The 71,179-nt window shown below is 37.1% G+C and overlaps 4 protein-coding genes and 1 long non-coding RNA gene across 10 annotated transcripts in view; 3 read left to right on the top strand and 2 right to left on the bottom strand.

Moving 5' to 3' along the window:
* Window positions 1–11,946: 11,946 nt before the first annotated feature.
* LOC112285017 (uncharacterized) lies at window positions 11,947–17,569 on the top strand. Of its 6 annotated transcripts, XM_024525468.3 has the most exons (10): window positions 12,433–12,571; window positions 12,909–13,068; window positions 13,354–13,433; window positions 13,830–13,912; window positions 14,413–14,535; window positions 14,995–15,108; window positions 15,403–15,629; window positions 15,759–16,230; window positions 16,428–16,546; window positions 16,819–17,569. In XM_024525468.3, exons 3-10 carry the CDS (start codon window positions 13,394–13,396, stop codon window positions 16,922–16,924), a joined length of 1,284 nt encoding a protein of 427 aa, XP_024381236.1. In that variant the 5' UTR covers window positions 12,433–12,571; window positions 12,909–13,068; window positions 13,354–13,393; the 3' UTR covers window positions 16,925–17,569. The 6 variants fall into 6 exon arrangements, with proteins under 6 accessions (XP_024381234.1, XP_024381237.1, XP_090108084.1 ...); XM_024525469.3 differs by lacking the exon at window positions 12,909–13,068 and having other exon boundaries at window positions 12,341–12,468; XM_090251958.1 differs by lacking the exon at window positions 13,830–13,912 and having other exon boundaries at window positions 12,396–12,571; window positions 14,397–14,535.
* Window positions 17,570–23,921: 6,352 nt separating this feature from the next.
* On the bottom strand, window positions 23,922–26,462 carry LOC149988556 (uncharacterized). The gene is made up of 2 exons (XR_016504183.1): window positions 26,041–26,462; window positions 23,922–24,631 (listed from the first exon to the last, which is right to left on the bottom strand). It is a non-coding gene; the product is annotated as an uncharacterized LOC149988556 (long non-coding RNA).
* A 221-nt stretch (window positions 26,463–26,683) lies between these two features.
* On the top strand, window positions 26,684–32,255 carry LOC112285181 (alpha,alpha-trehalose-phosphate synthase [UDP-forming] 5). The gene is made up of 5 exons (XM_024525810.3): window positions 26,684–29,715; window positions 29,918–30,242; window positions 30,401–30,721; window positions 31,286–31,370; window positions 31,572–32,255. The coding sequence occupies exons 1-3, from the start codon at window positions 27,686–27,688 to the stop codon at window positions 30,719–30,721; spliced, it is 2,676 nt and encodes an 891-aa protein (XP_024381578.1). The 5' UTR covers window positions 26,684–27,685; the 3' UTR covers window positions 31,286–31,370; window positions 31,572–32,255.
* A 7,388-nt stretch (window positions 32,256–39,643) lies between these two features.
* LOC112284664 (stromal 70 kDa heat shock-related protein, chloroplastic) lies at window positions 39,644–43,080 on the top strand. The gene is made up of 5 exons (XM_024524680.3): window positions 39,644–40,543; window positions 40,706–41,038; window positions 41,202–41,344; window positions 41,548–41,836; window positions 42,067–43,080. Exons 1-5 carry the CDS (start codon window positions 39,959–39,961, stop codon window positions 42,859–42,861), a joined length of 2,145 nt encoding a protein of 714 aa, XP_024380448.1. The 5' UTR covers window positions 39,644–39,958; the 3' UTR covers window positions 42,862–43,080.
* A 25,067-nt stretch (window positions 43,081–68,147) lies between these two features.
* The window catches only part of LOC141044404 (stromal 70 kDa heat shock-related protein, chloroplastic-like), a 3,428-nt gene continuing 396 nt past the window's right edge, over window positions 68,148–71,179 (bottom strand). The window contains exons 1-5 of the mRNA XM_024524879.3: window positions 70,685–71,179; window positions 70,190–70,522; window positions 69,884–70,026; window positions 69,392–69,680; window positions 68,148–69,161 (exon numbers count right to left, since the gene is read on the bottom strand). The exon at window positions 70,685–71,179 is cut by the window's right edge and continues 396 nt beyond it. Coding sequence (XP_024380647.1) covers window positions 68,367–69,161; window positions 69,392–69,680; window positions 69,884–70,026; window positions 70,190–70,522; window positions 70,685–71,179 — 2,055 coding nt within the window. The 3' untranslated portion in view covers window positions 68,148–68,366. The remainder of the gene's footprint in view (window positions 69,162–69,391; window positions 69,681–69,883; window positions 70,027–70,189; window positions 70,523–70,684) is intronic.

Raw genomic sequence — 71,179 nt, 5'->3', positions numbered from 1 at the left:
AGATGGATTAATTGAAAGCAAAGTTAGCAAAAGATTTTGAAATGAGTGATTTGGGAGAGCTCCACTATTGTTTAGGAGTGGAGTTTGTGAGAGATGAAGTCAAGAAGATCATAACATTCAACCAAAAGAAGTACATTGAAGAAGTGTTAAAACAGTTCATCATGGTGGAGTGCAAGTCCATTGGAACACCTTTGGAGCCAAATTTGAAGTTGATGAAGCTCACGGATGAGGAATTTACTGAAGTTAAAGAAGAAATGAAAGATATTCTATACAAGACAGCAATAGGCTCACTTATGTATGCAATGGTTGATACAAGGGTGGATCATGCATATACAGTGAGTGTTGTGAGTCAACACATGTCAAAGGGTGGACCAATTCATTGGGCAACCATTAAGAGGATCTTGAGGTACTTAAAAGGTACTTTGAACTTCAAATTGTGCCTTGGAGGTAATAGTATTACATTACATGGATATTATGATGCGGATTGGATTGGAGATGCAAATGATAGAAGATCAGCAATGGGATATATATTTTTTGTTGGAGTGGGAGGAATTTCATGGAATTATAAGAGACAACCAACAATTGCAAGGTCTACAATGGAGGCGAAATACATGGCAGCAAGTCACAGTACAATGGATGCAATATGGCTAAGATAAGTTTTAGAAGACATTGGACTTGTGCAATTGGAAGTAAGTCTAGTGAAGTGTGACAATCAAGGATGCCTTGCTTTTGCCAAGAATCCAAAACATCATTCAAGGACAAAGTACATTGACATTCAACATCACTTCATATGGGAGAAGATTGAGATGGGAGTAATTGACATGAAGTATTGTGCAACTGAAGACATGCTTGCTGATTTACTCACAAAAGCATTGGTAAAGGATAGACATTATAAATTGACAAAGGAATTAGGTTTATAAGCCATTGATCAATAGCAAAGTGGCAGTGTTAAAGTAAATAGAGGATAACTTAGAAAGTAAAATATATTATCTTGGATAAGTTGTTAATGGTCAAAGGGTAGCAAAAGGATGAAGGAAAGTTACAAAGGTGGCGACCAGGGTTATAAGTGGCAGCTAAAATTATAGGTGGCAGTTAGGATTTAAAGTGGCGGCTAGGTTAAGAGGAATCTAAGATTTAATTGGATAAAAGTAGGATGAATGTTAGCTAAAATGGATGTAACCTCTACCTATAAGTAAAGGGTGTTGAAAGTGAGAGGCATCTCATTCCACAATTCTCTTGTGTCTAACCTTACTGATTTCTACTTACTTGTGTCTTGCTTATTGTGTTTCTTCAATAGTAGTCCCATATGGATTGTGGCACCTTAAAGGTAATTAAAAGCATAGGACTAAGGCCACATGGTCTCTCTTAGAAAACCATACACACTACATGTGAGCCATGGTGAGGCTCAAATCTTTGATCTATAAACAAGTTATCCTTGAAGTAAAATATTTTGACTTATTTTTTTATTTATTTACTTATTATTTTTAAACCTTCATAACTTACTTATAGTAATTTATATTTATATGTTTTTTATATCATTAGAAAGATAAATAATTAATTTCTAAAAATATTTTTATTTTTTTACTTTTACTTTTTAATAGATAAAAATCTAGCAAATAAAGTGGCTAATTTTGCTGTGTATGATTGCTTGATTGTACTTATTCCACTTATTTTGTATTGTGTTGTGTTGTATTGTGTTGTTTTGTTTTTTTTTGTTTTTTTTTTTTAATTCTTGCTACTTCTATTTCAAACCACCAATTATAAAGAATTATTAATTGAGACTATTTTTTAATTTGGATTGAAAGATAAAATTCATCTTCGCATGATGTGTCTACAATATTTGATGTAAAGGCAAGATATATAATTCTACATATAAAGGATGTATTGCCTAGTGGTATATTGTTGTTAGAGGGTAAGAATGGAAAAGAGTATTACAAGCATTCAAAAAATTATATTCCTTGTCATCTTCTTATTAATAACTCTATGCATCTTGAATTGGTAGTTGAGCTAATTGAGCTTCTATGTTTTGTATGTGTTGAGAAGATAAAAGTTGATAATATATTTTTATGTGATCAATGTTAATGTAGATAGCATATGACATGTTTGATATGACTTCTTTTTATTCTCCTATCAAAAAATTAGATTTATCCTTGTTGTAAGAAGTCTTTTAGCTATAACTCATTTATTGAGAAGGATTGAATATTTCTTCAATTGTATGTGTAACACATTTTGATCATCTAACTACTACAATACTAGTTTGAAAGAATAGAGTTTGGCATTCATATTATAGTCGGGTTCATCTTTAAATAATTTATGTTTTATAATTGTAGTTGATTAGAAGGGCTTCTAATTAATAAGGAAGAGGCACTTGAGAGTGTATTGGATATACATTTATATTTGGTTTAAATTACATATTTTATGATTGGTTTTTAGTATTCAATGTGTTGGATATAAAGACCTTTGTTTACATGATAGTTGTCATGTGATATAGTATTAGGTGCCAAATTCCATTGGATGTATATAGTTTAGTTTAATTAGTGGTTTATTATTCGTTGATATTTTTTTTGCTATTTGATTTTTTCATATCAATTAAGGTTTGAATACTTAAGTGGAAAAAAATCCTTGACTTAACATTCTTGTCAAATCAAGTCTTATAAGTGATTTTGAGAGCAATAGAAATTATTACAAAGATTTGCTTGGCTATAGTATTTTAGTCATTTTGGTAAAGCTTTAGGATTTGTCTTATTTTTATTCTTGCATTCTTGGATTCGTCTTTTACAGTGTGAAAGATAGCTTGATTTAGTTTGGTATAGATTTTTAAATTTTTTTTGAAAGTGTATTAGATGTATATTTATATTTAGTTTAAATTACATACTTTAGAATTGGTTTATAGAACTCAATGTATTGTATATAATGATCTTTGTTTATATAATAATTTAGTATGTCCTGTGAATCTCTTATTTATAATATTGAAAATAATTATTTTAAATATCAAAATACTTCTAAATTTGAATTGAAGGATAATCTATTTTATTTTCAAGGACACATATATGTTCAAAAGGTAAAGCTCAATTAGATGTTTTTCAAGTTCATCAAAACTTTCTAACAATAAGATATTTTTGATATAATAAGACTTTGGAACTAGTATTTAGAGATTTTTGGTGGCTTCAAATGAGAATAGAAGTTAAAGACTTTTCACAATCATGTAATATTTTTTTAAATTCAAAAACTCATCGTCATCATTTTATAGACTTTTTCAACCATTATCTATTCCATAACAATCATAGTCTTCTATTTCTATGGATTTTATTATAGATCTATTAATTTCAAGTTTATATGTTTTAATATCTATGATAATAGATTGTTTCAATGAAATATTACATTTTGTATCATATACAAAATCTATCAAAAGAAAAGAAAAAATCAAACTTTTCTTTGAAAACATCCATTGCTATCATAAATTGCCAAAGAATATTATATCATTCAGAAGATCATAATTTATATTAAGTTTTAAAAGAACCATATTTAAGATATTGAAAATAGATAAAAAGCTATATTTGGCTTTTTATCTTCAAATTAATGCACAAATAGAACAAATAAATTAAATTTTCAAATAGTTTTTGAGGTGTATCATCAATTACCATCAAGATGATTAGATATTTTTTTTATCATTGATAAAGTTCATTTATAATAATACAATATATTTTTATACTCTATAAAAATATTATTTATTAATTATGATTTTTATCCATAATTTGATATTTTTGACTTTTTAAAAGTTAATAATCTTACAATAAAAGATTTGGCAATTTTTTTTTAGAAAGAAATATAATATTATAGACATACATAACTATTAAGTTAGAAGTGTTAGGTAGAAGGTAAATATAGGTAGATTTGATAATATTTTATGAAGACGTGGATTTGACTTTATATATATTTGTAATTGCTTAATAGGTTGAAAATTTGGCCAATAAGATTTTCATGTGTTGCACATGTTGACAACTTGTAGTACAAGTTGACCATATGGCATATATGTTGGTAACTTGTCTTGCAAGTTAGACACATATTAGAGATTCTATAGAATGTCACCTTGTAGTTCCTAATTAGATAATATATATAGAATCAAGAGTAAAGTATTTTTCACTTTTGTCAACACTTTTATACTCCTAAATCTTGTTTCAAGAATCTCTAATCTTCTTATCTTTTGTAATAGCCATTCTTATTAAAATATTATACTAATTGTGAGTGATTATTTATTCTTTTCAAGTGACATCAGAATATAATAAGATTTTATTTGTGATTCATATCTTTGACATATTAAAGTAATTCCATAATAGATTAAAATCTCAATAATCAATAATTTAATTATAGACTTTGATTTAAAATTTATATATCTTTTAATTACTTAGTCCATAATAAATATAAATAATTTAAAGAAGATTAAACTTATCAAATAGATGATAAATTCTAACATCCTCTAAACTCTAATTTATAAAAATTGAATATCTTGAAAGTCAAAATATCCACATAGATTAAGAGCTTTTATTCCATTGTATCAATTTGATTTTTTTTAGATTGAGTATATTAATATTAACTAGTAAATTGAAATGTGTAAAAAATTTGAAGTAAGATCAACAAATTAATCAAAAATTATTGAATTTGCTTTAAAATTTGATTATAATTATTTAGGATTTGATTTAGATTTAATAAGATTTACTTTAGTTGCTTAGGATTTATTTAGAATTTGATTAAAATATCTTTAAAATTATTTGGGGATTTTTTAAGATTTTTTTCAGAATTAAATTAAGATATAGTTAGTAATATTTTAGAATTTTTAAGATTTATCTAAGATTTCTTTAAGATTTCTTTAAGATTTTTAATCATTTCTTCAATGTCTATTTTGAATTTTTTAACAAATTTTTAAAGATTTCTTATTGATTTCATTAAGATGTGATTAGAATTATTAAGATTTAATTAAAAATTTATTTAATATTTTATTAAGGTTGTTAGATTGTTATTAAGTTGAAAAATGCAAGTTTACAAGCTATTGCTACATGTCTCGTGTTTTCTTAAGAAAGATAACACTTAACATGACATTATTGTTGCCTAATATATAAAAAAAAACTTTAGGTTGTAACAATTATTATGATATAGAAGAATTTGATCTCATCTTGAAGTTGGATTTATAAGTCAAAAATAATTCTTTTAGAAAATCATTAGCACACTCTAAACAATTCCAAACAATTCTATATAAACCTTAAAAAACCTCTGACTAAATCTCACCTAAATTTAATCAAAATCTTTAAATCATAAAAACTCCTAATAAAATCCTAATTTAATACCAAGTGAATCTTAAATTATCTTTATCAAATCTTATTCAATCTTTAAATAAATCCTATAGAAAATTTTAAATTTTAATTATTTTATTTTAATTTTTAATATTTAACTCAATTTTTTTACTTATCAATCTAATAGCTATTGACAAGTACACAAAATTTGAAGTGAATAAAACAAACCAATTGAAAAAAAATAAATCATAATCTATTCAAGTTTTGGCCATTTTCCTTCTTCAACCTTGATGTCGACTTTCCTATGTCAATAGCAATTTTTTTCACCTTATACATGCTATCAAAATTTACAAAAATATTAAAAACTAAATTAATTATTAATAAAAAAAACATTATTTCAATCTAATAAGTACATTGCTTAAAATTATAGAAATCCTAACTAATCTTTAAATACAAATTATTGAGTTCCTAATTTACATGAATTTCAATTACTTTTGATCTAATCTTTGACTTAAGTTCAATCTCACAATAACTATTGAACACATGTTTGTTTACAAATATAAAAAAATTAAGTTGTGTATCTACTACTAAATTCATATTATTTATCAAAATCTAAGCTTTTATAATTCTATAAAATACACAATAATTCAAAAAAACTATGACTAAACAAAGCTCTCACAAAGTTATATTTTATTTAAAATCCTTAAAACCAATGCTTTAAAAAATTATATCAAAGTTATTCTTCAAGACTATTATTTGATCAACAAAATATTCTATATTTTCTATAAGTATGTGGTTTTGTGCCTCAAGGTTTGGTTTTGACCTAAATTCATAATTAATTCTTTTTATATATCAATCTAAGGTTTTTTAGATATTTTTTGCTAAAAGATACTATTTACTTTTATTTTAACATGTCTATAATGTTATTTTTGCTAACCTACTTTGCTTTGTTTTATTAATGGTCCTACAAATTAAGTAAAAAATATTATATAAAAAGACAATATTATCACTAAATTATTTATTTTATTACTTATTAATTTTTATCTATATTTTTAAAATAAAATTTTAATAAAATTTTGGTTAAACTTTTTATGATATTATCCTTCTATTTTTCTTTTATACAATAGTTTTATTAAAAAACACTATTCAAATATGTATGATTTAAATTAAATTATAAAATTAAAAGAAAAGATATGATTGAACAAATTGAGAATCTTATATTACACAAATGGTGTAAAATAAAGCTAACTTTAATAGAATAACAATAATAACAAAAAAATGGTACTTACAACACATTTAATTACTTATAGCAATTAGTTGACTTTCTTTAAGTGGCTTATTGTTATCTTATCCACATAAAATTTGAAAAAGGTACCTAGTATTTTTGACATGCCTTAAATTTCTTTACATTACAATTTGGATCTCCATTCAACCTATTTTTAATATTTAATTCTTAGGTAGATTTGATTAATTTGAATTCAAATTATTCCAAACTAAATTGGATTGAATTCTAATAAAATCCTAATCAAATCTAAATCAAATCATTATTAACTATTAATAACTCTAATAAAATAATATACATCCTATAAAATATTCAAATCTTCAATAATCAATGAATTAAATTTTGATCATAATTCAAAAAATTTAAACTTTTTAATCTTTTAGTTGAAAGAGAATACAACTTTATTAAAGAAAAAAAATTCATAATCTTCTTAGGTGAAGGTTGGCCTTATTCTCCAATCCTAATGCTTAGCTCCAAGTGCCAATATCTTAGTTTTGTACCAATAAATTGCTATTAAATTTTACAAAATATTTTGTCAACTAAATCTACTACTATTCTACTAAATTTTATTTTAATCGAAACAAAAAATTATTGCAAATCTTAAAAAACCTTACTAGCTATTAAAATATAATTTTAAAAAATATTCCTTGAAGTTTAATATTATATATTTTAATTATTAAATTAAGCTCAAATTTACAACACACATTTAAAAAAATTATTTTCACAAATCTACACATTTAAACTTATATATTTGATATAAAGCTTTCATAATTTTTTAAATATATATATATTACAAAAACAAAAGTCATCTAAAACAATATTACCTTTGCAAAGTTTTTATAAAATCATTGTAAATTCAAATTGCCTAAATTTAATGCTCAAAAAAACTCTCACAAGTTTGATCCCAAATCCTATTCTTCATTCAGTGAAAGAATCTTGCAATTTCTATTTGTGCATAATTTTGTGCCTTAGGATCTAATTTCGACCTATTTTCACAACTCATACTCTTCATATATTAGTATTTCGATTTTTTAGGGAATTTTTTCAGAATCTACTATTTATTTTTATTTAATGATGACCATGATACTTAAATTGCTAATATATCGTTTATTTTTATTTTTTTTGTAATGTCCCTATAAAATAAATAGAAGCAATTTTATCAAAAAGACAATGATTGCATTTATTAGTTTTACTATTTCTTTAACTATTATCTATATCTTTAAGGTAATTTTATATTATTTTTGAAAATAAGTTCTTCTATAATATATTATTTTTTTCTCTCTTTCATCCATTAACCTTGTTACAACATGACAATATGTTGAATAATCTACAAAACATTGTTATATAATCTCTTAATTAGATAGCATATATAGAGGCAAGAGTGAAATCTTTTCACACTTGTCAATACATATGTTATTCTTAGCATTATTTCAAGAGCCTCTAATCATCTTGTATTTAGCAATAGTTATTTTAATTTCTATCTTATAACTATCCTTGATTTATTTTTATTTTTTCTTTCAATATTACAAGAGTATATTGCTTGTATAGAGTTTTATATAATTCGTGTCTTTAACAATGGATCAAGTATCCTAACTTACCTTAATCTAATTGGTCTAAATCTTCATATTATGAAAATCTTATTTGTTCAGATATATTGCTAAGTTAATTGGGCCATTTATTAACAAGTATCCTTGTATTATAATTATGTATTCTAAAAAAGATGTATTAGTCAAATGGCACAAAAAAGAAGATGTGAAGATATTATTCTTTGGTTAATAATAAGATTAAATTAGAATACTATATAATCTTAGTTGTTATTTTTAATTGAAATTTAAATATATAATTATTTTTGAAGCAATAATTTAAGTAGTAGAAATAATTCTTATTGTTAGAGGTTTTTTCAATTTGGCCACTAAAATTCACCAATTTTCAAATAATCATGGCTCGGATATAAAGAAGTTAGATATTTTTTAAATACTATATTAATAATTTTAGTAAAATATATAATATTCTATAAAAAAAATAAAGAGCACTTACAAAAAATTAAATTGGTCAAAGTAATAAAAATTGTAGTTGAAATTTATTTGATATAAGTTTTCTTTACAATTAATTGCCATAACTAAAACATGATTGTATTAAGAAGTCTGATTGTATAAGAAGAAAAAAAATATATACATATATATATATATATATATATATATATAGTAACATATAAAAATATTCTATAGCTTTGTATTTATATTAGTTTACTTAAAAATTCTTAAAAGTGATTTAAAATCTATAACTTTCTCACAGAACCCTTTCCTTTAATTATAAATAAAAATTAAAACAAGATTTAGATTCATAAATATTATTAATTAATAAATTAACTCATTAAAGTAATTTTTTATTCTAAATGATTTAACAATATAACATTTCCAAAGTCATTAATTTATTAGCATATTAAAATGACATATACTTCAAAACAATTTTTATACAAAAAGATAAGAAAGATTTAAAATATTTTATTTCTTATGACTTTAGTAGCATAAATTTTATAGAATTAAATTATATATATAGAATAAGAAAAAAATAATTTGAAAATTATAAGTCAATTTATTAAATTTGGCTTTATTTAAAAGTGCGTCAATCTTCATTGGTGAAAAACCATAAACCTTGAGAGAGTAAAATATTTCTCTTAATTTAAATGGTGGCTTTAATTAATACTTTTTTATAATTATTGGTGTAATTTTAAAATAAAATAAATAAATATATATATATAAGAATGATAATAATAAAATACAGACATATACATTCAAAAATCAAATATGGTCTGTTTGCTACATTATTAGTTTTTAGGAAATAAAAAATAAAAGTTTAAAAAGTGTATAAAAACTTATTTTATAATTGTCTTTTTTTATTTAATATTTAATACAACTATCAAATTGATATATAATTAGTGATTTTAATCCTACCAAATTCTTGATTTTTAAAAAATTACTAAGAATTTTTTTTATTTTCATATTCTATAAATTTAGGAATAAAAATAAATATTTTTATCTCATAATAATTATTTTAAATTAAATTAAATTATTATTATTATTATTATTATTATTAATATTGATAAAATTTTAAAATTTTAATTTTTAATTTTTTAAAGCAAAATAAGCTTGTTCATACAACTTATACTCAATATGATTTGTAACATTATATCTAGTAACATATTCTTTTAAAAATCTTCTGATATGAATTAAACGTAGCATATCAAAATAGAAATACTTATGGTTCTTTTTAAAGTTTTTACCTACAAAGAATACAAAGTAGAAATACCGTTGATTTTAAATTTAAATTTGGATTAGAATTTATAATATACTAAAAAAATTTGCTATTGAAGTTCACAAATACAAGAATCTATTAATAATATATATTTTAAATAAGTTTTTAGTATTGAAGACCTTCTAAGAAATAAGCTCAGTAAAAGAAATATTTTATACAAATTTGATAATTGATTATAATTCTTATTTTCATAAGGTCTACAAGTCATAAAAAAATACAAGATTATACAATATATTTTTATAATTAAAATTCATTTTTCAATAGAATACGGTTTATTTAATTTTTTAATTATTTATCATTTTAATGATTTTAGATTTAAAATTTAATTGGTGAAATATATAAATCCTAAAACAAAACATACAATAATTTGTTAAAAAAACTGAATTTAAAACCAAAACCTCAAAATAAATGAATATATCTAAAATGATTCTTTATTTGAAACTATTTAAAGATGACTTAATCTTATATTTTAATATACTCATTAAATAACTAACAAATATCAAATGTAATTTTGATTACTGCATTTTAAGTATTATTATTTTTTTTATACTAATTGATATTTTTAAAGATGGTTAAATATAAATATAGAAATATAAAAAGATATATTTAGAATTTATTTTTAAAAACATTGTTTTTTTTGTAGAATTCATTATTAGAAGAAAAATTGATGTTCCAAACATGAATTTTTAGGTCTTTATAGAATCTTTCATATTATTTATAGATTTTTGAAAAATCTTAAATTTTTGTCTAAGTATTAAATATAATGTTTTAATTTTTTTTTAGAAAGATAAAATTATTTTAATTTGATATTTTAAATAAAAAATCATGTTTAAAGTCTTTTTCATTACAGTCTTTAATACATAACAAGAGAAAAAATAATAAAAAGTAAAAGTTACTTATGTGTCTGATGAGTTTAAGAAAATTTTGTAATCTAAAATTTAAGATATGAAATCTGCATTTTGTTTTACTCATTTTTATATTTTTAGATTTAAAAAATTAAATAAAATTCTCATTGAATTGGTTTATTATAAATAAGTAGAGAGAGAAAAAAGTAGATTTAAATAATAATGTAATTAAGATATTAATTAAGTATTAGAAATTATTATCATTATATATCTGAAACCTTAAGTTTATATATTTGTTGATCAAAATTTTTGGAAAAATATTTGAAAATCATAATTGATGTCTAGTTTTTAGATTTAGATTTTTGTGTTTTTAAAAGAATATATTTTTAGTCTTAGCATAGTAATATTTTTTTATTATATGTAAACAAAAATTAATATGATTTCATTAATAATACTTTATTTTACAAAATACATTAGAATTTATTTATTTATTTATTTCAATGTTTAAAGATTTAAATATTATTTTATTATATTGATGTTTCACAATGGTGATATTATCTACTTAATATGTTTCTACCTGCAGCTATTTGATTTAATTTGTTTAAGTAAGATATGTCTATAATTTTTTTTTAAATATTAAAAAATGATCAAACTTATTTTTAAAATAATAATTAATAATATATTTACCAAAAAATTGACATCAATTTCTCACTATATAAAAATTAGTTTTTGGATAATAATGAGAGCATTTTTAACTAGTTTGTTCGATAGTTTCAACTTAATCTATTTTTTTATTTTTAGCATTACTACAATAGATCCTAGTAAGATGTAGAACACGAGCTATCAAAAAACTTGTCACATTTTTAAAAATAATTGTAGTATTATGCTTAAGATGATTATCCTTTCTATTTATAACTTTAGTTTTCCTATTCCTTCTAGGCACAAATTTGTCTGTTTCCATGGTTAAATGGGAGCCTACAAAAAGTGGAGGGCAATATGAGAACAAGCCACAGGCACAAACAATAACCAACACAAAATGCACTCACCAAAATTATATATAAAAAAAGATAATACAAAAATGAACAAGGAAAAAAAGGTGAGATGTAGGGGAGGCACTCGCCGCATTTGGGTATGGCCAATCTCCTTGCCTCGCCTCTCCGTAACTTTAACTTCCCACCACGGCACCCCAACCCAGCGATGCTTGTGCAGTGTTTCGTTTTTTTATAATTACATGTTTGGGGGAGGGAGGGGGATATTATTTGGTTCTTGTGTTTTTTGTTGGTGGGTTTTTGTTTTTCCGCTATTAACGATATTGTTTTGGGTTTTCGGGTTTGTTGGTTGGTTTGTTGCTGCGGCTTGGGTGAGGCCGAAGCCAAGCTCGCTCGCGCGGTCGCGCGGTCGCCGGCAGGCAGGCAGGCTGGATGAGTGGGTGGGTGGGTGGATCGATGGATGGATCGATGGATCGGGGGAGGCAGCGTCCACTGGATTGATGAGGGGGGCGGAATCCAGGTGTGGCCACCCTTTTCGTTCTCACTTTGGCCACCCATTCATCATGCCCTCTCTTCCTCCCTCCTCCTCCTCCGTTGGGTTGATGCCTTGGCAACCATGCGTTGCCTGGATTGATTCCGCACTTACTTACCCTCTCGCTCGCTCTCGCCACCACCACCACCAGGCCTCGCTCGCGCATTGGAGCTCCCGTTGCGTGCCTGCCTGCCTGCCTGCTGCTGTGAGCTTTCAGGTCCGCCCAGGGCCTGCGTGCTGCATTTCCTCCTCTCTGGGTGCCTGGCTGCGTGGTGGTGGTGATAGTGCACAGGGCGGCGTCGCGGGGTTGAGTTGTTCAGGTTTTCCCGTTTTTGTGTAGTTTTTCGGGTGGATTCTGAGACGGCGTTGATTTTGTTGCTCAGTTTTGCCCAGTGGGGGTGAGTGAGTAAAGGTTGTATAACTTGAGGAGAGGGAGGGAGGGAGGGCAGGGTGGTGATTTTGCAATTGTTAGCACAATTGACCAACTAGTGAGGAGGGGGTTGCTGTAGTAGGCGAGGTATGGTTTGACAGGAGTGGAAGTGTGCGCCGGTTGTTGTTGTCGTTGTTTTTATTTTTATTTTTAAGTGCAGTGTTTTATTTTTCATTTTTTTGTATTGATTTTTTTGTTTAAAACTGTGGGGATCGAATTGTGAAAAGTGGTGTTGTGTGGAGGTGGCCAATGTCGGCTTTGGTTGTCTGCAATTCAGTTTTTTCCTCAGCTGTGGTACCGACTCGCATTTAGAGCGACGAGATTTCGGACCCTGCTGCAGTGAAGTCATCGAAAACGCCTGCATTGAAGTGGTTGCTCTGCGCGTAGGTTCGTCGCGGTGCAAACCTTGAATTGTTTACAGAGCTGATTGTTTTAGGATGGGTGGAGGACTGGGATGCGGGAAAAGCTGCCGAGTGGTGGAGGATTGGTGGATAAATTAATTAAATTGGAATTCGATAGAGGATGCCTGAATGTGTATGCTGGCAGCGCTGCGCGCATGATAGACCTACATTATTGTATCATAGGTTTGAGAGAGGCTCATCATTTCTGCAGTATCCTCCTGGCCGGCCACTAAGTTTTTGAGTCTGTCGGGTTACTGTTGATCATCTGCAGGCATATATGTACTTTGGTGAGGAAGATTCTGGTGGTCATTATGCGAACTGGCTGCCCAAACGTCCCCAACGCCTTTCAAGGTATTCATGAGCCATTCATCACAATCATAAGCTAGGCTCTCTCTCACCGATACTGTTAATTGACAACCTGGGGCATTCGAGTGGGTGTCTCTGCTCCTGCCATCAGGAACAGAAAGAAGGAAAAAGAAAAATAATGAACACCCAAAAAATATTGAAAATTAAAAATCCCTACAGTCTTCTGAATGTTCGAAAAGCAGAGAGAGAATGCTCCTTTCAAAAGGATTGTTCGGATGGGCTCAGAAGTATTGCCCATCACAGCAATGCTCTTCGTATATCAATGACGACCCTCGCCGAACAATCCTACGGTCTCAATTTTTAATGCCGCCCTGAATTAGATTAGTAGTGAATGACTGCATGGCGGAGAATAATAATGCCTTCTCATTGTGCTTCGTGCAGTTCATGTTACGTGGTTGATACTCAACAGCAGCAAAGTTCCTTGTTTAGTACAGTACCGAAGCTTTTTCACACATTGTAGTAAAGTATGGACCCCCTCCATTTCCTTATCTCCATGATTGTGGCATCGGAATTCTTCCTGGAGTGTACCTTATGGTCACTTAACGTTTCTGGTATGGAACTGTGAATATGCAATATTCAATATGCATGACTGGGATAGAACAGAAAAAAGGATAATATTCAAGAGAATAAGTCATGTCGAAAGGGGGAGGAAAAACAGAGAATTTGATCAAAACGACATATATGTCGGACGCAATTAACTAGTGTTATTTTTTCATAGCAGGATTGAAAGTCTGATCGTGCCGGATTGTCCTTGTAGACAGAAGTGACGTTTATCCTCTAGGCTGATGCTTGCTTTACACGCTTGAACTCAAAGTCATCAGAATTTAATCAGTTTTTGCAGAGAGGTTGTTTCGATTGACGAAATCCTTAGAAGTTGAAGCACTCAACTTGTTGAGCATGCACGGATATATGTCTTTTAACTGGTGGACATATCATGACCATGTATAGAATGCAAGGTCTTCAGGTTCAGATGAGCGGTGAAGGAGTCTTGCTGCAACGAGGGAAACAACCAAGACCACTGGAAGATGGCAATTGGGTATGCGACGATCCATCTTGCGGCAATGTCAACTATCCCCGGCGAACGGAGGTACTACTCACTTCACTGTTTTTCGACATGGTGATAAACATGGTCATATATGACCTTTAGTTCTTCTGTTTAGGTCGCAATAGCTTACTGTCCTACAGGTCCAACTCAGAGTGAGAATCCAGAACCCAATATGAAAACATTATTACCATTCGTCGCTGTCAGTCAATTCGGGCTTTGCACGTTGGGAGTAGAGTCTTCTTCCCAGAGCTAGTCTTCATATTGTAAGAGAAATCGCTCGCCTGCTTACATTTGTGTCTACGTGGGGTTCGGAGTCTTAAAGATTGCATTTATAGATTATGAGTAAGTTTCACACTTCATCGAGTAGCATCGCCAGTTCTTACGAATCTGCTGTGAGAAGGCTCTCTGTGTATCATCAATGAAATTTAAGCGATTTTGTTTCAAAGTGACGTTTTTGACCTGTCAACTTCTAAAACTAGCTCGTCATACTGTTATTGACAGTGCAACAAGTGTGGAAAGCGGAGAGGACCACTTGGAGATGCAGTGGTGAAGGCCTACGTAGATACCATCAAATTTTCCCGCGACATTGGTTCTTCGGGGTTACCCCCACAAATGGTAAATTTACTCATGCCCACTAAGTTTCAAGTTATGGTATTTCTCGTTGGTTAATTGAATGTTTCTGCAGTTGCTTGGGTTTCTAGAAGTCCCACCTCAAATACCAGTAATGTGATTCCTAAATAGATGTGAACTCGTCCAAAATGTTCGATAAAGAATTCTTCCTTCTTAACACTAAAAAGATCATATCCTGATCAAGCATCCTGATTAGGGGATGAAGCATTATCTTGGTAGAAAGGATTTACATACAGTTTTTGGTATTGCATCATAAATCAATGCTTTATTTTGGCGCAGGTCCAAGGTGAACGCGGTGGGATACTTCATCGAGGCGTGATTCCACACATGGGAATTGCTGAAACTCAACAGTCTGGGATGTCCATATCTCCAGGTTCCAGCCACGTAAATGTTGGAGACATAGAGCCTTGGATGGGAGGAGGCTTTGAGTCGCCTATGCTTCCGTCATTTGTATCCCACTATATCACCGGGGATGGTGGCATGACTGGTCGTCGGTCTTCTCTCAGGTCACTACCATCATAAGTCCCGAAAGGTTGCAAATATGTCAGTACAAATAACCATTTTCTACCCATGCCAATATTCTAGTTTCATTCCCGTGGGATAGACTACTGATCGTTGAGCCCTCCATTGTGTAGCGCTGCCACCGAAGGGAAGCGACTAGCAGAGCAACTGGTGGCCTCCTTCGCTACATCCGCGGATCCAGTAGGGGACGCTGGTGAGTGCCTAGCCTCCGCTGCCCTCTGGTTACAGACCATGAAGTCGAGGGTACAAACAGGTGGAGAGCCAGGCCTGTCCACCGCTTCGTCTCTTCTATCCGGAGCCAATTCACTTGGACTGAACTCCTCTCTGAATGGGGTGAATCTTCTTTCACAGTCCCATTTAGGTGGAGTCTCGGGTATTGGGAGTCCAGGCCCAGGTGTCTTAGGCAACCTAGTGATAAAACCTGGACCCGGATTATCACATGGTAACACCATAGGGAACTATTTAGCACGAGGAAGCAACACCGCAGGAGCTGTCGGAAGCCCGTCAGGGTCTACTCGAGGCATCATGGGCCGCCCAGGTCTACGTTTTGAGGATTTTAAAGACCGTCCAAGCGACTTCTTGCGGGTACGTTCAGTATTATAGCATAGTATTTGTTTCCTTGCTACAATCTCCCGTCATCCTATGCACCTGGGAAGGTACACATACCTTAAACTCTCCATCCTATCTGGGAGGTCTAGATGGATGGTAAGGTTTAAGGGAGGTTGACCTTCATCCTTTTCACGAAGAGCTCTGATTGTTAGTGCCACATCCTCATTGGTCAGGAATTTGGGGATCCAGCAGCAGTGAATGCAACAGCTATGGGCGGTGGGCAGAGGCCAGAACCGGGGATTAACGGTAACTGGGAATGTGAAGAATGCAAGAATGTTAACTTCCCAAGACGGTTAGTGTTGAGTTCGTGCATGAGTGTCCTGATGTGCAGTACTATTTTTCTATTCTCATTTCAGATTGAGTACCTAGCGCTGCAAATGGAGGAATGTTACAGTTATATTGTGTTAAGAAACAAGGATGTGAACGGCTAGAGGACTTTTGGTTCTTTTTCTTTTCTACATTTTATATCATAAAACCTACAAGTCTTGCATCATTACTGGACTTGTGTCTTCAATTACATAGAAAAGTTGGGCAACGTTTATTGATGGATGGCTGTTGCAATAGGACCAACTGCTTTCAGTGCCACAAGCGGCGGGGTCCCAAAGGCGACGAGATCGTTCGAAAATACGTGCGGATTTTGATTGAAGACCCAGGCAGTATACGTACTTAAGTGGGGAGAGAACCTCTGATTTGAATACCTCACGAAAGGCCGCTAGGATTTTTCAGATAGCCTTCTTTTTATCCCTTGGGGCGGCTAGACTTTTTAATGAAAGAGTTCAACCAGGTAGAGAGTGCCTAATCTCTTGTTGGTCAAGACTCTCATTGAGGTACACTATCTTTACTGATTAACCATTAATGATTTCCTCTAGAAAACCGAGCAATGTAGTCTTCTCGTAGCAATCTGCATCCTGTACCTTGGCGAGAATTGGTGTGCAGCTCCTTTTTCCACACCGACAACAGGAAGCAGGTTGTTTATTAAAATCAGGTTGATCAGGTCAATTTGTCGATATCACCAAGGTCATATCAAACCCGTCCGTTGATTGACTTCCTTGGAGCCACGTCGTAGTCTGGTCCTTACCCCCTTTGAGCTAAAAGTTATTGCGAAGGGAAAACCAGTCCATGACATTCTAGCTTGCTTTAATGTTCTCATGCTAATCATCCTATTAGCAGCATGAGCATCCTTCTGTGATCGACGTGCTCACTCGTCTACACGAGTGCGTCGAATCTTCTGCATTTACATGCGGAGCTTGAAGGAGCTCTTTTTCTTAATCAGAATCCATGTGTGTGAAGGTATGAAATAAAGCAGGATTGCACATTTGTTGTGGTTTCACTTGAAGAATGCCTTCCTATCTTGCTTTTTCGGTGGATGCGTAACGATAAGTGGCTCTTTGATCGCTGCTTCGTAAATGTTCTTCGCCACTTAGCACCGATTTTCTATTGTCTTTCTCTCCAGTTTTCCATTCATAGACGAGAAAATTCAATCTGGCTGTGTGCTTGAGCCATGTTAAGATACACGTGTTATGTGTTTTGTCAATATGGTTGTTGAGAATGCTTGAATTTTGGTAATTTTGTTGAATTGGTTTAAGTGTGCAGTGTTGACTGATCTTTTTATTTTATTTTATTTTATTTTTGAGGTATAAATAAAGTCTCATTAGATGTAGCAAAGTCACATCAATATGATATTGTGCATCTTTGTTTTGAAAGTGCATTGTCTAACAAACTTTCAAATTTTAATCATGTAAATCATTACTTACTTTGAATTGTTTTAAATTTATATTGTCGATTGAATAGATAAGAGAATAAATATTGTATGATATAAGTTATGTACACCAGCATTGGGAGCTACTGTATTGGGAGTAATATGCACAAACAAGTTAGTGATTGATGTTCAACTATGTAAAATGTTCTAATGAATTTTAATTGAAACAATGTAACTTAGAATCTCACACATATTTTTTCAACAACACACAGATTTTAAATAATAACAGAAAAGAGAACACACATTGAAAAGAAGAGATGCATAATATAAAATATTTATTTCTTTCTCCACACACACATCAAAGTAATATACGTATTATTTTTCTTCCTTGATTTACCATCACAATATATATATATATATATATATATATACATATATTATGGAATTATGGAATTTGGTTTGAGTATCAAAATTGTAAGTATATTACAAACTTTGTTTTTTGAAATAACTTTGAATTGAAGTAATAGTAATAAGTTTTATGTTTACATGCTTGTAATAAATTTAGAATTTTATCAATGTCACCATAATTTTTACTAATGCCACCACAACTTAACATCCATTACATGCCATCATAGTTTTTGTTAATGTAATGACAAGCTGCCTTAAACTTGTGTTGCACATCACAATGCATCTTATGAAGTAGTAAAATACACATTCATCAAGGATGAGAATTTTATCCATTGTGGAGTGCATTAGCAATATTTATAAAGTGCATTGTGGTTTACAATGCAAGATTATGGTAGCTTGTGGTGGCATTGGCAGAAATTGTAATGGCATGTGGTGGATGGCAAATTGTGGTGGAATTAGCAACACTCTAAATTTATAAACTTTAATTTATTTTTTATATAAATTTTTTAATTTGTGCTTTGATTTATTTATAAATTTAATTTAGAATCTTATTTAAGTATATTATTTTAAACTTTAAATAAATAAATAAATAAATATATATATATATATATATATATTAGTTTTTTCTTATAGAAACTTATAATGAAATATTTATAATTTAAAAAAACTTATTTTATTTATTAAAAAAATCCTGATTTATTGGTAAAAGTGAAGAAAGCTTCAACTAAATTGTTAATTCATATTTTTAAAATCTTTACTTAGTTCCAATTATTTTTGTAAATTGAGGTTGTAAAGAAATTAATAATTGTGGCTTTGTACATTTAAACAATTGATTTAAAAAAATTATGTGATATTTAAATAAACTTTACAAATAACTATTTGTTTACTTGAAACGATAGGTTTATGAATAGCTTTTTAAATCTTTAGCACGTTGCTTGCTAGAGTTTTTATTTATAATTTTTAAATATTACAAAGTACTTGAATTTATACTTTTTTACAAAAAAAACTTAAAAATACAAGGTAATCAAAAAATAAATAAAAATATTTCTTTTAAATCAGTTGATGAAGTAAACATTTATTAGTAATTGCAATTTAATCCATATATTTGATTAAAATATCTAATTACTAGTTGAAAAAAAAAACTCTAATTGATAGATAATAATAAAAGCTATATGAAAAATGATATGTATAAAATAAAAAAATACTTTGAAATCTACATTATATATATATATATATATATATATATTAAAGATTAATGATTGATAAGCAAATGCTTTATTGCTGCAATATATTGATATATAAATACATATATTCCAATGCCAAACTTTATTCCATTAATGTAATCAAAATAGAAAAAGAAATGTAAAATTTATAACTTTATATTAAATTTGCATTATATATAATTTGCACTATCTCCTTCATTTCTTCTCTTTTTGTACGTCCTCCATTCTTCATGTAGCCATCAGCCTTTGTGATTATATTACTATATTAATTAATTGATGGCAACCAATTGTACCATTGTTAGCAACTATATACTTTTCCAACTTAATCTTTTCTAATCTAGACTTTAAGATATTTATTTTTAATTTAGATTGCATATTACTAACCTACCTTTTATTACCTAGACTCTATTGATCCAATTCTTATGTAGATTGGGTGTCTTAGATGTACCTTCTATTCTCCAAATCCTATCAGTCTAGATCTTCAATTTGGATTAGTTCTTTAAAATTGCCTTTGTCTAACTAAATCAATTATTAGCCATGTATAATTTTTTAATTTTTACATTTATATGTTGAATGAAATCTTTTTAAAAAACTAAATGTAATTCTATTGGTTAATACTAAATACTTAATTATAAATTTGAAATATTATTTAATATTCTTTTTAATTGATTTTTACAAAATATCACTCATTAACAATACACAATCAGCTTCTATTAAATTATACTTTACAATCAAGAAAAATATTTTATTATTAAAATTTTAAAATTTCATGTCTTTATTTTAAATAAATATAAAATATCTTCAAGAATATTACTTGCTTATTTCAAATTTAATATTATTTGTAATTTTTTAATGATATGTTGGTTGATTTTGTCTGAAGGTAATTGAAGTAATCTATTAATAAGATTATAAATTTTAAACAAATTAAAAAAAAATTAAAAAAATCAAAGAACATTTGTATAATGACCTTTTTAGTTAAATTAAAATGTTTGAATTAAAAATATAAAGATGAAAAGTCATCAATTATTCTAATTGATATACAATTTGAAGTTGATATTGAATTTAAGAAAATAAAAACATAAAAAATTATATCTAATCTGATTGAAGACTATTCGATCTTTAAAATGTACAATTTTAATTTTAATTGATACATTATTGTTTTTACTTTTATTAGAACCATTTATTGTAACTTTTATTAGGATTATATTTTTTTCCTTTATTACTAACTTACTTATACTAACTTTTTTTGAAAAGCACATCCCTTTATAAGATTGATTGTAACAAACACATGTCATTCTAGATGTAACTGTATATATATATATATATATATATATATATATGAAATTTTTATTTTTTTAGGATGTAAATAAATAAAATAAATAAGAAAATAAATTTTTTTCTTAAAAAATAAAAACAATGAATATATGTTGATATTCATTTTTTCAGAATAAATGTTTTCACTAATTATTTCATACATACTTAATGAATGTAACCCTGCAAACGTCTCTCTCTATATATATTTATATTTATATTTATTTATTTATTTATGATAATAATAATAGTAAAATAAACTCGTGCAATACAAACTTGGGCTCCATCAATGAGTGAAATGATAAAAGATAGGACATGTTTTGCTTCAATTTCATCTCGAAAGATGCTACTTTCTGTAAATGACTTCAAAAGATTCCTATTATCTTACATTTGAACATTGACTCCCAATTGTCGAGGTTTGAATCAATTAAAAAATTTCCAAAATTTTACGTGTTTACTAAAATCAAATATTCTATATCCCAGAAAATATCTCATATATACTTCAATCAATAATTTAGAATATGAAAGATAATCAATTGTTCGAAATCTATATTCCATGATGTTTTCTGAATCTTATACATGAGTTCATGTTAGTGAATGACAAATTGAAATTACTCTTGTTTGAAAAAATATACAATTGCATGGCTTATTATTTTCAATTTGGGGTTTTTGTTTGATGATTTATCATATAATTCTGAAGGATGGTATTATGGTTATATCATCTTTTGGGTGTGTAAGTCTTATGACGATTTCGGTCCACTCAATCTTACTTGCTTTTGTTACAAGGTAGTTTTTGAAAAACTTTACTTCAATGAATATTTTTAAATGGTTCTCTACAAATTTACCAACATTTTGTTCTAAAATAAATTGAAATAATGTGACATTTTTCTTTTCTTTAATATAAATGTATTTTTTTCTGTTATACTGGTGATAAAAAGATTTCTTTACTTACTGTATAGATTGGAGCACATCTTTTTTTATTTCTCAACAATGACCGAAAAATTGCATATGGCCCGTTGTTCATGTTTGAGCCTAAAAGCCTTTTTGAGATACTACTGTACAATTATCTACTTGTCATCTCACTGTCTTTAATTGCATTCAAATGCAAGGTATTTGGTTAATGTTTGATGTTTTAGAGGTATTCTTGTATTCTTAACAATAACAAAAAAAAAAAAAAAAAAAAAAAAAACAATGTACGCTTTTCAAATACCTCAAAATGAAGAATAATAATAATACAAAAGTAAGGCTATCTATTTTTTTTTTATTCCATTTTGGAATTTGTATGACCATTTTGTATTCTAATGTATATTAAATATGGTGTAAACAACGTAGGCAATGAGGAGAGGAAAAATATGATTTTTTTTGAGAAAAATAACATAACAAGTATATGAATATAATTGTCTTGGAAGTTATGTATATGTGAGTGTCTATGTGTATACACGTACATATACTATTAGAAAAAATGTGTATTTGTAGAATTAGAAATTTTGTAAAAAGCACGAGTTACATTATCTTATTATAAAATCACGAAAGAAATTGGAACTTGTTAAAAATACAGATAAAAAATGGAGGCGTCACTTGGATAATTCCAAATAAAGTTTTGGCGCTGGGTGATCTGTTTCCAAAAGTACACCTCCTAGCGTATAATTTTACATTTGTTTTTTTTAAATAGCAAAGAAACCCACATAGTGAAGTATCACTATTAATAAACTCCCTAAATGTTATATACCCACACCATTATTTGAATGCAAGAATTTCTTTGATAATGTTTTGAAAGTTTTGAAAATGTGTGTTGAAGGTTTAAAAATAATGTACAGGGTAAGACCATTTCAAAGAGGAGGGGGAAAAAAATTCAATCAAAGTGAAAAAGAAAGAGGCATTGAAAATTTCAAATTAATTCTGCCTATACACCACTTTAAAAGTAACCAGCTTGAGAATGTTTATACAAGATCTTTGGATATAAAACATTAGCATCAGAAGAATACGTTCAATAATCCCATCAGATCCGTACAACATTCACGTTTTGAACTATGACCCAATTGCATTTATCGGCTGATACATAAAATATGATTTAATGGATCATAGAATCACGAAACTGTTCTAATTTTGTTTATTGACCAACTGATGAAACTGTATACTTCAACTGCAATAAAAAGAATAGTTGTATACTTCTATCACTGCCACATCATGATTATGCTTGGATTTCTTTTTAACCAACCGTTCAGAAGATTATTTTTTGAGCCCATTGGTGTCAGCATTGGTATATCTTGATTTTTTTTATATATTTCTATATTTTTACATGTTTTTGTATGGTACTCGTTTGGAAAATTCAAGTCTTGCTGACTTTACTTGAATCAAATCTTTCTTTTGCGAACAGATGTCACAACAATTGTCAAATTAAACAAGAGGGTGTATCCAAGAACTTTATTTACAGATCATGATTTTGAACGTTATCATTTTTATATTTTCCTGATGCCAGGTCGACAATTTCGTCATTTTTTACCCGAGTTTACCGTCACGAACATGCTCCAAAAGCAAGTTGAATTAGATGTTGCCCACGTTGGGACGGGATAAAAGATAACTTTTTCCAAAAAACGCTTGTGGTTTTACTTATTTATCTGTGTGTATTAACATCAATGCAGTTGTCAAACCGATCAGATAATAGACCAATTTCTTCGCATTGTGAAAAGATAATCATGGAGCAGTTGTAGTGCATTCTAAGGTTGGTGGTATGAACTATATTCATTTCTTGCTATTATTACTTTCATTGAAAAAAGAAGAAGGTAGAAGTGCCAATTTCCAATAAAAAAAAAACGGTGGTTTACATATATTGACAGTGTAAACTGTCACAATGCAATGACGTTAAGCTCGCATTCCAAATCAGATTTAAAGACCAGGTTTAGGGACTGGCATGTAGGAACAGACCTCTGGCTATTCTATGCTGAATCAAACATACAAGCAAGTCCAATTTTCCAATTGATATCAATGGCAATGGAAAGCAGGCAGGGCTGGGACAAATAGGTGTCTACTATGAGCAACTAGTCGTGTATCGTTTCATCGAATTAAATGCTGGACTAGGGCAATACAATGCAAAATCAACAAGGAGGTGACAAACAACGAGTGGAATGCTTCTATGACAACACCAGACCAACGAAACCACCTGACATGTCTTCTCTGTACGAACCTGGGAGATCTATCTTCACTCCATTCTCCACCTCCACACCTCACGAGGCTGGTTTGTTGCGTATGAACAATAACTCTGGATTTTTAAATTCTCAAACTTATCCAACAACCCCCAAAAGTCGTCATATTTCCAATGAACACCATCAGGTTAGTCTATTATGCAAAGGAGAGCATTAGAATCTTCTGTGCTGATCATCAACACCCCAATTCGAGATAAACATGCAAATTACTGAATAAAATTACACAGAACGAGTGTAGAACAGGCGAGGGTTAAATAAGCTTAAAATAATAATATTCAATATTTAAGAATAAATCCATTGCATACTAGATATTCCAACATCTCTGGGTGACACTCTTACAATGATTCCACTTAGGAGCATTTGACTTAGGACTATCAAGTTAACAAAAAATTGAGAAATCGCATTTCGTGAAAATAATTGTATGTTTGACTTGAAATTTCCTTTGGAAGTGCTAGTCCCCGTGCCAGATGCAGGAATGTGCGACTCCAGAGAGGCTTAAAGAAATGCGGACGCAGTGGTCAGAGAAAAGGCCTCTGTAACAAAGATTCAAATAACTGCGATCAAAAAATATTACAATCCCCAAAAAACTTCAGGCACTCACGTGAAACAAACCCTATACACTCCGAGTTGACAAAAATGAACCGCATCTAGTACTTCAGTGAGATTGGTCCTTCTATGGAATTTGATGTTTTCTAGTTTCCAGCTGAATCACAGTGTGTAATCAGCTCTGCTCATCTTGGTTCAGAATCTTATCTTCGAGTGTTTCTCTCTGGTGAAACAATGCACATACCAAAGCCATGGGGCTGGAGAAGCAGTGGACAGTGAGTCTACACTACGCGGAATCAATTCTAGACGACACCGCTCTTCATTTGCACAAAGATTTCACTTCTGCGGTCTGCCACTGAGGCAAAATAAGACAACACCAGCTTCATTCCAGAAAGATGAAAACCCTAAAAATCTGAAGGCATTTCATTTTACGAATTGCTTTTAGAATTTGGATCATGCAAGCCACTAGATGTAAGTTAAGTATCTCCTGGACTGTAGGTTTGTTGCCATCCGCGATATCGTCAAGCCAAAACTCTAACACGGATTGTTGAGAACCTGCGATGGGAAATTTGCAGGGGGGAGACGATCTCAAGAATCAAGGCAATCGATGCGTAATCGTTCACAAAGTTCTAAACCTATCTGGGCAGTCAAGAAAACTAGTCACGCAATTACCATGAAACACACCTCTGCCCGTAAAAAAGTCGATACTGAACGAGAAATCATTACAGCTCCCGAAACGAGGAAACTAGCTAAGAAGCCAAGCCGAGAAGGAAACTTCACAAGGATAAACTACAGTTGTTATGATACCTCCACTTCCATCGTAATTAAAACCTCAACAAACAACCCGTTCATGCAACTGAATCAGAATCGCAGAAAGTAAGAAATTCCTATCGACTGTGTAACAATCGAGAGAAAATATAAGAGGGCACTCCGATGCCCTAAAACATGACAGCACGCCCCAAGACCAAACTTCTCCGCACACAAAACCCGTGCCAGAGCTTGGAAGGGCTCCGTCCCGGGGCGCCGCACCACGAGAAGCTTAGCCTGACAAAAAGATACCTCCGAGACAGGAATACGAATAATGCTGAACTGCGCTGGTTCTCCTGGGGGACACGACGGGAATAGCTATGGCGTTAGTTGACGACGGAGCGCAACAGGCTTGTGCGCGAATGCCAGCGGAATGGCATGTGGAAGTCACAAGTGGGACCTCATCCGTCGTTCCGATGGCGGTTCCGATGAGCCTACTACTCCTACTCTACCCTAGCTCCCTCCCTACTCGTTTCTATTCATTCATGTGCCAGTACGTGGCACCAAACTTTGCGTCTAAGTAAAACAACAACAACAACAACAACATCAACAGCAGCAGCAACAACAACAACGGCTAGGGCCAACTTGCCTTTCGGTTGCAAGTCCATATTTGTATCGTCTCACAACATGCTCGTCGTGCTTTTCCTGATTTAGGAATGGGAGCCCTAATGAGACGTACACTTGGGACTCGTACGCGCCATTGTACGTGAAATACTACATACATGTGTATATATACATACATGAGAGCAGACAAAATGAGTAATGATAAGCCAGGAGGAGAATGGAAGGAAGACTGCAAGGAAAGGGGAAGAGGGACTTGAGGAGGAGTAATCATGAACAACGGTGGTGAGGAAGGAAGGGTGGGACCCACCACCATTGACGACTACTTGCAAACGGACGAAAGATAGGGACGAAGAAGGCAACTGAAGTGGTGGTGGTGGAATGGATGAATATTGGAGGGAAGGTGGATGTATGAATAAATGGATGGATGGGTAGAGAGGGTGTGGGGGCATAGAGTAGGCCGTGGCGGGGGAGGTGAACAGAGAACAGCTCAGCTAATCTTATCCGAAAGCAACGAAGCACTAGCGCAGCACAACCCCCACCCGACCCCCCCCGCAGCCCTTCCGCGCGCCCGCCCGCTCGCCTGCCTGCCTGTGTTGCCTCTCCCCGCTCTCCGCAAGCGGCCCCGGTGCCCGCGCAGAATGCTCGCTTTCCTTTTCCCGTTGGTGGTGGAGGTGGTGGAGGTGGTGGAGTTGTAGTTGTTGCGTCTGGCGCTTGACACACCCCCCCCTCCCCCCCCCTCTTCGTCGTCTTCCAACTCTACGCTCCTTTCCCCCTTCCACCATCCCCGGCTCTCTCTCTTCCCCTCTCTCTCTCCTCGTCCCCTCTCTGTGGCTCGCTCTCGCAACTTCCGTCTACGCTTGCGCTTGATCCTCTCCATCCAGCAACCTCACCGTCAATCAACCACGGGGACTGACGAGGGAGGTTCGCCTTTGGAGTATATTCCGAAGAGTCGTGCAGCTTCTTCACTCTACCAATTCATTCCACCGCGCATCTTGCGATCGAGAGAGGGGTTGGTTTTGCGGGGCTTGTTGTGTGGAGGATGAATAGTCATCGGCGTAAAGAGGTGCTGGTGCTAGGGTTTCTCCTTCTTTCAGTTCTCTAACCTCCGCTCTCGCTCCTTTTCTCTCTTTTCCTCGGGTGCGGTTGTCTTTTGGTGCCTTACCACTATTGAGTTTGTGCCCGGGTTTGTCTTCTAGGGGGCAAGGGTCTAATCAATCTGGTAGTTTCGATGCGACTTTTTTAGGAGAGATAATTGCCTACCGCATTCTGGGGAGTTGTTTGAAGGGGCGGGATCTAGGTTTGAGGTTGGATCTCGGGTGTTATCCGGATTAGAGAATCTGGCCACCTTCTTGTGTGCCGACGTTGGAGTTGAGCAGGAGGATTGGCTGCTTGCCTCTCTCATGGAGGGCGACGGGGTGCACCGACCGCGTGCGCTCGTGTGCTGAACTCTGTGCTGGTGGCGTAGTTGGTATGTGCTTCTGTGCCCTTGTAGGTTTTTACCTGGATGGCCTTGGACGAACAGATAGTAGTTTTGTGCGTTCAGCTGTGTTGATGTGTAGGACGACGCGCGCTAAGGGATTGATAACCCTACGCTGTCCTAGTTAGCGCTGCGGGTGTCGAGTGTGATGAAGCGGAGGTGAACTACACAGGATTTTTTTGGAGGTGTTACAATGATGTCACGGTCGTATAGCAATCTTTTGGATCTAAATGAGGATTCCATGACACCCGCCGATTCTCCCGTGAGCTTTAGGCGACGAATCAATGACCGCTCGTTGACCGCAAGCAGATTGCCCGGGTTACCTAGCGGAGCATTGTATGATGATGATAGGTCCACCGAACACGGCGGCGGGGGCTTCAGTACTGAAGCTTCGGTAATGTCGGAGGGGAGTCGAATGCTTGTCGTTGCGCGCATGTTGCCATTGAACGCTGTGCCCCATCCGAATGGGAATAGCTACTTATTCGAGTGGGACAAAGACTCGTTGCTTTGGCAGCTTAGAGATGGATTGCGGCCTGGAATGGAGGTTATCTATGTAGGCTGTTTGAAGGTGGAGGTGGAAGACGCTGATCAGGACGAGATTGCGGCCATGCTCCTGGAAAATTTTAATTGCGTTCCTGCTTTTCTACCCAACGAACTGAAAAGTAGGTTTTATCATGGGTTTTGCAAGCAGATGTTGTGGCCCCTTTTCCACTATCTGTTACCTCTCAGTCCTGAGCATGGGGGTCGATTCAAACGCTCATGGTGGCAAGCATATGTGTCCGTCAACAAGATTTTTGCCGACAAGGTGATGGAGGTGATTAGTCCCGACGATGACTATGTGTGGGTGCATGACTACCATCTCATGGTTTTGCCCACTTTTTTGCGTAAGCGATTCAATAAAGTGAGGCTCGGTTTCTTTTTGCACAGCCCGTTTCCTTCGTCCGAGATTTACAGGACGCTGCCGGTGCGTGACGAGATACTTAGAGCTCTATTAAATGCAGACTTGATAGGGTTTCATACATTTGATTATGCGAGGCACTTTTTATCATGTTGCAGCCGTATGTTAGGTCTGGAGTACGCATCTAAGCGGGGGCACATTGGGTTAGAATATTATGGCCGCACCGTGGGCATCAAAATTATGCCCGTCGGTATCCACATGGGTCAGTTCGATGCAAGCTTGAAGCTTGCTGATACAAAGTGGCGTATTGGTGAGATCAGGGAAAAGTACAAGGGAATGTCGGTTCTTCTTGGGGTAGATGACATGGACATTTTCAAGGGCATTGGGCTGAAGTTCTTGGCTATGGAGGAGCTTCTCAGGCAACACCCACAGTGGCAAGGGAAGGTTGTCATGATACAAATTGCTAATCCTGCGAGGGGTAGTGGCAAAGATATTGACGAAGCTCGTGAAGAGGCCTATACTATAGCCAAAAAAGTGAATGAAGAGTTTGGGAATGAGCGTTATACCCCGATTGTCTTGGAGGAGAGGCACGTGCCCCTGTTTGAGCGAATTGCGTATTACACCATCGCAGAGTGCTGTGTTGTGACGGCAGTGCGTGATGGGCTCAATCTCATCCCGTACGAGTACATCGTATGTAGGGAAGGAGCTCCTCAGATGTCAGAATCGGAAAATTATCTTGAAGAATCATCTGTCAAGAAAAGCATGTTGATAGTGTCTGAGTTCATCGGATGCTCGCCATCTCTGAGTGGTGCCATTCGGGTTAATCCCTGGAACATTGAGATGGTTGCAGAGGCTATGAATAGTGCGATCACGATGAAAGAGCAAGAGCAACACCTGCGCCATGAGAAGCATTACAGGTATGTTAGTACGCATGATGTTGCGTACTGGGCCAAAACCTACACGTCGGATTTGGAAAGAACTTGCCGCGATCACAATAAACGCCGGTGCTATGGGATTGGGTTCGGATTAGGTTTCCGGATCGTAGCTCTGGATCCGAGCTTTAAGAAGTTGCGCACCGAACTTATTGTCGGAGCATACGGGAAGAGTGCCACCAGAGCCTTACTTTTGGATTATGATGGTACAGTGATGCCTACATCACACGAAGAGAGTCCTAGTCCCGAGGTTTTGGATCTTTTAAATACGCTTTGCAACGACCCAAAGAACACACTTTTCATCGTAAGTGGGCGTCCACGGAATAAGCTTGGGGAATGGTTTAGTTCCTGCGAGTTACTTGGTCTTGCTGCTGAACATGGATACTTTTACAGGTACAAAGTTGACAATTCTCTGCATTAATTCAAGCTTCTTTTGTTTCTTCATTTACTTTTTTCTTTTCCAGGTGTAGCGAGATAATCGTTTGGGGATATTTTGAGTTTCTTATTTTTGTGTTGCCTTTTAGCATCTGTGGTGCTTTTTCTCATGTTTGTAGTCTGACTGAATTTGTTTGCTACTATCTGGAATGTTACATAGGTGGCGACGGGACTCGGATTGGGATACTTGTAGACCACAAAGTGTTTCAGAGTGGGATCGGTTGAGTGTTGTTGAGCGTGAAGCGCCGTCCACGAGCTTTGATTGGAAACTGATTGCAGGGCCAGTCATGCAACTTTACACCGAGTCAACAGATGGCTCCTATATTGAGGCCAAAGAAAGTGCATTGGTGTGGCATTATCGAGATGCAGACCATGACTTTGGAGCTTGGCAGGCTAAAGAGTTGCAAGATCACCTTGAAAGTGTACTAGCCAATGAGCCAGTCACGGTGAAGAGTGGTGCGCAAATTGTGGAAGTTACACCTCAGGTACTTAACATTACATAAGTAGACATACTCGAAGATCGAATATTGGCTTATTGGTTGTGACATCTGTTTGCATACGGTTGATAATTTCTCAATGAAGCGTAAAATGGACGGATTAGTGCGTTCGAAGCATTAATGAACGTGTATGTTTTGCATTGCAGGGGGTGAGTAAGGGAATTATGGTGGAGAAGTTGCTATTAATGATGGAGAAGAAGAATGGAGCCTTGCCAGACATGGTACTGTGTGTGGGTGACGATCGGTCAGATGAGGACATGTTTGAGAGCATTGAATCCCTCATGCGTGGCGCCCCCAGTGCCGAGGTATTTGCATGCACTGTGGGTCAGAAACCCAGTAAAGCCAAGTACTATTTGGATGATGTTGGGGAGGTAATCAAGATGCTACAGGGGTTGGCAAATGCCTCTATTAGGTCCTCTGCTTCATCACTTCCTCAGCTTTCTGATTTCTCATCTCTTCATATTTAGGTGAGTTCCACTATTCAAAAAATTTACCTGATACGATTTTTAGCAAGCTACACAGAAGTGTCACATCGAAATTAGTTAGAAGTACCAAACTCTCTAGCAGTGCTTATGATCTTGGTTGGATGAACTATGATCGTTCGAGTTGAATGCGTTAACAACAACAGTAATAAAATTGTAGATTTAATTTCAATAGAATTGGAAGTGTAAGGAATAGTCTAGAGGTTAGAATGAATGAGCGACGCATTTCAAAAGTTTATTTGATAATTTACGAGCCTGCCAAGAAGTAATATTTTGGGGTGGCGCTTTGAAGTAGTTTAAGAATGGTCACAATTTCGAGCCTCTTCTTCTTGATTAGTATGTGCCAGATTTGGGTGTTTTCACAAAAAAAAAAGCCCAAGAAAACATTGAAATGTAATACAGTACTAGCCGAGTCCAAATCAACTAGAAAGAACATTTTGCATCTCCTTCGTGGAAACAATTTTTTCTTTGATGGTTTCGTAGTTTTAGTTTTCTTTGAATAATTGTCATTTTTCGGGTGCTCACTTTTTTCCAATCTGTGTCATGCAGGTGGTTCCGTAGAACTTGATAAGGGTAGTGTTAGATGAATGCAAACAAATACAATTTATAGTCGACATCCGTTGGAGTTCTTCAGGTATGAAACGCAGATTTGTTATGATCGTTTTGCCTTTTCAAATCTGTCTTAATTAATTTAGAATTGGGAGTTCTTAAGTGATCTTATGTTTACTACTTTTGCACTGTGTTTATCTTTTGAATACATGTAATTGCAAGCCGTTTTATGGAAGTAGTTTTGCAACCTTCTAACTTTTCATCGGGTACTTGTTTCTGGTGTCAGGGGTTGGGAGCAGGTATGCAGTTGGCTCAGCGACAGTGGTGAGTGCAGGCTTATGAAAGAACGGCTGCTAAACGCTGCTATAAGTGCTGGAATTCAAGCTGTTGCTTAAGGTTGTGATTGATTGCAAATAGACAGACTGACCGAGTGATCCTTCCAACGCGAAGAATGATGCCGCTTTTTTTTTACAGTTACCCTTTTTTCAGTTGTTTTAAATTCTGTAACAGTGTTGGTTTTGTTACTCCGTCACCACAACAATCTGTGCCGAGACTTATCTCGAGGGAATTTTCTAAATTGAGTTTGTTGCGAAGAGTTTTCGTCGATGAAACTTTGGTCTGTGCTCTGTTTGGCAGTACGTCATCTGCTTTTTGTGTCATAGCAGTCTCCATTTCCTCTGCAAATCGGGTGTTTTTATTTTGCAACTGCGGAGGTTTCACATCCAGCTGATTGTGGCGGCTCCTTGTTAGAGTATCCACTGCGCCATCAATTCCGACTTTTGCAGCAAAGTGGAATGAGGGAAGGTCCCTTGGTAGTACTTTGACATATCGCATCCTGAGATTGTAGACACAGTAACTCCTAAACCAATAAATCTGGTAAATGTGAACACCTACTCGGACCTTTTTTCTCTGCTACCCATTCTGGTCACAATATTTTATAGATTCTTTGTAAATGGATTCTATATCTTTTTTTCGTGTTTTCAGAAAATTGAGTGATGATACATCTTACAATGTTTGGTGCAAATCAGAAGTATTTGAAAGACGACAAGTGACTCTAATGTACATCTCAATCATGCAGTCGTATCAAAGCTCGTGTCTATATGAGTCTTGACTTTTTCCAGTATGTTAAGAATTCTACTAAATATGCTTTATAACATTCTATATGCATTTTAATGTGGGAAACAACGGTAACCTTTTAGCATCGTTTTCGTTCAAATAAATGCTCACTGATATTGTAGTAAATTGTTATTGGACTGCGAACATTCGTATATTGAAAGCCTGTTTATTTGGTTTTACTTCATACCACCATACTTTCTATGAAGTAGTGGCATTTGAAAACAAAAATCTGTTGCAGCCACATGATTATCTAATTCACTATCAAGTACCAATATGTCACACTTAAATGACAAATAAGGCAAAGGATTTATTTTTATTTTTACTTTTTAGTATCCTAGTGGCTCAATTTTTGTATACAGGCTTTTAAATTCAACATTAAGTACGTCATGAACAATACGAAACAAAAATAAATAAATCAATGTGGCCTCTTCATCTTAGTACCTGATAAATTGCAAAATATCACAGTCAAAAAAGCTTTAGTGATATATTTACAAAAGTTCAAAAGAAAGATGGAACACTGGTTTGTAATGTTAAATCTTCTCAATCAGTTTTACACGGAGTACCATATACTTCATTACAAAATTTCTTCACAAAAACCCTTGTGTCATTTGAAGATCCATCATATGTAAAAACAAATCATTAGTGGAATTCCAATGGTGTTCAAATACTAAATAGTCATCTTATTTGGACATATGATACTTTCTCATATCTCTTTTGAAAATATATCCTAAATATCAATTAATAGCAGAAAATGGATTTCAAATTCATTCATCTTTGTTGTCATTTTGAATTTATTGCATCTTATAGAACCTTTTATTTAATGAAATATCTGAATTGAACTTAAACAACATTCAAAAAGTAATAATTAGAAATTATAACAAACATGTTCAAATTTTTCAATCATAAACTCTTGAGCCTTAGAGATATTCAAAAAATTGTTAGCCATCATTGCAGATTTATGTTTGACATTTTAATAATAGAAATATTTTCTACAAAAATCTCATACTTTGCAAAATTTAAATTTTTCTTTTAAATTTTCAAAATTTATTTTCAACAACTCGAATAATTAAAGATTTATGATAAAGTGCAGGATATTGATTTTTTAAACAATTATTATTTATGCAGCTTAAGCTATAATTTATTGAGATTTGCAATCTCTACCAATTAAAGTATGTTGAAAATCTTTTGAAAAAACTGGTGTGGCGTTAATCTTGATGGTCCATGAATATGTCCAATCACTTTAAATTGATTGTAAGGTTAAGAATGATAGTTGAATAGTAGATGGCTTGGCTATGAGTACTTATTTGAAAATAAAGTAGACAAAAAGAACTAACTATTAGAAGAAATTATGAATAATTGATTAACAATCATTAAATAAAGAAAGAATTTGGATTAGAAGAAGGTTCAATGGTTTAAGAGAGAATTAAGAGTAATTAGGACAAAGCATATTTGAATGCTACCATAAGTTAGTTGTATCATGGTGGACCAAGTCCAATGAAGGAGCTTATTATTGGATAAGAAGGACAATTATGGTTGCTAAGAATTAGTGCAAAGTAACTAAAGGAGTGAAGACTTACTGTCACGGACATATATATTTATTCCAATAGTTACTTATATGATTAGGTAGAAATATATAAATATAGATTAATTTCATAAAGTTTTTTAGAGAAGCTTCTCAAAAGCTTTTTAGATGCAATTTCGACTTTAGATGTGTTTGTAGGTTAGAAACTTGGCCAACAAATTAACCACGTGTTGGTAGCTTATGAAATAAGTTAACTCAGTGTAGTAGTTTGTAGAACAAGCTTACTATGTGGCACATATATAGAGAACTTGCCTTACAAGTTAAGACATGTGGCTAGCAAAGTCAACACATGTTAGAGGTCTTATAGAATATTGTCATATAGCTCCTAGTTAGAGAGTATATATGGAAGCAAGCGTGAAGCTTTCTTCATTCTTGTCAATGCCTTTCTAGTCATTAGTCTTGTTCTAAGACTTTCTAGTCTTTTTGTTTTTGGCAATAGCCATTATAGTTCAATATTATATCATCTTTGAATGACTTTCTAGTTTCTTTCAATGATACAAGAGTGTATTAAGGATTTTCTTTCCTCTAGATTCATATCCTTGATACTTACTATTAGGCTAGAAATTTGGTAGTTCTAAGCAATAGAAGTTATGTGAAAGAATGCCTTAGAGTACAAAATTTAAAGAAGAGACAATGAATGTTGAACAACAATTGTAGAGATTCAAAGCCAACTATATTCAAATGAATAAATGCACTATGATGGATGACATGAATTTTGATGAATTACTAATGTATTAGAAGTATTATGCATATTAATATAGTTAGAAAATAGATTGTAGAAAGATAGTCAAGTCTATTACTGATTGCCATATATTGAATCTTAGAAGTTGATAGCATAAATAGTGACAAACTATGTAAGATTTTAAGTTGGATTAGAAGTCAATGGATATGGCAACTCATGCTTATTTGAAAAGGAAGGAACTTCATAGCTACATGTATTTAGTTCTTCAAGTTTTCTAATTTAGATGGCATATTTTTTTGTGGAGAAGTAAAAACTCTAGTTAATTGATCTAAACTTTTCAATGGTTTGTATTTTTTTAATATTAAGCAATAAGATTTAAACAAGAAGCACTAGTAAAAAAAGACTTTTATATGATAAAACTTAAATTTTAAGTTATATAAAGAAGGCTTTCAAATTCACTTACACTCTATTGCACCAATTCTAAGTGGTGTTGTGAATGTTGTGTATGCAAACAAGAAAATGTCATTTTTGATAATTTCTTCAACATTCAATTTTTTTAATTTAAAAAAAGTATATAAAAAGGTATTGTGTTATCTCAACTATTCTTTTGTAAGCTATTTGGACTACAAAATCCTTCTTGAAGTGACAATTAGATTGACTAGAATAAAGAAGAAGAAATAGAATCTAATCTAATCAAATATGTTTTAGGGGAGTATTAATGCAAGATATTATTCTTACTATTTAATCTAATATAAAAATATTTAAATTTCTTTGAAAGATGTAATTTTTAAAAATATTATTAAGAAGTTAAAAAATTTAAAATAAGAAGAAAAGAATTAAAAAAAAAAATAGTGGTATGAAAAGGACTCAAAACAAGAAAAAAAAAATAAGAAGAAGAAAAAAAAAATAGTATCAAAAGAAATCAAAACAAGAAGAGTAGACTAAGTAAGAAAGAAGTTAATAGAAGAAGTAGAAGAACTAATGTAAAAAAATTAGAAGAAAAAAGTTAAATAGCTAGTTTGAATAGATAAAGTGGTTAACTACCTATGTGTTATAAAAGACAAGGTCTTTGAGCTGCCTTAGATAGTTAAGGTAGTTAGAAACAAAGTAGTTTTAATAAGACCAAATAGTACTAAAAATCTTATTATAGGTCAGATATAAATAGCTAAAAATTATGTTGTAAACATTATAAGAGAAATCATAATAAAAAAATAACAATTGACATTCTACTTGTCATTATATTATACATTTTTAATACATTAACAAGTCTTAAAGTTTAAGTCATAAAATATTTCAAAAAAAGATTCATGAAGACCTTTAGGATTTTCAACTTCAAATGAAAAGAACTTTGAAGCTAAGATCATCAAGTTACAATTCTAGCGACAATGAAAAAATGTTCATCATATGTAAGCTAAGTTCTACTTTGATGCAAATGATATCAATGGAATACTTCAACTTTCACAAAGCCTTATGAGACAAAAATAAGACATAAAGAAGAGATTAAAGAACAAAAAAGATATATTTTAAGATAAACATTATTTTTTACATGTATAAATCTTAATAAAAATAAAAAATAAAAAATAAAACTCATTAAAAATATCATTTTAACTTGAAATACAAACTTACTTCATCACAATCCAAATTAATAAGAAAAAATGATATAAGCTTTTATATGGCTAGAAACAACAAAATAAACCAATAAATTTTAAAACATAAAATATTTTCAAAGTCAACTTTAATCTATTCAAATATGAATACATCTGCAAATATTAAATTCCAACATATTATTGTATTTATATTCTAAAACTATGACAAATAAATTGAATTAAATTCTAAAAAAAAAAAAAAAAAAACTCAATAAAAAATAATTGCATTAAATTAAAGATCTTGATTGTTTCCTACCACATTGAAATTATGTGACTAGTCTTTTGTCTTATAAATCATCTACAATATCATGGACTTTTACATCATAAGATACATGAATCAACTTCATCCATTGTTATGAACATAAGAATGTTAGGTGAGTTACAAGTCTTAGATAGTTCCTATATCAGTCGATTAGCAAACCTAATCTATAACAATGATAATACATTTGTGATAATGTTGCTTATTTCAATTTGGCTAAAATTGTTAGAAACAATTCAACCTCATTACATAAAAATCCAATATTTATTTTTTTACAATTAAGCTGATTAATTCATTGACATATAAGTAAGGCTTGCAAACCACTATCACACCATTGATCTCTTAGAACAATACCTTTTAAGACTAAATTCATTGGTGTAGAGGTGTATCAAAAAGGGACAAAGAACTAAGTTTGGAGGCTCTATATCTTGATATGGTTCACTTGATGATTTTTGAATGTCTCTTCAATTATGGTCCATCCATCTACTAATCAATTTAATTCATAAACATGAAAGTCCAATAATAATTGATGATTCATCACTTTGTCAAATGTGTGGGTTGTACAATACATGTGGATCAGCTTGAGCTGTATGCTAAATATGATGACAAATTGAGAAATCCAAAGTTGTTGCTACTTACAAGACATTGCAACCTCTAGAAGCTCAAGTGTACATGCAAATGACACACATTGTGCATCACATGGCTTGTAAAAGTCTGCGTACATGATCCACAACTCTGTAGCTTGCTAATATGTCATAAACATGATTGAGCAATGCTTCATTGTGGAATGTAAAATACACCCACATCCAAGATTAGAAGATTGAAATAGTTGTATATCAAATTCTTGGCAGTTTAGCAATTTCATGGTACCATATAAAAATTAGTAATTTCATTAGTTATATAAGTATAAATGAAAATATACATGAATAATTTTGTATGTTAAAAAGAGCACATGTTATTCCATGTAATTAATAATTTTTATTATATTATATGTTTACAAGATTATTAGACACATAAAAATGTTAATACACATCTATATAACACTATTTATGTGGTCATTTCCAACTATATTCTATAATGTCGTATCTTGATAAAATACCTTTAATAATATTATTTTTAAATAAAGCCTTCCATTATTATATTTATATATATATATATATATATATATATACAGACATACATACATACATATACACTAACTAGTGGAAATCCATGCAGCTAGCCACAAAAATTATTTACTATAAATTATTAACAAAAAATTACAATTGAGAGCTTCCAAGCTCCATGCGCAATGATCTTGCAATGCTACTCTCATCAATTTTTAGCAATTGCATACAAATTTTGATTTTTGATTGATCAAAAGTTGAGTTATTGTTTCACTTTTGTAAAAACAATTAGAGATGGTTTTTGTCACCATTGGTTTATCCCATTGGTTTATTCTCGTTGAACTGATTTATGTAAGAGATACATGTATATACAAAACAACATATACATACATACATACATATATGCAAAGAAGGTCAACTGCCATACAATTTGAGTGAACACAATTTTGAAAATACCACACAATTGCATTGTTCTATCCAACACCTAACAAATCTTACATGCCCATGCTCCACTATGTTGATTTCCTACATTACATTCAATCTTTCATAGCTTTACAAGCCTTTACATTCCAATAACTCAAGCAGAAAGATTGCAACAAGAGTTGATGAAATACAAAATCAACATTGTTGTCTTGTTGTGCTGATGTAGTTGATGTCAATCCTGACACTTGTAACTATTACAAGGATAGTTCTGACTCTAATTTCTACTGACTTAAATAAAAGAAGGTCCAACAGTAAATGCTAATCACTCATACTAAATGTGTGTGTTGGGCCTCACACATTGATGATAATGTGCTGTTTCCATCACATGATGCAAAAATGGACATTCTAATGAGATAAATCCTACCAAGTCTAGTGCTGTTTAAAGACTTGGGTAGATACAATTGATGTAAACTATATACAGATGTTGTAGATAATAAAAATCCAGCTACTTGGTCCCCCACTGGGTTTTTTTTTGTTTCCATGGCATTAAATTTGCAAGATCAATATTCTTATTGTGTGGCCTTTGATGATACAACACATACCAAGACCATAATATTCACCTGCTTGTATCTCATATTGTTTTTTTCACTCTCCTTCTACATACATATATGCTGAAATATTTGCAAATGTAAGAGTCCTTATTATTTATTTTATTGATAGGTTTTCACTTGGAACTCCTTTGTCATCCAGGTTTCCTTCTGTTTTATCTTTCATTAGTCTTTATTTTTTGTAAATCTTATTTTCAATCAAACCAATTTCATTTGATTTGTGAGAAACACTAACAAAAAATGATTGCAAAACTCTTGATTACATGTGTAAGCATTGTGATTTGTTCTTGTGGTGCATGTATTTTTGCATAACAAAATTATTAGAATGATCCGATTGGACATATTACTCTGAAATGAAGGAATCCTATTGCTAGTAAATGCAAATGAACGTATACATACAAACAAAGGCAAACAAATAAGGTGAAGGAAAAATGAGTCTGAGTGGTGATACGATTATAGAAACATCATGAAAAAATAAAATAACATGAGGCGACGTATTTAATTGAATAGAATAGTCCCCTGGCCATGGAATCCCATGGAATTGTTTTGCGGAAACATCGAGCAAATCCACAGTGCTCAAGTCTGGAACCTGCGTTCACACCTGCGAAGGAGAAAATTGTGGATAGCATTATCCAAACACGGACCTGGGCAGCATTCGACGTTGCCCGGAAAAAAAAAAAAAAAAAAAAAAAAAACACACACACACGCACACACAACAACAACAAAAGTCATCGGGGCGTTGGGGGGGGGGGCGAGGGAACAGGTTGTGAAACTGGGGAACAAGTGCAATGAAGCTTGGGAGCGAAGGCCCCTCCCCCCACCCGGCGGCATATCCCGGCGTTCCCATCGTGTGGTGCACATCCACCCGCGCATGCAAGCGAGCGAGAGAGAGGGTGGATAGATAAAGAAGCCCTCGAAAGGTCGGGTCCCTTCGGAAAAACAACCCCCTTCACACGGACGGACGGACGCGAGGTCGCGGTTCACGTTTCTCGGGGCCAAGCTTCTCGGAGTTGTCAAGACGGCTTCTGGAAGGATAGGGTTCTGGGTTTACACATCTTGAGCGCACTCCCCCACAGCCACAGCGCTAGGGCTTGCATCGCAGCGTCACCACCCCAAGCTTCTGCGTTTGCAATCGCTCCGACTCGCTGTGCGCTTCCTACGTGCAGTTTCTCGGTTTCAGAAATTTTCGAGAAAGCTCTCAGTGGTTGAGCGAACGGAGCAAGGACAAGTCCGGGTGTGAGCGAGGCAGCGATGGCGTCCGTGATGAACGCGCAGGCGATGGCCGCTGCCGTGGGGTCGGTGGGAGCCGTGGCGGGCGCGGACGCGAGGAGGGGAGCTCGGAGGAACGACGGGGCGTTCAGCACGCGCAGGAATGCGTTCTTCGGGGGCGACGTGAAGAGTCGCGCGGGGTTCGGCGTGGAGAAGCTGAGGGCCAAGTCCGGTGGGCAGGCGAGGCGTGCCGCCGGTCCGATGCGGGTTGTGGCGGAGAAGGTGGTGGGGATTGATTTGGGCACCACCAATTCGGCCGTTGCTGCCATGGAGGGCGGCAAGCCCACCATCGTGACGAACGCCGAGGGGCAGCGCACCACGCCTTCGGTGGTCGCGTACACCAAGAACGGCGACCGGCTGGTGGGTCAGATTGCGAAGCGGCAGGCCGTGGTGAACCCCACGAACACGTTCTTCTCGGTGAAGAGGTTCATCGGGCGGAAGATGGCGGAAGTGGGCGACGAGGCGAAGCAGGTGTCGTACCAGGTGATCAGGGACTCGAACGGGAATGTGAAGCTGGACTGCCCGGCCATCGGCAAGACGTTTGCGGCGGAGGAGATTTCTGCTCAGGTAGGGCGTGTGTGGTGGAGATTGCGGAGGGGCGGGTGGGCGTGAATTGGTATTGGGATTGGCGAGGGGGGCGTGGAGGTGGCGGGAGGAATGGGTGTTTCCGGGTGAGGAGGAGGAAGAGGAGGGTCTGATTGTGGGGTTTTGGGAATGTTGTGAGTGCAGGTGTTGAGGAAATTGGTGGATGACGCTTCGAAGTTTTTGAACGACAAGGTCGCGAAGGCCGTGGTGACGGTCCCGGCGTACTTCAACGACGCCCAGAGGACTGCGACGAAGGATGCTGGGCGAATTGCGGGAGTGGACGTGCTGCGAATCATCAACGAGCCGACCGCGGCGTCGCTGGCGTACGGTTTCGACAGGAAGGCCAACGAGACCATCTTGGTGTTCGATTTGGGGGGTGGAACGTTCGACGTGTCCGTGTTGGAGGTGGGCGATGGAGTGTTCGAGGTGCTGTCAACTTCTGGTGACACGCACCTTGGAGGCGACGACTTCGACAAGGTGAGCTGGAGTGGGGACGGAAGTGTGTGCAAATGCATGTTGGTTGCGGCGCATTGGTGGGGGGCGCAGTTTGATGTGGAGGCGTGGGGGAGAAGAATTGGTGCGATTTGATGTTTGGGTGGGTGTGGTGCTGATGGGTGGAGGTGTTTTGGGGGTGGTGCAGAGAATCGTGGACTGGCTGGCCGACGATTTCAAGAAGACGGAGGGAGTGGACCTGCTGAAGGACAAGCAAGCCCTGCAGAGGTTGACTGAGACCGCGGAGAAGGCGAAGATGGAGTTGTCTTCTCTGTCTCAGGCGAGCATCAGGTGAGGGTGGTGACGGGGGCTGAACGGCGTGTGGGCGGGTGCGAATGGCACGGTGGATTGGGGAGTGGAATGGGTGGTGGAGCGCGGTAGGGTTGTTCGTGGGGTGGATTTGTTGGGGGTGACGGATGAGTCTGGGAGGGAAGGATTTGTGGGTATTGCGTTTGGACGGTTGCTGACCGCGCGGTGGCATGGGTTTGGTGCAGCTTGCCGTTCATCACCGCAACAGCCGACGGGCCGAAGCACATCGACACGACGCTGACTCGGGCGAAGTTCGAGGAGCTGTGCTCGGACTTGCTGGACAGGTGCAAGACCCCTGTGGAGAATGCGCTGAGGGACGCGAAGTTGTCGTACAAGGATCTGAACGAGGTGATTCTGGTGGGCGGTTCGACGAGAATACCAGCCGTGCAGGAGTTGGTGAAGAGGATCACAGGAAGAGACCCGAACGTGACGGTGAACCCCGACGAAGTGGTTGCTCTGGGAGCCGCCGTGCAGGTACGTGACGTGGGTGCGGAGTTGAGTTGAGTGGAGTGGAGTGGAGTGGAGTGGCGTGGGTGAGGGGCGTGTGGAATGCGGATGTGGAGGCAGGGAGAGTGGGGATGCGAGCGGAGCGGGGGTTGAGTGGGTGGTTTAGCAAGAGGTGTCGGGGTTGGTGGTGTGTGCGTGCGTTGTCATTGTTGCGGGTGGGCAGCACGAATGAGAAGGACGGGGGGTGTTGAATGCAGGCCGGTGTTTTGGCTGGTGAAGTGAGCGACATTGTTCTGCTGGACGTGACGCCTCTGTCTCTGGGTTTGGAGACGCTGGGGGGTGTGATGACGAAGATCATCCCGAGGAACACGACGCTGCCGACGTCGAAGTCGGAGGTGTTTTCGACCGCCGCCGATGGTCAGACAAGCGTGGAGATCAACGTGCTGCAGGGAGAGCGCGAGTTCGTGAGGGACAACAAGTCACTGGGAAGCTTCCGGCTGGACGGCATTCCACCGGCTCCCAGGGGCGTGCCGCAGGTGGAGGTTCGGTTCGACATCGACGCGAACGGCATCTTGTCAGTGAGCGCCATGGACAAGGGCACGGGGAAGAAGCAGGACATCACGATCACAGGAGCCAGCACGCTGCCCAAGGACGAGGTGGAGAGAATGGTGCAGGAGGCGGAGAAGTTCGGGCAGGAAGACAAGGAGAAGAGGGACGCAGTGGACACGAAGAACCAGGCAGACTCAGTGGTGTACCAAACGGAGAAGCAGCTGAAGGAGTTGGCGGACAAGGTGCCAGCAGAGGTGAAGGACAAGGTGGAAGCGAAGCTGAAGGAATTGAAGGATGCGATCGCGAGCGACAACACACAGAGCATGAAGGACGCGATGGCAGCTTTGAACCAGGAGGTGATGCAGCTAGGACAGTCTTTGTACAACCAGCCCGGAGCCGGAGGCGCGCCCGAGGGAGGCGCGCCAGGCGGGCAAGGGAGCAGCTCGGGGCCGGCTGCGGGAGGAGACGACGTGATCGATGCGGATTTCACCGACAGCAAGTAGGCGGATGAGGGTAGGGTTTTGTAGAGTAGGGATTGGGCAAGGCCGACGGGCAATGGGATCGGCGCGGGGCCGGGTCGGGCAGCAGAATCAGAGTAGGTAGAACCCATTTCGAGCGCGAGAGATGTACGCGAGCGGGACTCGATTGATTGATGATGTATAGGATCTGGTAGGGATTTTGCTCGGGACTGCAAGAGCTTAATTTACGAATTTTTTTCTCCAGTTTGAGGCGGCGGTTGTGGGGAGGAAGGAGGGATGTTTTGGGCAGGGAAATGATTTTCGCGGTTAGGATATTGGTGCAAAATTGGTTGAAGTGTTTGTGCATGCACCTTTTAATTCAGAAATTGTAACACCATCTCTGCAATCTTGGTTCCTCATAGGAGATGGTGGTCAATGTGGTTTATACGTTGGACAATTTTGACAATAATGACGGGTGGATCCACAAGTTCAACAACTATGGTTCGTTTTTGGCTGTTGTTTTGATTGTTATGCATCACAACGGAGTGCAGTTGGCTGGAATACTGTTATCTGTAGTTAGGTTCTGCAATTACCTGGTTTTGTTTAGAATGTGGACCATTTTGAAAATATATTCCGAAAGGATTATGAACCACCTTGCAGTGCAGTCTGTTTTTGATAAATTGTTTACAAATTGTGAAGAAATGAGATGGTTGATAGTAAGTGGAGATTTTTTACTTTTAAGGGCAATGAAGTATTTTTCGTGCAAGGAAGAAACTTTGCTACACAAGTAGTATTAGGCTTGAGCTTTGATGTAAGTAATACCAATTCCATTGAGGATTTCACAGTGTGTGACTTGAGTGGTGTGGATTTTGTATTGGGCAATTCGTTTCTTGACTCTTGTGGAGTTGAGATTAGAAGGAGACCTAGACTAGAAGTGGTGATGGTGACAACATAAGGAAAGGTTGAAGCCCTCAGCCATACCCACGAGCCTAGTTTGAATGGCCTCAGAATTTAATTAGTGAGCCAAGGGCAACTAATTGGTATCACATTTTGTTTGTTGGCTCAAAATTGTGTTATAAACAATGTGACTGTTCAACAAAATCTTAAGTGTCTACCTCAAACCGTCTTGAATGTGTTGAACAAGTTTAAGGACATGGTCACTAATGAACTACCAAGTGACCTACTTCCAAGAAGGGGGGTAGATCTCAAGATAGACTTGGTACAGGGTGTAACCCTGCCTAGTAAGGCCCCATATAGACAGAATTAGAAAGAGCTGGAAGAGTTGAAAAGGCAACTAACTGAGTTGTTAGCTAGGGGTTACATTAGACCAAGCAAGTGGCCATTTGGAGCCCCAGTTCTGTTTGAAAGCAAAAATGATGGAAATCTCCAAATGTGTGTAGACTACAAGGCCTCAACAAGATCACCATGAAGAACAACTATCTGCTATCGAGGACAGACAACCTCATGGATAGGTTAGCTGGCTCTAAGTTCTTCACAAGGATAGATTTGAAATGTAACTACTACTAGATTCAAATAGCTGAAGAAGATGTTGAGAAGACTGCGTGTAGAACAAGGTATGGATTGTATGAGTTCGTGGAGATGCCATTTGGGTGATGCAATGCCCCGGCTACCTTAACCACTATGATGAACTCGATTTTCCATCAAGAAACTGACAAGTTTGTGATCATCTATATTGATGATATTTTGATATACTCAAAGTCAAAACACGAGCATGTTAAGCATATTGAAGTAGTGCTTCAAAAGTTAAGGGATAACAAACTCTATGCCAATGCAGAAGAAAGTGAGTTTGCACTTCAAGAGATCGAGTTCCTTGGTCATGTTTGTAATAACGAAGGGATCAAAGTAGTTAAGAGCAATCGGAGATTGGAAGCACCACTAACTCAAAAGGGGGTTAGAGCCTTTTTGGGCCTGACAAACTACTATAGAAAGTTCATAAAGGGCTTTTCTAAGATTACGGGACCCATCTCGGATTTGTTGACCAAAGACAATAAGAAATTCCAATGGAGTGTCAAATTCCAAGAAGCATTTGATACACTCAAGGAAGCCTTAACTAGTTATGGAGTCCTAAGGTACCCAGACTTTGATAAAGACTTTGAAGTGCACACAGACGTTAGTAGTTTTGCAATTAGGGGAGTGTTGTCACAGCCATAATCATGTAAGCTAATAATTACTCATACAAATAGGTAGAAGTAAGTAAAAGTAGGTAAAAATAAGTTAATTCTATAATATTTAATATGGAAGCTTCTTAGAAGCTTCGTAGATGCTGCTTTGACTTCATAGGTATCTTTAATTGACTTTTTGGATTAGAAACGTGGTCAACAAGTTGGCCATGTGCCACACATGTTGTTAGCTTGAAGATCAAGCTAACTATGTGGCCCACACGTAGAAAAACTTGCCTTGTAAGTCAAGGCATGTGTCCTATAAAGTCAATACATATTGGAGGTCCTATAGAACGTCACCACGTAGCCCTTAGTTAGATAGTATATATAGAGACAAGAGTGAAGCCTTCTTCACTCTTGTCAACTCCTTTCTTGCTTCTAGTCTAGTTTCAAGGGTCTCTAGTTTTCTTGTCTTTTGGCAATAGCCATTCCAGTTTCTCTTTCAATATACATACTTGTTTATATATATTTTGTTACCTCTCTTTGAGTGAAGGTTCACTTGTCTGAATTATTTTTTCATCGAGTTCTTGTCCTTGATAGATTGACAAGAGTACACCTACAATATCAGAGCTTTGTCTAATCTTGATTAAGAGTGGATTACCCTTTTTTCTTGATAAGATATAAGTGTATTAGAAGTTGCGGATTACCCTCTTCTAAACTGATATTGTCCTTAGTATTTCCTTTGTCCGCAAGTCCTTTCTTCTAGTTGTCTTGAGTGATATTAGACATCTTCTCTCTTTTAAGTGTTATTATGGCAGAACTTCTTGAAATGAAGAGTGCAATGGCACAAATGCAAGAGCAATTGAGGGAGTTAATGCTTGCAATGCATCAACTCAATTTACCACCACAAGAAGCAACAAGATTGACAGGATGTGAAGATATAGAAATGGTTGGAGCTGCTTCAACATCTGCACCAAACCATGTTCTTTCTCCTATAGTGGAACGCCTTTCAAATATTAGAGAACCAAGAGTTGCCCTATCCGAGAAGTTTGATGGCACCAGATCCAAATTTCGAGGATTTATCAATCAAGTGCAACTTGTGATTGAACTTCAACCCCAAAGCTATCCAACTCCGGGATCGCAAGTTAGATTCATTGGTACGCTTCTTTGAGGTTCGGCACTATTGTGGTTTTCATCTTTTCTTGAACGACGAGATCCAATATTGGATAATTTAGAGGCTTTTTTGGCGGAATTTCGATCCATGTATGGAGAACATGATGCAATTCATGTTGCAACCAATAAGATCCGTATTTTACGACAAGACAATCGATCATTAATGTTATATGCTTTACAATTTCGACAACTTGCAACTGATATCAAGTGGGATGATGCTGCCTTTATTCGCCAATTTCTCTACGGATTACAATATGAGGTAAAAAAATTAATGCTCAACTTACCTGATCCTCAAACATTGAGTCAAGCAATGGACTTTGCTGTGAAGTGCGACGATCACCTTTTTGAATTCCGATCTGAGAACCGTACAAGTGGACCTCAACGTTACTATAATTCAATGGTAACACCAACACCTCTTCAACACATACATTCGGAAGTAGAGGATATGCAAATTGATGCAGTACTTTTCAAACCTCTTACTGAGCAAGAAAAGACTCGTCGTCGTCAAGAAGGATTATGTTTATATTGTAGAGAACCAAAGCACACTGCTCAACATTGTCCAAAGAAACGACGCAATCACAAAATGAGGAGTATGGCTGTGAAAGAAGATAATATGTCGGAAAACGAGTTTGTCCAGCTACAATAGGGACCGTGCGGCTGGAACCTTGCACAACTTCTAGTAAAGGTCCTATTCTCTCCTCAGAGCCCTCTCTTTGTTTTACATTAAATGTTATTTTAGGACCTAAACATTACAAAGTCTCTGCCTTGTTAGATTCAAGAGCCTCAGCGTGTTTTTTAGATGAAGAATTTACTAAAAGACATAGCATATCTTTAGTAAAGAAAACTAAACCTGTTCATGTAGAAGTCATAGATGGTCGTCCATTGTCTTCTGGAGATATTACTCACGAAACCCTTCCTATAGAAGTAATAATCAATGGTCATAATAGTTTTGTAGTATTTAATATCATTAGATCTCCCTCTAATCCAGTCATTTTAGGTTTATCGTGGTTAGAAAAATACAACCCTCAAATAGACTGGATTTCTCGAACTCTTTCTTTCTCTAAAAGTATAACTAACAGTGTAGTTAAGCAAGTAGAGAGTCATAAGTCCAGTTCAATTAAACCCGTATTTATAGGTGCAAAAGCTTTCTTGCATGTTGCTATGAAAGAATCACCATACATTATTTATGCTACACCCGTTTTTATTGGTGAAAAGACTTCAAGTGGCATTCCAAGCCAATATCAAGAATTTCAAGATGTATTTGAAAAAAAGAATCCGGATACACTCCCGGAACATCATCCCTATGATTGCTCAATTGACCTTCAAGAAGGAGCACAACTGCCATTCGGACCAATCTATAGTTTATCACAAAATGAGTTGGCTGAACTCAAGGAGTATATTGAAGAAAATCTAGCCAAGAATTTCATACGCCATTCTAAATCTTCGGCAGGAGCTCCAATTCTATTTGTGAAGAAATAAGATGGATCATTGCGGATGTGTGTTGACTATCGAGGACTCAACAAGATTACCATCAAAAACATGTATCTACTACCTTTAATATCCGGACTTCTTGATCAGCTGAATCAAGCTAAGATCTATACAAAAATAGATCTTTGGGGAGCATACAATCTAGTACGCATGAAAGAAGGAGATGAATGGAAGACTACGTTTCGAACTAGGTATGGACATTTTGAATACAACGTCATGCCTTTTGGACTTACAAATGCACCAGCAGCTTTTCAATATCTAATGAATGATGTTTTTTGAGAGTTTTTGGATGATTTTGTAGTATGTTATCTAGATGACATCTTGATCTATTCTAAGAATCCAAAAGAACATGAACTTCATGTTCGTCGTGTGTTACAAAAATTAAGAGATGAAGGACTCTATGCCAACATAGAAAAGTGTATATTCCACACTACTCAAGTCGATTTCTTAGGTTACATCATTTCAAATGATGGACTTATGATGGATCCTAAGAAAGTTCAAACTATTATAGAGTGGAAGATTCCAAAAACGATAAGAGATGTCCAATATTTTTTGCGATTTGTCAACTACTATCGGATCTTCATCAAAGACTTCTCTCGAGTTGCAGCTCCACTTACACGTTTGACTTGTAAAGACAAACTCCAATGGAATTAAGAAGCAGAAGTTGCTTTTGAATCTTTGAAGACAGCGTTTGTTTCTGCACCAATCTTGTATCGTGTTGATTTTTCCAAAGCATTCTTTATGGAGACAGATGCATCGGACTTCGCTCTGGGTGCGGTTTTATCACAAATGGGAACAGATGACAAACTTCATCCAGTAGCCTTTCATTCAAGAAAATTCTCAACAGCAGAAATCAATTATGAGATCCATGACAAAGAACTTCTTGCAGTTGTGGATTCTTTTCAAGAATGGCATCATTATCTAGAAGGCGCTTTTATTCCAATCATCCTATATACGGATCACAAGAACCTCGAATATTTTATATCAGCACGCGTATTAAATCATCGCCAAGCTCGTTGGAGCATGTGTTTATCAAGATTCGAGTTCATCATCACTTATCGGCCAGGAAAACAACAAGGTTTATCCGATGCCTTATCTAGACGTTCTTATCTTGCATGAAAAGTAGGAGATGTAGCTTTTGAGCAACAAAGAACGGTTCTCTTGAAGCCGGAATAATTTCATCTTCGAGCAATAGAATCAACATTGACTGTTGATTTAACTTTTCTTAAGCAAGTCCAGTTAAGTATGTCTTCAGACCCTCTTGTTTATGATATCAAGAACAATTCTTCTAAATCTCATGATCCATCTAAATTTGAATTCAAAAACAACCTACTCTATTTCAAAGGACGCCTATATGTTCCAGAAGAAGAAGCACGTTTACGTGTTCTTCAAGCTCGTCACGACTTCCCAACAGCAGGATATTTTGGATATAATAAGACTTTGGAGCTGATATCTAGGAATTTTTGGTGGCCTCAAATGTAGAAGGCAGTTAAAGATTTTGTAAAATCATGTGATGTTTGCTCAAGATCGAAAACTCCTCGTCATCGACCTTTTGGACTTCTTCAGCCATTACCCATTCCAGAACAACCATGGTCTTCTGTTTCTATGGACTTCATCACGGATCTTCCAATCTCAGGTTCTTATGACTCTATATTTGTGATGGCAGATCGTTTAACCAAGATGGCACATTTTGTACCATGTACAAAATCTATCACAGGTGAAGAAATAGCTAAGCTCTTTCTTGACAATATCTATCGCTATCATGGAATACCCAAGGATATTATATCAGATAGGGGAACTCAATTTGTATCAAGATTTTGGCGAACTCTTTTCAAGATTCTTAAAGTGGATATAAAACTATTTTCGGCATTCCATCTTCAAACTGATGGACAAATGGAGCATGTTAATCAAGTTTTGGAGCAATATTTAAGATGTACCATTAATTACCAACAAGATGATTGGACAACTCTTTTGCCATTGGCAGAGTTTGCTTACAATAACACGGTACACTCTTCTACAAAACAAACACCTTTCTTTGCTAATTATGGTTATCATCTACGACTTGATACTTTTGACTTTTCAAAAGTTGATAATCCTGCTGCGAAAGATTTGGCAATTCATTTATCAGAGCTACATGCAACGATGAAGGCGCAGTTAAAAGAGGCTCAAGAACAACAAAAGGCCAATGCGGATGTCTATCGAAAGGAACAACCATCATTCGTCTTGGGTAATAAGGTATGGCTACTTCGTCGCAATATCAAGACCACTCGTCCTTGTGACAAGTTGGACTATCAAAGGCTGGGACCATTTTCTATTTCTGCACAAATCAATCTAGTTGCATATCGTTTACATCTTTCGGAGTCAATGAAAATCCATCCAGTATTCCATGTGTCTCTTCTTGAACCTTACAAGACAGTAAACATACCAAGAAGACGACAAGTTCCACCTCCTCATATAGAAGAGAATAATAATGAAGAGTTTGAAATAGAAGAAGTCTTAGATTCAAGGGGATGCCGAAATAAATTAGAATATCTTGTCCATTGGTGCGGATATGGTATTAGTGAATGCACATGGGAGCCAATAAAGAATCTTGCAAATGCAGCAAAGGCGGTGGAGGCTTTTCATCAACGACATCCATCAAAATCAAGATGAAAACCTTCTTTATAAAAGAAACAACATCTAGGCAAGATAACATTCTACTTTCAATTCTTGTTTGTAGCTTTGTTGTAGTAGTGGCGCTCAAGAGATGGAGAACCAAAAACCAGCGGATTCAACTCAAGAGCCTTTATTTGCTAACCTACCGGACGAGACATTACGATTGTCACAACCTTCAAGAGGACACAATCGAGATGAAGATCTTCAAGAACAACATGTTCTTCCTCAAATAGATGGTGAGATACAACGCGTTTGGTATCACGATTTGGGAAGGGACTCCCCATGTTTGGTGATTTTGCTAGAGGTAGGAACAACTCCTGATGGTGTTCCAAATATTCTATTCGAAGGAAGTTACGAAGGCCTCAACAATGATCAAATAACTGGGTGGTCTTCCCGCCCTGGTATGGGACACTACCGATGGTTGAGAGGCCCTATCAATCATCTTCAAAGAGAACAGAGATTAGAGTATGTGGCGAATACAATTCGTCGCATCATAGATTTTCTCAACATATGATGACCACTCCTCGTGGAACTCGTCTTTAGAAAGGGGGGTAATGTCACGGCCATAATCATGTAAGCTAATAATTACATATACAAATAGGTAGAAGTAAGTAAAAGTAAGTAAAAGTAAGTTAATTCTATAATATTTAATATGGAAGTTTCTTAGAAGCTTCCTAGATGCTGCTTTGACTTCATAGGTGTCTTTAATTGACTTTTTAGATTAGAAACGTGGTCAACAAGTTGGCCATGTACCACACATGTTGTTAGCTTGAAGATCAAGCTAACTATGTGGCCCACACGTAGAAAAACTTGCCTTGTAAGTCAAGGCATGTGTCCTATAAAGTCAATACATATTGGAGGTCCTATAGAACGTCACCACGTAGTCCTTAGTTAGATAGTATATATAGAGACAAGAGTGAAGCCTTCTTCACTCTTGTCAACTCCTTTCTTGCTTCTAGTCTAGTTTCAAGGGTCTCTAGTTTTCTTGTCTTTTGGCAATAGCCATTCCAGTTTCTCTTTCAATATACATACTTATTTATATATATTTTGTTACCTCTCTTTGAGTGAAGGTTCACTTGTCTGAATTGTTTTTTCATCGAGTTCTTGTCCTTAACAAGTATTGATGCAAGAGAGAAGGCCCATTGCATATGAGAGTGGAAAATTTACGGATAGCCAACTAAAGTGGCCCACCTACAAGAAAGAACTCTTTGCAGTTCTCCACTATCTTAAAGTATGGAGGCATTATTTGGGTGGCAGAGAGACAAAAGTCTTTACTAACCATATATCATTCAAATATTTTTGAGACTAAAGGACAAGCCACGCCTAAAGAACTAAGGGGGTATGATGTGATAGCCTCTATGAATGTAATCCTCATTCACAAACCGAGACGTGAGAACTTAGTACTACATATTACGGACACAGAAATTTTTACGGACACAGAAATACAAGCTCGAGATCTAACAAGAAGTTCAATAAGAACTGACAAGAACTAGATTAATCAGATGGATACAAGAACAACACCATAGAAGTGAACTAGAGCTCTAAGAGATGTGTTGTCAAGACTGAAGAACTCTTCAACCTCGATTCCAATATATACTCCTATTTAGGAAGCTTTTCAAACAACTTCTATCAACTAAAAAGCTTCTTAAGTGACTTCTACCAACTAGGAAGCTTCTCAAGCAACTTCCACCAATTAAGAAGCTTCTAGAAGGTTCCAGAGACTTGCTTCTAGAAGGTTCTAGAAACTTGTCTCTAGAATATTCTAAGGACTATGTCCCTAACATCATCCCCTCCTTTAGCTTCAAGGTCTCTGAGAAGCAATGTTGTTTTTAATCAATACCAACGCAAGAAAATGAAGATGTGTCGCATAATGTCTACTATGAACTCCAATTGTTGTTCACAAGGTAAGTGGTTCATCGGCCCTTCAAGCCAACTGTAGTGGCCTACGCCTTTGACTTCTGACCAAGCATGAACTTCAGTGTCCTCATTGTGAAATTGTCCTGCAAACATGCCTTCTGGTTGACCATCGTAAGCAGGCTCAAACTCAAATACAATCACCAGTGATCGGTTACTTGATATCCTCCGTCGTCGTCGTGGTGTAAGCGGTTCTTCATCTTGGGGTCGCCTTTGTGAGCTAGTGAGTTGAGATAATCTGACTGGAATAGTATCTATCTCTTAGCTATCCATATCAGAAGACCAAACTATGGCTACTGAAAAAATTCTACTTTATCTTGGAGAAAATAACTACATCAACTACGAATTTTGGTGGTGCTCTCCTCATTTCTTATATTCTTGGGTGAGCCAGCTTCAGAAGGAAGCTATCATTGAACCAGCTTAGGTTTATGAAGATGTTGTTGATGAATCTCCTGTACCTTTTGCGGCACATTGGCGAGATTTTCAGCTGGCTTCCACGTTTGCTCATTAATGTCGTAGCCACACCAATGAACAAGATACTCCAACTTGCCCCACCTTCGCCGTGAATCCAGCACCTTTTCAACCTCGTATTCCTCGTAGTTCTGGATCTCAATACTAGGTGGCGGACATTGCACTCTTCCAAAAAAAGACGACTCTCGATAAGAATCCAACAGAGAAACATGAAACACTGGATGTACCTTTATAGAAGCCGGTAATTCCAGACGATACACCACTGGATTGATTTACTTCTGGATGATAAATGGTCCCAATCTTCAATAGTTCAACTTATCACATAGTCGCTTGGTCTTGATATTCTGTCGAAGAAGCCATGCTTTATCTCCAATTTTGAAAGTAGGTGCTTGATTCTGAAATCTATCTGCAGACGCCTTGTAGGATTCTTGAGCGGATTGTAATTGAAGCTTCAACGTAGTTTGAAGCTGTGATAGTTGCTTCACAAATCCTTCAGTTGCTGGATTGTTATTTGTTGACTGACTCAATAAATCAAGCTTCGGATGATACCCATAGTTGGAAAAGAATGGTGTATATTGAGTCGACGCATGGAGAGTGTTGTTATATGTAAACTCGACTAGCGACAGATATACAGTCCAATCATCTTGCTCGTAGTTGATGCTGCATTGTAAATATTGTAGCAAGACTTAGTTCACCAGTTCCGTTTGGCCGTCAGTTTGAGGATGAAAAGCCGAAGAAAGCATGATATCCACCTTCAGTATCTCAAAGAGAGATCTCCAAAACTTTGATACGAACTGGGTTCTTCGATCTGATACGATATCATTTGATAGTCCATGATATCGATACACATTATCAAAAAAGAGCCTTGCTGTGACATCACTGGATGATGTCTTCTTGCAAGGGACAAAGTGCGCCATCTTTGTAAGCCGATTTACCATGACAAAGATGCTGTCAACTGAGTTCGATGATAGGAGGTCTGTGATGAAGTGCATGGAAATTGAAGACCATGATCGACGTAGAATCGACAATGGCTGTAGAAGTCCATAAGGGCGATGCCGAGGATTCTTGGATCTTGAATAGATGTCGCAGGAGAGGAAAAAATCTTTCACATCCTTCCACATTTGGAGCCACTAAAAATCTCGAGAAATAAGCTCAAAGGTCTTATTGAATCCAAAATTTCCTATAGTTGGAAAATCGTGGCGAGATTGAAGAACTCGGAGTCGTGCTGGTCCTTTTGGAATATACAACCGCTCCTCAAAGTATAAAAGATCTCTCTCCACCTTGAACTTGTCGTCATTAGCATGCTGCTTGATATCAATGGCTATTGAATCTTCAATGGTCATGGCACATACCTGGTTCAGGAAATCAGCATTAATTGGCACAATAGTAGCACAAAGCCGAAATCACTCTGGCTTCAACAACGTCATACATTATTGATCAAACTTTGCTTCTTCAGCCTTTGGTATAAGATACGATATCCTCAATAAGGCATCAGATAGTCCTTGTTGCTTTCCAGGTCGATAAGTGATAACAAAATCGAACCTAAATAGCGACATATTTCACCAAGCTTGACATCGATTTAGAACTCGAGCCGACATGAAATACTCCAAATTCTTGTGATCTGTGTATACGGTCACTGGATGTGCAACTCTTTCAAGAAAGTGATGCCATTCTTAGAAAGAATCCACTATAACAAGAAGTTCCTTATCATGGATCTTATAATTGTTTTCAGCAGAAGAGAACTTTCGAGAATAAAATGCAACCAGATGGAGCTTCTTATCTTCTCTCATTTGTGAAAGTACAGCTTTCAAAGCAAAATTCGAAGCATCAATTTCTAAATAGAAGGCCTTTTTAAAGTCTGGATGTATCAAGATTGGAGCCGTAGTAAATGCCGTCTTCAAGTCTTGAAACACTTTCTCCGTTGTCGTATTATGTACTATCTTGCTTGAGAACACACCGGGCATCTAGCTATAGGAGGTAGTATGGTGTTTCGCTAGTACTAAAGCAGTTTATCGGGTTCTTGACTACTCAAATACAATCTATATCGGATTGCAATATAAAAGCTTAATTCTAATATAAAACGCCTAGAGATCCTATATAACTTTAATTTCTTTTGTTATTTTTATTTTATTTTATTTATTTTATATTTTTTTATTTTATCCTTATCGTTAATTACCTTAATCCTAGACCGTGAACTTTGGCAAGCTGTGATCTTCAATCTGTCCTTCCGACTTGTTGTGAAACATCTATCACTAGTGTCTCTGCAAGCCCTTTCGAATGCTCAAGAAGTTCCAATTCAACCCCGCTTACAGATTGTGAGGCTATGCTGTAATCCGCACCGATGTCTCTTGGTCGCTCGCCGATATTCTTCTTATCCCTGTCGGTAGGTCCCTAGTTATCATAGAAATCCTAAACAACCCCCAATTTGCCAACTCTCAATACTTCTTTAAACTGTTGGCAGATATCTTCTATCCGTACAGTCAGATTAACACAACCAAGCATGCATTCAGCATACTCAACCTTCTAGACAACTTTGAATTTCAACCACAAAAGTATCTCCCATTCCATCAATAATCAAGAGTACCAGCCTTTCCTCTCTTACAGAAAAATCCAGTTCACCAATATAACATTGATTTTCAGCAATCCCCCTCTCAATCTCTCCAAAATCCTATATAAAAAAAAAAAATCCCAATTCTCCATCTTTTTCCGAAAGCATGAAGCTAGCTCTCCGACCTGAAATCTCGATTCTCAAAAAAAAATCCATTTTTTAACCTACCCTCTTCTTTTATCCTGAGAAGATCCTATTCTTCTACCTTGGACTCTCCGAATTAGAACAGCCGACCTCTCTTTCTCCCCTCCCATTTTTGCCTTTAAGAGATTCTTTTACAGAAAGGACGTTCCCGAAATGGCCCAAAGAACGAAACAGCCTGAAACGGAATCGAAGCCCCGTAATTGGACCGCATTGGGTTGCCCGACCAAGTCAGGTCTCATACTAGGTAAGAGGCCTGTAATATGACCTGGATTAGATGTCTTCTAAAATTGGACCCAATTGGCTCTCCGAACCAGGCTCACCCAACGTTGAATTGGTCCTTTCCTTTTTTGCTGACTCCCATTACTAGAATCAAATGGAGCATTTCGTTATTGGTGAGTATGCCCCGGCTGATTGTAATGGGGTGACTGAACCTGGCCTCTCAATATTTGCATTGGAATTGGCCGCCGCTTTTAACATCCAAGGTGACTAAATATTAATAAATCTTTTTCATTTATATTTTCATCATATAGACGTGTTACAACATGACATCCACCTCCTCTGAACCTGTGCATCCTCCGGTATGCACCAATTAACCTAGTTGCCGTTTGATTCATAATATGTTCTCCAAATCTTCGTCTAGTCCATCTTCATCATCTCTGCTATCCAATCAATTCATCTTCCCACTGCGGAATATCTATGTCTTCATTAAGGTCTTCTATATTTATTTTCTGTATATCTTTGTTTAAACAATTTCACTCTCTTCCTTGCAATTGGTATTTTTAATCTTATGCCATCTAACTCCCGCAATGAATAAGTCGCATTATCATGAACAGTTATTACCACATACGGTCCAAACCAACATTTTGAAAACTTCCATAAAGTGCTATATTGGTTGTCCAGACTACTATCATAAACAAGTACCCAATCACCTTCTTCAATTGCTTTAGGTCTCAATCAATGTTGCTTATCGAATCGCGCCTTGTTTTGTAACCTTGCTCTTTTTAACCTTTTCAATGCTATTTGCACATCTTTCGATCTTTGCTCCAATTCTCGAATCCTAATAGCCAGAAGTTCTTCTCTTACCAATCCATCTTCCCATGGTAACATACTCCAAGTAAGTATCCTTTTTTCAATCGGCTTAATTGATTTTTGACTTGTCATAAGTTCTACTGGCATATTGCTTGTCATCGATCTATGTGTTGTTCGATCAGTCCATAATCCAAATGATAAAAGCTGTGGCCACTCTCTAACTTTCCCATTACAAGCATTAACTAATGCTTTCACAATTGGTGGGTGACTACGTTCGTTTTTTGAATTCCATTCCGGATTATAAGGAGTAGTCAATGATAGTTTAACTCCACATCTTTCAAAGAACTTACGAGCTTCTTGTGCATTTAATTCTCCACGATCTGCAGTGATTTTTCTTACGCATCCGTAGCGACAAATGACATCTTCAAGTAAAAACCTACAAATCCCATCTATAGATTTTGTCCTCAATGCTCTTCCTTCTACTTGATTTGATAAATCTTTACGAGCTAAGACCAAATATCTCATCTGCCATAATCCAACTGGCATAATAACCAAATCAACAACCCATTTAAAATGAATAGCCAGAGGATACGTAGGATGAAGACCATCTCGATGTCAGATATTAGAATACGATTGACAGATTTCACATGACTCTACAAATGAGAGCACATCTCGATACATATTTTTCTACCAATATCGTTCCTTGAGTTTAGCAAAAGTAGCCCAAATTCTTCTATGCCCTACCCATAAACTATCATGAAACTCCTTTAATAATTTTAGTTTTTCTTCTTTTTTGCCTATCACTTGTTGTGGCATCCCAATTCCTTTCTTCGGTCTCTTCTATAAGAATCCATCTCGAAGCAAAAATCCATATGCTTTTTTTCTTATTTGTTTGAATTTTTCTGTAGACCAATTCTCTTGCTTAGTCAAGGTATTCAAGTAATGACCAATATCCAATAATTCTCCTTCATAAGATTCTTCAAGAAATAGCTTGTCTTCTTTGTTGAGATTTGATATTGAATAGAATTTCAATCCGACGTCATCAATGTCTTCAACCATTTTGTCCTCCCTCTCGTATTTTACTCGAGATAGCATGTCTGCTACTAAATTGTCCTTCCCAGTAACATGCTTAAATTTCGGATTTTGTGACTTAATATAAGCAATCCATCTCAACATTGCAATATTTGGCGTTGAACAGTTATTAATCATTCCAAGCAATGGCAAACAATCTGTTTCAATTACTACTACTGCTCCAATCAAATAATCCTTTTCAGCTTTTATAGCCGAAACAACTCTCCAAAGTTCTCTTTTGACTTGCAAATATGTACGCTGACGAATATTTAAAACTTTAGCTCCAAATCGAACTGTAAATCTATTCCCACTTGAATCATCTTGACCCACAGCCCATCTAATGGCAATTAGACTAGTATCCACAGTAAGAATCACTGGTCTATTGCACTTATAATCAACCTTCCTCAATATTGGAGGTGACATCAATAATTTCTTCAATCTTTGCATTGCTTGAATATGCCTTTCTTCCCATTTAAATTGGTAGCTCTTGCAAAACAGTTCATATAATGGATCTGCTATGTGAGCATAATAAGGGATCTAGATTCGATAAAATATACATGCACCTAAAAACTTGCAAACCTCTGTTAAAGAATCACAATCCTCTTTCATCCTTCCAATTGCATCAACTTTAGTCGGATCGGGTTTTCTTCCGTAAGATCCACATAAATGTCCAACAATCACAACCTCTTGTACTCCAAATATAGACTTTATACTCGATAATGTAAGATAAACTTCTCCAAGCCGAGTTAAAATCTCTTCACAATCTTGTATATGATCAACAACATATTTGCGACATCCTCTCTTATCTAAAGTTTCATCCTTGTCTCCTTCTCTGTACCCTTTTATAGGAACATCATCCAAAAAAGGCATAGTCTTTTCCGGAATAAAATCTCTCAATACCTTATTCATCCCATTCATCATATACACAACTGAGTTGGTCGCGCCTTGAGGAAGAGTGCACATTCTAACCAATCTAAGTGGTGTCCTCATCGTTGTCATATCTCTACTTCCTTCAACAAGTTGAAATTGATCATAACTTGAATACAAGTCACCCATTGAATAGATCGCCCTTCCTGCAAACGCCTCAGCAAATTCATCCACAATAGGTCCAATTCCTGTATTCCTGATAGTTACTGCATTCACCGGTTGCATATCTTGAATAAAACGTAGTGAGCCATTCTTCTTAGGTACCGTAAACCATCGACTAGAATACGACGCAACTGAGGGTTCTAATATTTTCATCTTCATCTTTTCTTTTAATAGTTCCACCAATTTAGGTAAATGTGCCCTTGATATTAGAATCGGTCTTAGATTCTAAGGTACATGTGGTACACTGAAGATAACCATAGATGTTATAATATTCGGATCTACACATCCAATTTCATAAGATTCGAAGGCAAATGATCTACCTTGTTTAGTCAACATCTTTTTGAAGGAAGTAATTTCCTCGGGCAATAAAGAACCATCAGAACCAATCTTCAATTCTTCAAAAGTCTCTTTATTAAACTGATGTTCAATACTCATTGGATCTCTTAAACTTGCTTCTTTTGATGCTTCTTCTATTTGTTCCTTAAAATCTTCTGGTAATGGTCCGACAATAGGCTTTACCTTCTTATCTACCGTTTTATATCTCGTCTCTACAGTGACTTCTGGTGCTTGAAAAGATTCAAGTATGGTATAAACCTATCTTGAATGAATCTCAACAATCTTATCATTATCCCCTAATCCAATAGATGTAATCAATTCCAATGAATTTTCAAGTCCATTTTCTTCATAAACACCTAAAATCCTCTCATCATCTTGCAATGTACCTAACTTGCGTAATTCTCCTTCAATATTATATAATCTTTTTCTTTCTTTTCTTTTAAAATCATCAACTTTCTTATACATAATATTTCCATTCTCCAAAATACCAATAAAACTCGCATCAAAGGTACCTTCATCTCGTGAGAGTACCTCCTCTTTTGTATCTCTATAATCTCACTTTATAGTGGTACCTCCCCAAAATCCTTAAATCCTTCAACAATCTTTGGCAATGGTTTCTCCTTCAACCTATCTCGATTCCGTTCATGGTTAGGAGGTACTGTTAGAAATTGTACAGCTTTCCTCCCATCTTCGCTATGTATCCTTGCATAAGCAGAACCATCGTCAAATACTTTTGTTCTCATCTGTGTTGCCATAATATAAGGTTGTCCTAAAATCAATGGATAAGACATTGTATCTTGAATAAAAAAATGTTACTCCGTCGCAACATCTCCAATCCGAATTTTGACATCTAGACAAGCTCCATATAATTCGCCGCGTGGATTATTAGTTGCTCGTATTGTCCATCCATGTTCCATATCAATTGGCCATTTTTGCTTCTTATAAAGATCTTTAGACAAAAAATTTATTTTAGAACCATGGTCGACTAAAACAACAATTGGTTCTTCTATATCTCCTACTTTCATCAATACCTCAGTAGTTGCCCTTGCCCAATGCTTTCGAGTATAATGGCTCAAAGTTTCCATTTCTTTATCACTATAATCTTCAAAACGTACTCGTTGATTATACCCAATTTTTTCATTTGTTGGTTGTTTGTAATTAATATCAACCTCTTCTTCATCTTTATATATTCTTACATCAATAGCATGACTCATTCCAGTTTCCCCCATTAATTGTCTCTTTCGCTTAATGCTGTCAATGATAACATCATGAAACTCCTTCTTTACAATTTCCAAAACTTCTTTCAATGTGAATTCCACCTTAGCATTTAATATACGTTCTTCCAACACCCCTTTCAAATTTGTTGCCGCTTCAATGTTAGAAAGTAGCTTATAAGCAATTGATTTGCCCTTATCTTTTGTCTCCGTTGTTTTTTCTTCCAATGATGCTGAGGTATCATTTATAGGTAATTCTTGTGAAGCTACCTCCCGAGCCTTGTCTCCTCGAGTTTGCCTCTTAGAAGAATTTCCTTCTCTCGTATCATTAAAATTTCCTCGTCTCTTTTCTTCCATCAAAGCTTCATGTTGGCTCTTCGCAATATATGCATGAACTGAAAGAGACTCAACAGGATTCTCCCAACCTGTTGCACCTCGTATCGTAGCTGCAGTCCTCAATAATGCTTCTCGAGGTAATTTCCCTTCTTGCATTGTAGAAATGGCAGAAGCCCAAAACTCACTACTTTCCGTACTTCTACCAAGGTCATCATCTACTCTAGTACCATAACTTGCACTTTCTCGTGCTACTGTTTCATGCTCTTTTAAGTAATCTTGAACCAATGCTCTCATTCTTCCCTTGCCAAAATTGGTTTGAAGAAGATCCTCCCTATCTTTTAATGCTATCTTCCCATCTTTTCAGCAAATAATTGCTTGCCATATCATATTATTAAATTCATTGCAATCTTTTCTAGTGTGTGAAGCGTCATCACACCAAATGCATCTTTGTACATATCCTTATTTTGAAACATTCTTCAAATTATTTGTAGAAGTATTCTCTTCAAGTCTTGCTAATTTGATTTGAAGATCTCGCATTCCTAAAATAATTTCTTCCATCTCCATATCTACTTTCTTTGATAACGATGTCAAAGGTTGAACTGTAGGCATTGTTGGTGGTGTTGTACATATTGGAGCTTTGGGTGCGTGTACTGTTTTCGGAATATTGCTCCTATCCTTCATCCTTTCTCTTTTTGCAAGCAATGCCACCGCATCTTCAACGTTCTTCTACTTTATTGTCAATCCTTCATCTTCTTCTTTGTCTTTAAGAAGGAGTTCCAATTTTTCTTACAATTCTCCATCAGTAGCTTAAAGAAATAGATCAACTTTGTTCAGCTCCAATGTCAATTTTTCTATCTTCGATAATTGAGAGTACTGCCTCTCAAATTCTTTTAGTAGCTCTGTTGCTTGCAAATTCTTATTAGGCCGTTCAATCCATTCCAGAAACAGCTTCTTAGTAACGTGATCAATATCTTCTAAGAAATATTCATCTTTCAATACATGTAAAAAAACCTCCCATGAATTCCCATAATGATCCGAAATCGATGTAATATGGTCTCTTATCTCCGGTATCATGGCAAGTCCAAATAATTCAACCATTTTCTTCTCAGAAACCCAATTTAATTCTATTTCATGAACATAACATCTTAAATACCTTGAAATATTCCTTCCATCAAATTAATCAATTTTATTGACCTTTGCTTGCAATGCTTTGGTTGCAAAAGCTTCTTTTCGATCATTGCTTTGATGTTGCTGCATTGATAATGAGAAGACTTGAAACATACTAGCAATAGATGGATCCATGTGCATACCTTGTCCTTTAGAAGAACCTCCACCAGAAACTCCTCCCAAAGATCCTTCAAAATTTTTATTTTCGTTCTCCATAAAAATAAGAATAAAATGAAACGAAATTGAATACCTTCCACCTCAAGCTTTCACGTTGGATTCACCACTTATGTCGTATTACATACTATCTTGCTTAAGAACGCGCTAGGCGTCTGGCTATAGGAGGTAGTATGGTGTTTCGCTAGTACTCAAGCAGTCTATCGGGTTTTTGACTACTCGAATACAATCTATATCAGATTGCAATGTAAAAGCTTAATTCCAATATAAAATGCCTAGAGACCCTATATAACTTTAATCTCTTTTGTTATTTTTATTTTATTTTATTTATTTTATGTTTTTTTATTTTATCCTTATCGTTAATTACCTTAATCCTAGACCATGAACTTTGGCAAGCTGTGATCCTCAATCTGTCCTTCCGACTTGTTGTGAAACATCTATCACTAGTGTCTCTGCAAGCCCTTTCGAATGCTCAAGAAGTTCCAATTCAACCCCGCTTACAGATTGTGAGGCTATGCTGCAATCCGCACCGATGTCCCTTGATCGCTCGCCGATATTCTTCTTATCTTTGTCGGTAGGTCCTCAGTTATCATAGAAACCCTAAACAACCTCCAATATGCCAACTCTCAATACCTCTTTAAACTGTTGGTAGATATCTTCTATCCGTACAATCAGATTAACACAACCACGCATGCATTCAGCATACTCAACCTTCTAGACAACTTTGAATTTCAACCACAAAAGTATCTCCCATTCCATCAACAATCAAGAGTACCAGCCTTTTCTCTCTTACGGAAAAATCTAGTTCACCAATATAACATTGATTTTCAGCAACCTCCCTCTCAATCTCTCCAAAACCCTATATATATATATATATATATATATATATATATAAAAAAAAATCCCAATTCTCCATCTTTTTCCGAAAGCATGAAGCTAGCATTCCGACCTAAAACCCCGATTCTTAAAAAAAAATCCATTTTTTAACCTACCCTCTTCTTTTATCCTGAGAAGATCTTATTCTTCTATCTTGGACTCCCCGAATTGAAACAGCCAACCTCTATTTCTCCCCCCCCCCATTTTTGCCTTTAAGAGATCCTTTCACAAAAAAGACGTTCCCAAAATGGCAGAAAGAACGGAACAGCCTGAAACGGAATCGAAGCCTCGTAATTGGACCGCATTGGGTTGCCCGACCAAGTCAGGTCTCATACTAGGTAAGAGGCCCGTAATAGGACCTGGATTAGATGTCTTCTAAAATTGGATCCAATTGGCTCTCCGAACCAGGGTCACCTGACATTGAGTTGGTTCTTTCCCTTCCTGCTGACTCCTGTTACTGGAATCAAATGGAGCATTTTGTTATTATTGAGTATGCCCCGGCTGACTGTAACAGGGTGACTGAACCTGGCTTCTCAATATTTGCACTGGAATTGGCTGTTGCTTCTAACATCCAAGGTGACTAAATATTAATAAATCTTCTTCATTTATATTTTCATCATATAGACGTGTTACAACACGACATCGCTAGAGGTCCCCATTCCAGTTTATCCTTCCATGTCAACCGAGTGAGAGGAGCAGCAACTTGAGAGTAATTTTTGATGAAGATTCGATAGAAGTTAGCAAAATCAAGAAAGCATTGTATGTCTCTAACCGTCTTCGGAACCTCCCAGGACATGATTGCTTCTACCTTCTTGGGATCCATCTTCAAGCCTTCCGTAGTCACAATGAATTCCGAAAACTCCATCTCCATTTAGTGAAATAAACACTTCTCCAACTTAGCATATAGTCCTCACTTGTGTAGTTTCTCTAAGATCAAACGAATGTGCTTTTCATGCTCTTCCTTGTTTTAAGAGAATATCAAAATATCATCTAAGTAGATGACAACAAAATCGTCAAGGTGCTCTTGAAAAATATCATTCATCATATGTTGAAAGACCGCTGGAGCATTGGTAAGACCAAAGGGCATGACATTATACTCAAAATGGCCATACCTTGTACGGAACATTGTCTTCCACTCATCTCCTTTCTTGATTTGTACGAGGTTGTAAGCTCCTCTTAGATCAATTTTTGTAAAGATCCTTGCACGTCCAAGTTGTTCTAAGAGACCAGAAATCAAGGATAACGGGTAACGATTTTTCTTTGTTATCTTGTTGAGGCCTCGATAGTCCACGCACATCTGCAACGAGCCATCTTTCTTCTTCACAAATAAGATGGGTGCCCCAACTGACGATTTTGAATGATGGATGAAGTTCTTGGCTAAATTCTCGTTGATGGACTTCCGCAACTCCGCCAACTCTGTCTGCGATAGATTGTAGATTGGGCCAAAAGGCGGTTGTGCTCCTTCCTACAAGTCTATGGCACAATCATATGGTTGGTGTTCCGGTAGCATGTTGGCATTCTTCTTTTGAAACACGTCTTTAAAATCCTTATATTGCTCCGGAATACTAGCTATCAAGATCTTCTCTCTGGTAGTTGGAGCCGCAAAAATTACAAACGGTGTGCCTTCCTTGGATGATCTTACAAACACTCTTGCTCCAATGAATAAGGATTTTTCTATTCGGAGTTTTCTACTAAGCTTGCTCTTGGATGGTTTTGTAGGAAAGGTCATCTTCCACAACTTCCAATCTATGGATGGATTATGCTTTTTCAATCAGGAAAGACCAAGAATAATAGGATTTGATGGGGTTCTAATAATATTAAAAATAATATGACTACTATGGCCCTTAAACGTCACTGCTATAGGTTCTGATTCATGGGTGATACTACTAGACAATAAAGGTCGCCTATCTATGACCTCAACGTGAACAGGTTTGGATTTTTGTACTAAAGGGATCTTATGATGCTTTGTAAATTCTTCGTCTAAGAAACAAGCAGATGCTCCTGAATCTAATAATGCTAAGGTTCTCAGTTTTTGAGGGCCAATAAACAAAGGGATTGTAAAACAAAGGACAGGTTAAGCGGAAAGAAAGGAACCTGGTTGTTGTTGCGATATTTCACTGTCCAGCCGCACGGTTCCTATTGTGGCTGGGCATCCTCGTTTTCTTGAACAAATGTGCCTCTGGTCCTGATAGTGCGTCGATTTTGCTTTTTGGGACAGCTTCCAACTTTGTGGCCTTCTTTACTACAATATAAGCATAGACCTTCTTCTATACACCGCTTTTTTTCTTTTAGAGTAAGGGATTTGATACGTACGGCATCAATTTGCATGTCTTCTACATCTGAATGTGAATTCATACTGCTTGCCGACATAGTTGGGGCGTGGCGAATCGTATGTTGTCTTGAGCGTTAGTCTTGGCGACATTGGAATAGGCAGTTATCGCTTATCATAGCTTGGCTAATAGTTTCGTTGAGCATTCGCGGATCGGGAAGAGTTAACAGCAAATCCTTCATATCGTCCCTTAAATCCCAATAGAATTGACTCATCAATGCTTCTTCGTCCCAATTGATGTCACATGCTAATTGCCTGAAATCCAATGCATAGACTGATGTAGAGCGCATCCCTTGTCGTAGTGACCAGATCTTTATTGTAGCCCATCGAACCTTATCATGTTCACCAAATGTTTCCCCAAACGCCTCCAAAAAGGTTTCAAAGTTGTTTAATATGGACGATTGTTTCTCAAACAAAGGAGCAAACCATGATAGAGCTTGTCCTATAAATAAGGTTCCAACAAGCCCAACATGTGACTCCTCTGTTGGATAGCATTCAGGCTGTAAAACTGTTATCAACTTGATTTGATTGACGAATCTTCAAAACTTGGAATGCGTACCATCGAACTTGTCCGGAAGGCTAACTCGGGGGCTCTTTATGTTGTAGAACCAGCGGTGCTTGTCGAACCTGAGGCAAAGTTGCTTCTCCAAGTGCAGAAGTTTGAGGCTAGTGCAACCTAGATTATACCATCCCAGATGCTCCATCATTATGAAGCCTTGCCACGATTCCTTCAATCTCTGCAGTTCATTGCGATAACGTAGAAAGGTCATTTATGATAGCATCGAACTTAGACTCCGAACTTTCCGTCATACTAATGTCTTGGCCTTCGGCCATTCTAAGAGAAGGACAGAAATGACTCTACAAGAAGACAATATTGGTTTAGAAGAGGGTACTCCGCAACTTCTAAAACGCCTTAAGAGCTTCAAGAAAAGGGGTAATCCACTCTCTCCAAGAAGAATAAGACTCCAATATTGTAACAAAAGAAGTATGAATTTAGAGGAGGGTAATTCGCAACCTCTAAAACACTAGTACACCTTCAAGCTTAGGGGTAATCCACACTCTAACGAGGAAGAAACTAGCTCTGATATCTAAGGTGAGTTCAGTCTCGACAAACTGTCATGGACACAGAAATACAGGCTCGAGATCTAACAAGAAGTTCAAGAAGAACTAGCAAGAACTAGATTAATCAAATGAATACAAAAACAACACCAGAGAGGTGAGCTAGAGCTCCAGGAGATGTGTTATCGAGACTGAAAAACTCTTTAGCCTCGATTCCAATATATACTCCTATTTAGGAAGCTTCTCAAGCGACTTCCACCAACTAGGAAGCTTCTCAAGCAACTTCCACCAACTAAGAAGCTTCTAGAAGGTTCCAGAGACTTGCTTCTAAAAGGTTCTAAAAACTTGTCTCTAGAAGGTTCTAAGGACTATGTCCCTAACACTACATGCACTAAGTAGGAAGGAGGAAGTCATGACCTTGTTAGCCATGATCTTAAGCAAGAATGACACTCCTTTGGAGCCGAAAGTCAAAGAGGGATATAAAGAGGACGAAGAGGCTATCGAGTTAAACAAGATGTTTGACTACAAGCCGGTTCCAAAGCAAGGATTATCTTTTAAGTTTCCTAAATTGAAGATAATCAAAATGGTCAATGGGTTGATCTACTACAAGCAAAGTATATTGTATCTTCTCGAAGGAAACCTAAGGAAGAAAATGATGAGGGAGTTCCACGATACGCCCGGAGCAGGACACCGTGGAGTGTTAGTGACAACTAAGGAGTTGTCTAAAAGTTATTATTGGCCAAATCTCAAAAGAGATGTGGAGAAATATGTCTCCACTTATGCCAAATGCCAAATGAAAAGAAAATAGAATTGCAAAACCCTCTACCCATCTCGAAAGCACCATATAGATGTCTTTCAATGGATTTTATGACATTCTTACCGATGGTGCAAGGATATGATGCCATCTTTGTAGTGGTTGATAGGTTAAGCAAGCAAGTGAGGTTCATCCCAACAAAGTGGAGTGATGGTGCTGAAGTCATAGCGCGACTCTTCTATGAACATTAGATATACAAAATGGGATATCCAGAGAACATAGTGAGCGATTGAGATGCACAGTTCTTGATTGCTTTTTGGCAGCACTTAATGAAGTAGTCAGAGACCAAGCATATTTTAACAATTGCATTTCATCCTCAAAGAGATGGTCAAACCGAACGCGTAAATGCTATTCTCAACATGTACTTGAGAAACAATATAGCAACAGTTCACGAAGACTGGGTGGATGTTTTATCGCAAGCTAAATTTTGCTACAACACCATCTACTCAACAAGAATTGGTATGAGCCCATTCAAAGTTGTTCATGGGTTTGATGCATTAAAGCCGACTGACCTAGTGTTCGCGAAAAAAGATGAGGATTCCCTATCCACATTCTTTTCTAAGGAAGCGGCAATGTGGATCTACAAGAGAGAAAACATCCAGAAGATAGCAACCTACATTCTAGAGCAACCAAAAAATATAAGCAAGCAGCAAAGAAACATCAGCGCAAAGTTGTGCACCAAGTGAAAGACATGGTGTGAAAAAACACCACAAACTTGTCTATTCGAAACTCTTTGTCCCACCATTGAGTACAATGATAGACAGGCCTTACAAGATGATCAAGATGTGATAAAGATTTATTCCTTACTGATATTCAGAAAAGCATGTTCCACCCTGTAAGATGATCAAGATGTCATAAGAATTAATTTCTTATTAATATTCAGAAGAGCAGGTTCAACCCTGTAATCCATGCATCAGTATTGAAAAAGTTCACACCGCATTATGAAGACAACCACCCCAAGCAAGTATTAAGGCCAACTGCACTCCGTTGTGATGCATAACAATCAAAACAACAGCCAAAAACGAACCATAGTTGTTGAACTTGTGGATCCACCCGTCATTATTGTCAAAATTGTCCAACGTATAAACCACATTGACCACCATCTCCTATGAGGAACCAAGATTGCAGAGATGGTGTTACAATTTCTGAATTAAAAGGTGCATGCACAAACACTTCAACCAATTTTGCACCAATATCCTAACCGCGAAAATCATTTCCCTGCCCAAAACATCCCTCCTTCCTCCCCACAACCGCCGCCTCAAACTGGAGAAAAAAATTCGTAAATTAAGCTCTTGCAGTCCCGAGCAAAATCCCTACCAGATCCTATACATCATCAATCAATCGAGTCCCGCTCGCGTACATCTCTCGCGCTCGAAATGGGTTCTACCTACTCTGATTCTGCTGCCCGACCCGGCCCCGCGCCGATCCCATTGCCCGTCGGCCTTGCCCAATCCCTACTCTACAAAACCCTACCCTCATCCGCCTACTTGCTGTCGGTGAAATCCGCATCGATCACGTCGTCTCCTCCCGCAGCCGGCCCCGAGCTGCTCCCTTGCCCGCCTGGCGCGCCTCCCTCGGGCGCGCCTCCGGCTCCGGGCTGGTTGTACAAAGACTGTCCTAGCTGCATCACCTCCTGGTTCAAAGCTGCCATCGCGTCCTTCATGCTCTGTGTGTTGTCGCTCGCGATCGCATCCTTCAATTCCTTCAGCTTCGCTTCCACCTTGTCCTTCACCTCTGCTGGCACCTTGTCCGCCAACTCCTTCAGCTGCTTCTCCGTTTGGTACACCACTGAGTCTGCCTGGTTCTTCGTGTCCACTGCGTCCCTCTTCTCCTTGTCTTCCTGCCCGAACTTCTCCGCCTCCTGCACCATTCTCTCCACCTCGTCCTTGGGCAGCGTGCTGGCTCCTGTGATCGTGATGTCCTGCTTCTTCCCCGTGCCCTTGTCCATGGCGCTCACTGACAAGATGCCGTTCGCGTCGATGTCGAACCGAACCTCCACCTGCGGCACGCCCCTGGGAGCCGGTGGAATGCCGTCCAGCCGGAAGCTTCCCAGTGACTTGTTGTCCCTCACGAACTCGCGCTCTCCCTGCAGCACGTTGATCTCCACGCTTGTCTGACCATCGGCGGCGGTCGAAAACACCTCCGACTTCGACGTCGGCAGCGTCGTGTTCCTCGGGATGATCTTCGTCATCACACCCCCCAGCGTCTCCAAACCCAGAGACAGAGGCGTCACGTCCAGCAGAACAATGTCGCTCACTTCACCAGCCAAAACACCGGCCTGCATTCAACACCCCCCGTCCTTCTCATTCGTGCTGCCCACCCGCAACAATGACAACGCACGCACACACCACCAACCCCGACACCTCTTGCTAAACCACCCACTCAACCCCCGCTCCGCTCGCATCCCCACTCTCCCTGCCTCCACATCCGCATTCCACACGCCCCTCACCCACGCCACTCCACTCCACTCCACTCCACTCAACTCAACTCCGCACCCACGTCACGTACCTGCACGGCGGCTCCCAGAGCAACCACTTCGTCGGGGTTCACCGTCACGTTCGGGTCTCTTCCTGTGATCCTCTTCACCAACTCCTGCACGGCTGGTATTCTCGTCGAACCGCCCACCAGAATCACCTCGTTCAGATCCTTGTACGACAACTTCGCGTCCCTCAGCGCATTCTCCACAGGGGTCTTGCACCTGTCCAGCAAGTCCGAGCACAGCTCCTCGAACTTCGCCCGAGTCAGCGTCGTGTCGATGTGCTTCGGCCCGTCGGCTGTTGCGGTGATGAACGGCAAGCTGCACCAAACCCATGCCACCGCGCGGTCAGCAACCGTCCAAACGCAATACCCACAAATCCTTCCCTCCCAGACTCATCCGTCACCCCCAACAAATCCACCCCACGAACAACCCTACCGCGCTCCACCACCCATTGCACTCCCCAATCCACCGTGCCATTCGCACCCGCCCACACGCCGTTCAGCCCCCGTCACCACCCTCACCTGATGCTCGCCTGAGACAGAGAAGACAACTCCATCTTCGCCTTCTCCGCGGTCTCAGTCAACCTCTGCAGGGCTTGCTTGTCCTTCAGCAGGTCCACTCCCTCCGTCTTCTTGAAATCGTCGGCCAGCCAGTCCACGATTCTCTGCACCACCCCCAAAACACCTCCACCCATCAGCACCACACCCACCCAAACATCAAATCGCACCAATTCTTCTCCCCCACGCCTCCACATCAAACTGCGCCCCCCACCAATGCGCCGCAACCAACATGCATTTGCACACACTTCCGTCCCCACTCCAGCTCACCTTGTCGAAGTCGTCGCCTCCAAGGTGCGTGTCACCAGAAGTTGACAGCACCTCGAACACTCCATCGCCCACCTCCAACACGGACACGTCGAACGTTCCACCCCCCAAATCGAACACCAAGATGGTCTCGTTGGCCTTCCTGTCGAAACCGTACGCCAGCGACGCCGCGGTCGGCTCGTTGATGATTCGCAGCACGTCCACTCCCGCAATTCGCCCAGCATCCTTCGTCGCAGTCCTCTGGGCGTCGTTGAAGTACGCCGGGACCGTCACCACGGCCTTCGCGACCTTGTCGTTCAAAAACTTCGAAGCGTCATCCACCAATTTCCTCAACACCTGCACTCACAACATTCCCAAAACCCCACAATCAGACCCTCCTCTTCCTCCTCCTCACCCGGAAACACCCATTCCTCCCGCCACCTCCACGCCCCCCTCGCCAATCCCAATACCAATTCACGCCCACCCGCCCCTCCGCAATCTCCACCACACACGCCCTACCTGAGCAGAAATCTCCTCCGCCGCAAACGTCTTGCCGATGGCCGGGCAGTCCAGCTTCACATTCCCGTTCGAGTCCCTGATCACCTGGTACGACACCTGCTTCGCCTCGTCGCCCACTTCCGCCATCTTCCGCCCGATGAACCTCTTCACCGAGAAGAACGTGTTCGTGGGGTTCACCACGGCCTGCCGCTTCGCAATCTGACCCACCAGCCGGTCGCCGTTCTTGGTGTACGCGACCACCGAAGGCGTGGTGCGCTGCCCCTCGGCGTTCGTCACGATGGTGGGCTTGCCGCCCTCCATGGCAGCAACGGCCGAATTGGTGGTGCCCAAATCAATCCCCACCACCTTCTCCGCCACAACCCGCATCGGACCGGCGGCACGCCTCGCCTGCCCACCGGACTTGGCCCTCAGCTTCTCCACGCCGAACCCCGCGCGACTCTTCACGTCGCCCCCGAAGAACGCATTCCTGCGCGTGCTGAACGCCCCGTCGTTCCT

Source organism: Physcomitrium patens, chromosome 7, assembly GCF_059467195.1.
Source record: "Physcomitrium patens ecotype Gransden chromosome 7, ASM5946719v1, whole genome shotgun sequence".
NCBI classification, from domain to species: domain Eukaryota; kingdom Viridiplantae; phylum Streptophyta; class Bryopsida; order Funariales; family Funariaceae; genus Physcomitrium; species Physcomitrium patens.
This window is presented reverse-complemented; position numbering and strand designations above follow the sequence as displayed.

Coding starts and splice junctions, on each gene's coding strand:
- LOC112285181 (XM_024525810.3), top strand. CDS start 27,686: ATGATGTCACGGTCGTATAGCAATCTTTTGGATCTAAATGAGGATTCC. Junction 29,716..29,917: donor GAACATGGATACTTTTACAG/GTACAAAGTTGA, acceptor AATGTTACATAG/GTGGCGACGGGACTCGGATT. Junction 30,243..30,400: donor TTGTGGAAGTTACACCTCAG/GTACTTAACATT, acceptor TTTGCATTGCAG/GGGGTGAGTAAGGGAATTAT.
- LOC112285017 (XM_024525466.3), top strand. CDS start 11,962: ATGTTTGGGGGAGGGAGGGGGATATTATTTGGTTCTTGTGTTTTTTGT. Junction 13,434..14,396: donor CGTCCCCAACGCCTTTCAAG/GTATTCATGAGC, acceptor GACCATGTATAG/AATGCAAGGTCTTCAGGTTC. Junction 15,630..15,758: donor GGTCGTCGGTCTTCTCTCAG/GTCACTACCATC, acceptor TCCATTGTGTAG/CGCTGCCACCGAAGGGAAGC.
- LOC112284664 (XM_024524680.3), top strand. CDS start 39,959: ATGGCGTCCGTGATGAACGCGCAGGCGATGGCCGCTGCCGTGGGGTCG. Junction 41,039..41,201: donor GAGGCGACGACTTCGACAAG/GTGAGCTGGAGT, acceptor GGGGTGGTGCAG/AGAATCGTGGACTGGCTGGC. Junction 41,837..42,066: donor CTCTGGGAGCCGCCGTGCAG/GTACGTGACGTG, acceptor TGTTGAATGCAG/GCCGGTGTTTTGGCTGGTGA.